This window comes from Lethenteron reissneri, chromosome 15 (assembly GCF_015708825.2).
Source record: "Lethenteron reissneri isolate LAM-NWPU_2019-01 chromosome 15, ASM1570882v1, whole genome shotgun sequence".
NCBI lineage: Eukaryota > Metazoa > Chordata > Hyperoartia > Petromyzontiformes > Petromyzontidae > Lethenteron > Lethenteron reissneri.
In genome coordinates this window covers 10,469,777-10,541,474 of record NC_083793.1, presented here as the reverse complement: position 1 = coordinate 10,541,474, position 71,698 = coordinate 10,469,777, and the positions used below count along the sequence as shown (strand labels likewise).

The window sequence follows — 71,698 nt, the reverse complement described above, 5'->3', positions numbered from 1 at the left end:
CGAGCGAGCGAGTGGCGAGCAGTAGGCTGAGCGAGTGTGCGAGACGGTGAACGACTGAGCGAGCGAGTCGGCGAGGGAGTGAGTGAGCGAGGGAGCGATTGAACGGCCGAGCCAGCGAGCGATCTTCTCACCGGGGTCGGGTGGACGTGGGCCGAACAACACGTGACTGTCGCCCGTGGGCCCCTCGTCCACCTCCTCGTCGCCGTCGTTGTCGCCCTCCTCGGGCGCCCCCGTGGGGCCCCCGCTCGCTTGCTCGCAGATCCGCAGGGCGATGCGCGGGAGCGCGGTGCGCAGCGCACGAAAGTCCTCCACGTAGAGCGAGTGGGCGTCGGGCGGGTCGGAAGCCATGCTGGCCAGCTCTGCCTTGTCAGCGTTCTTGATGCCTTGGCAAGGGGCACGCGGACACAAAAGGTCCCCCCCCCGTGAAGTTCGTCGTCACAGACGGCTGGGGCGAATCCGCCCGCCGGTTTCCCCGTTCGAGACGCGGCGTTCATTGTCTGGCCACTCCTTGGCCGACCTCAATTACCTTTGAACTCTGCGGGTGGGCGATGGGAAGTGCCTCGGATGTTTTCGAGTGACCTGGCTAAAACCATCGCAGCTTCCTCCTCTTTGCTCGTGTCACCATTGGCCGTTAAATCGCGATTGCTCGGAGCGGCGATGGAGCGGTTAGCGCCCCGCGCTGCGAAGCTGTCGACCCCATTTTGATTCCCGACTGTGGCTAACATCGGACGTGACTATTTGAATCAGTCATGCGCCTCCCCGGAATCCACTGAGCTTAAAATCCATACCTAGTGAGGCTTGTAAACATCATCACTCGGGAGACAAATGCAGCCGGGTGTGGCGCTACCTACACCACCCCCTCTTGCGCCTTCATAGGTGGTCAGTAAATAGAACTTTCATGAGAGAATGTGTAAGCTACACGGGCGACCTTTGTCTGTGCGAGTGTAAGCGTACTCACCCACAGCGAAGATGATGACCCCGAGATCCTTGAGTCTCTGTGCCGGGCCGGACACTCCATCCTGAGACTTTCCGTCCGTAATCACGATGGCAACCTGCCACACAGCCCCCACGGACATCTCCCTCATCCGCTCGCTGCTCACCCTCGCACTGACCTCACCCACACTCACCCTCTCACACTCACCATCTCACTCGCCTCTCGCACACTTTACAGCCAACGGACACCTTACCCACGCTCATCCTCCCATGCACTCACCATGCCTACCTCGTCATCACTTGCTTGAATGAGACTGATGCTGAGGCTTGTGATAATCCATGGGTTCAATACAATATCAGTACAATAAGATCTTTAACCGCAAGCAATGGCTATGGGTAGCACCACTGTGCCACCATAATAATTCACTGAGTTGATGGAGTCTTTTTTTAAGTTGGTTCCCCCAATGTTGGCATGTTTGGCCAATTCATTACTCGTATTCCTCTTCTCGCTTTTGCCATCAAACGTCGAAATCCGAGCCACTCAACCAAACCGGTCATCGCCACTTCACCCAGATCACCCTTCCTCCTTGCTCCAACTTTCAGCGGCCGCAAGGGACGGTCCTCAATCGATCGCAGGGCCGTTTGTCCGGCAGCTCCTGGGTCCCTTGCGGCCACAGGGGTGGCACATAATCCAAGACGGGGCCACGTGCGCGAGCCACGTGGCCCACAAGCCACACGATTGTCATTTTTACACTGGGGAGCAGATTTTATTATTTACCAGCAGTTAATCGACAATGTTGTGGTCTGCTAGCTTCAGGAAAGAATTCGTTCGTGTGGTTTTGCTCTTCCTCCATTGGCAATTCCACCCGGTTCCGTTTGGGTGCCGATTCCTGAATGAACAGCAATTAATGGAATTGCTGGGGATGTGAATCGTTAACTGCAGCTGCTTCTGCCGCTCGGTTCACGTAATGCGACAGGATCACGGAGCGAACATGAAAGAGACCGCATCTGGGACCCACGGATGGTCAAGTTATCAACAGCGATGGGTGAGGTTGGACGGACGGACGAGCAATCTGACCTTGGGCACGCCGGGCCGGGTGGCGGACGGCACGAACATGACGTCGCGGAGGAAGCGGAGGCCCTCGCCGGTGCGCGTGTTCCCACCCTTGTAGGGCAGCGTGCGCAGAGCAGAGAGCAGCGTCGCCGCCCGCGTGTGTTCCGTGAGCGCAAACTCCGACCTGGCGCCAAGCGCGCAAAATAAGTGAAGAGAATGTGGACACGCGGTCGCAAGCACGCACTCAGTAGCAGCAAAGGCAGAGCCAATCGACACTCGCTGGTGGTGACGTCACCGCAGCACTTGTTTCAGGCTAGGTGCACCTTGATGCGAAGCGTGAAAAACTCAGCGGTTTGTTTTCACGGGACAAAGCCAGGCGTTTCATGGATTGACTAAGATGCAGAAGCACACACACTCGCTCACACAAAAACAAAGATCCCCTGTATAGCCTTAACAGACTGTTGGGGCAAGTGCTGTTAGCGAGCAACTGTGGGCCGGTATGGCACGCGAGAATTTGGGTGGCAAGCACCACGCCTGGCCGCCTTTGTCTCCCTAGTAGTGATGTTTACACATCACACCAGGTACTCATTTGAGGCTGAGTTGACCTAGGGGAGGCTTAGGACCAGTTCAGATAATCGTCACTGGTGTTGGCCGTGAGCAGAAACGAACTCGGGTCACTGGGTTCGTAGCGCAGCGCGCTAACCACTGCACTATCACTCACCACGCTCGGTCACACACAGACACGCAAACATTCACTCGCAGGCAAGACTCACCTGGGCTCGTCACTGTACTGAGCCAGGCCAATGCGCACGCCCCTGCGGCCCAGCGCGGGCAGCAGGAGGCGCGCGGCCGCCTCCACGAAGGCCTTCACCTCCTGGAAGAGCACTCGGCCGATGCTCCACGAGCCGTCCACCAGGAAGACGACGTCCACCGCACGCACCGCCTCGCCGCACGGCGCCACCGCCGCCGCGACTGCCCACCGCGAAGCAACACAGAGATGATCTTCACATCCCACGCAGATCCCAATAGCCCAAACCTAGACTGCTAGGCCAGGCTCGTATGTCAACTACCCCGGCGTATGACGTGACGAAAATGCTCTTTGTCATTTGGGTCACCTGGGTCACGAATGCAGAGAGCCAGGTTGCTCTCACAAATGTCCAAGGTCACTCAAATGACCTAGGTCACTCTTGCATTTAGGCCCGGTCCCTTAAGTTCTCACCTGATTAGACAAAAACGAAACTCAAACTGGTGTTGTGCCACAGACAGGAATTGAACCCACGTTGCTTGCGTCTTTAGATATGTGAGCCGCCATGATACCGTTCTCATCATTTTATGTTTAGTTTGTTGACCTTCCCCCACACCTCCAATTGGCACGGTTGGCTAAGTATGGTGCGAAAGAAGTTCTACATACACACACATCAGCGAACACGTAGACATGCGCATGCGCACAGAGTACAAACATCCCCCGTTTAGTCTCGTAGGCTGCAGGGACACGTGCTGTTAATGAGCACATAAGGGAGGTCAGCGTGGCACGCTCATGAAGGGGTGGTGTGGCCAGTATCGTGCCCAGCCACTTTTGTGTCCCCAGCGCCGATGTCTGCACACTGAACAAAGGTACAGATTTAATTCTGAGTTGAGCAAGGGGAAGCCCAGGACTGGTTCGGATATATATATATTCGCCACTGATGTTGGCCGGGAGAGGGAATTAAACTCAGCGTGTTGGCATCGTAGTGCAGCGCCGATAGCCGACAGATCCCAACGCGGCGCAGCGGCGAGAGTGTGCGCGCGCCCCACGATCGCCCATCATCTCTCCGGGAGTGACAAAATTGAGTACCGCTTTGTAGGAAATCATTGACGATTGTCCTACGGATGGACTCACCCCCGAGCATGGGAATGCGGGAATTCCACCACGTGCCCGGCGCCGTAACGAGGAGCTGAATGGCGAGTCGTGTTTGCTTGAGCTGTAAACAAATTTGACGTTGACAAATCCCAACGGGTTCGTGTTTAAAGCGAACCTGGGGAAATGTTTTCATTTGTCAAGCCGAGTTGTTTTCTTTGCCTCAAACAACGGAAGGGCCCTATTTCCACTGGTGGTGGCCTTGAGCCAATTCCCTTTCAGTTCCCTCCATCTGACCCAAGCGGGACCCCAACATGGCAGATTGCGAGGGCGGACCCGGGATTGATCACACTTGCAATTTTGTCAATTTTAACGATTGTTTTGTTCTTCCCCACCTCCCGCACCTCCGATTAGCACGGTTGACTAAGTGCGGTGCGAAAAAAGTTCAGCACACATATGAAGTATGGGAATTGACGGCAGGAACTTCTTGACGGGAACACACTTTTTATTAAATCTTTACGTGTCAAAATACAACGTGTAGTCTCCTTTCTTCCGACTTCACACTCCACTACTCTCGTGTAAACTCTAGGCCTCTGGCTACACACGATACCCTTCACTCGTGTAGACCCTACGCCTCTGGCTACACAATACACTCGACTCGTGTAGACCCTATGTCCCTGGCTACACAATACACTCGACTCGTGTAGACCCTATGTCCCTGGCTACACACACTGCATTCGGCTCGTGTAGACCTTATGCCTATGGCTACACACACTACACTCGCCTCTGGGTTACACAGAGTCCCGGTCCCGTTAGGACAGCGGGACTAGGTACCGCAGGGCCCTAGGTCTTCATCCCCGTCTTCATTCTTCGCTGGTTACACACTGCCCTCACGCCTGTGTGCATCCCCTTTTATAGCCCCTGCTCACGAGAGGCGGAGCTGATGCGTACTTCAACGTGAGCATCGCTCCTTAATGAACCAATCACGACGCACTCTCTCTACGATCCGTTTTCCCCAGCGCGTGTTAACACTCCTCCACCAATCACACCGCGCTGCCACCCGATCACTCCCTCTCAGCACGTCACCGGCCCACAGCCAATCAGTACCCCGTAACCCACGACCCCGCGCTGACCCCTGATCCTCCACCGTCAGCGCGCGTCACCACCTACACAGCCAATCATTACGCGCTGCCATACGATCTCTAATCCCAGCGCGTATCACCTCTACATCACCCCCTCCCACATAGCTTGCAGCCGGCCCGGCTGTTAACCAACAACACAACCTAACGTCAATGCAGTAACAAAGAAACTCCACCTCTCAGTGTGCCCCGTAACGCAACAACAACAACACAACACAACACTTAAATATGAAGCAATATACAGCCCGACGAACAACACAATAAAAGCGAACACCGGAAAACGAACGCGCCAAGTGTCTCTGTGACTAAACGCAGTGCCGAGGCGCTCCGGCTGCCTCGACTCCTCACGTGGCAGGTCACACAAAGTAGCGCGACCTAGCGCGAGTCCGTCTGGCCGGTCCGTCGTATGGGACGGGACGTTGGCGACCGTCCGGTGGCTCCGGCCGCTCAAGATCCGGCCGCCGGTGGTCGGCAGCTGTCAGTTCCGAGACACCTGGGAGCGGATCAGGCGGAGACATGTGAGGAGCAGGCAAAGACAATTCCCCCTCAGGGTCGCTGGTCACGTCACATGCTCGGCCCTCATGACACAAGGGGAGGCCATACGGAGGCGAGAACGGTTTCAGTCGGGAGGGGTGGACGTACCAACGGCGTTTTCCCCATTTTATCTGAACGCACTGGGGGCGTGCAACCCGCACGACCTCCACGGGTCCCCGCCACAGCTTCAACAATTTAGGCGACGTAGCCAAAGGTGCCTGCGGGCAATGCAGCCAGGCCCTGTCACCTGGTTCCCAATTGTGCACGGACACCTTCCGTGCCCGCAACCGCTCGTTTGCAATTTGGCGAGCCCGTGAATTAAGCCGTGCGGCCTCCCTTGCCTCTGTCAGCTTATGAATATTAAATTTAATATGCTCTGCCAATTTCGAATTTGCTCGTGGTGCGGACAGACCCAGCTGCGTTTCCATGGGCGGGTCGGCTTCCCGACCGTACATCAGATAAAACGGGGAAAATCCCGTAGCTGCATGGGGGGCCATTCTATACGCGGCGAGGACCCCAGGGACCTGCAGGTCCCAATCAACATGCGCCTCACACACCTGCTGGCACAACATAGAAGTCAATGTCCTGTTAAGCCTCTCCACCATCCCGTCCGTCTGCGGGTGGTACGGGGAGGTACGCACCTTCTTGGTACCCAACAGGTCGCACACCTCTTGCAGTAATTTACTCGAAAAATTCTTCCCTTGGTCAGTCAGCAAGCGTTCGGGAGCCCCCTTGTCCAGGACGTAGCCCTGGACAAAGGCGTCCGTCACAGCCGCCGCCGACTGGTTGGCGAGTGGCCACGCCATAGGCCACCGGGTAAAATATTCGACCCCCACCAACAGGTACTTATTACCCCTAGGCGTGACCGGAAAAGGCCCCAGAATATCGAGTGCAACGAGCTCGTTAGTGCGCGAGACCTGGATGGATTGCAGCGGTGGATTAGCTGGCACAGGCGGTGGTTTCCGTCTGGCGCACTCAACACAACCCTTCAGAATGTTCACCACGTCACCCCCCATTCCCGGCCAATAATAGTCACGCTGAAGCAGGGCAAGCGTTTTGTTAACTCCCAAATGCAAGAGGCGTTCGTGTGCGGCCAAGACAACCTTCCCCCTCACAGCAGCAGGCACCACAATCGCATGCCGCCGGGACAAACTGTCCCATCTCATCAATAGGCCTTGCTTAAGCTCGTAGGAGCCAGTTCGGTCGTGGTTACCTTCGGAACCCCCCGTCTTGCGGCGCAATGCCAGCAGGGAGCTGTCCGCCATTTGGAGACGGCCCCACTCAATCAATGACATTGAGAGCAGCGAGTCCTGACCCCCAGGGGTAGCGGGACCATCCCCAATTGGTGTGCTCGCGGCCGCAACCAACGCCTCCCTACCTTCCGTAACCGGCGGTTTACAGCGCGCCGATCCCGATAAGCACGCACATTTGTGACAAGGCAACAACCGCGACAGGGCATCGGCATTTGTGTGTCGCAAGCCTTTACGGTACGTAGTCGTGAACTGATAGTCCTGGAGGACTTCCAACCACCGCGACAATTGGCCCGAGGGCTGGGCGACCCGCAATGAATACTGGAGCGCCGCGTGGTCCGTCCGGACCGTGAAATGACGACCATAGAGATATGGCCTGAATTGTTGTACAAAAAAAACAATGGCAAGCAGTTCGCGACGGGTGACGCAGTAGCGCTGCTCTGCCGGCGATAACACCCTGCTACCATAGGCGACCACTCGTTCGACCCCTCCAACGACTTGGGACAGCACTCCCCCAATGCCCGTGTTGCTAGCGTCCGTGTCTAGCAAGAAGGGACTCGCGAAGTCCGGATAGCGCAAGGGTGGGGCCCTAACCAAGGCGTCCCGGAGGGAGCAGAATGCAGCCTCCTCCTCCGGTCCCCATCGGAACTTCACTCCTTTCGCCGTTAGAGCGTGCAAGGGTTTTGCAATGGTGGCAAAGTGCTCAACGAATCGGCGATAATACGAAGCAAAACCGATGAAACTGCGTACGTCTGACACTGACGTGGGCGTTGGCCACGAACTGACACAGTCCGTCTTCGCAGGATCGGTAGAAATCCCCGAAGAGTCGACAATGTGACCCAAGTACCTCACGGATTTACGAATAAGGTGGCATTTGGCCGGTTTAAACTTTAATTTAGCCGATCGCATTCGCAAGAACACCCCCCTCAATCGCTGGAGGTGTTCTTCAAACGTTTTACCGAAAACAATGACATCGTCAAGGTAAATGAGGCACGTATCCCACTGCAAGCCCGACAAAACCAATTCCATAAGACGCTGAAACGTCGCCGGAGAGGAGTGAAGTCCCATGGGTAACCGGTTAAACTGAAACAGGCCCCCTGGAGTCCGAAATGCGGTCTTAGGCTTAGACTCTTCGTCGAGTGGCAACTGCCAGAATCCGGATAATAAATCAAGAGTCGAAAAGTATCGCGCACCAGACAATGCGTCGAGAGACTCGTCCATCCTGGGGAGCGGATACGCGTCGGCCACAGAGATCTTATTCAGGCGACGGAAATCGACGCAAAATCGCAGGGACCCGTCCTGCTTTTTAACGAGCACAATAGGTGCTCCCCAAGGACTGGAGGAAGGCGAAATAATGTCGGCTTCTAGCATATCGTTAACTGCCGACTGAACATGTTCCTTCTCAGCAGGACTCAGTCGGAAGGGATTTTGCCTGACCGGTGCCGCATCGCCCGTTTCAATGTGGTGGCGTAGCAGGTCCGTGCACCCAATGTCATACTTATGTTTACTGAAGACATCCGAAAATTCAATGAGCAACCCGCGCAGCGCACCCAACTGTACCGCTGATAAATCGTCAGAGTCCGCGCACAGCGAATCAACCCAATCGAGGTCCTCCTTCAATGTAACGTTTTTCGTGGGACTCGGATCCGCCTGCGCAACCAGCCTCTCCTCCGCAGGGACCCGCGCCGCGTGAGCTAGCACGGTGCCCTGCTGAATGACGGCCGGCCGCGCCCCAGCGTTTAAAACCATCACAAACGGATCCCTGTCAGCCCCCACCAAAGTGTGAGCCACCGACAAATCGAGACCTCCAACAGCCCTATTAGAAGGACCCAAAAGCATGCCCTGTTCCGAGGCCTCCTTCACCCATGGCTTCCGCAACCGGAGGGGAATTAACATTTGTGAACCCGGAGGCACGTGCACGGTCTGTGTCGCTAACGCCTGTATGGTAGCGCACGCCGTCCGAATTTCATTAGGGCTCGTCAAAAATGAAATACGGCGACCCGATGGTAGTTCAATGCAACGCTGATCAATGAGAATTTTAATGGGCATTTTTGCCAAAAAATCAGTGCCCAATAGACAAGGGACCGCCAGGGAGGACGAAACAAAAACGGGTCCCGACAATTTGATATCACCAATGCAAATGGACGCCCTAATCTGACCGATAATGCCCAACGATCCCCCGTTAGCGGCGTAAAATGGCACATCCACCGGAAGAAGCGGACGACATTGTACAGGGAGAATATTATAAATGAGATCCGATATAATAGTCGCCGATGCCCCCGTGTCCACTAACACCCTGACCTCGACCCCATCAATAGATCCGGTAACTACGGATGAACCCACTGAGGCAGCCACTATTCTGTGCCCCAACTCCGACCATTTAATGTCTCCCCGGTCCCGGCCGAATCGCCCTCTCTGAACCGAATCCCCGAACTCTACTCGGCTCTCCCCCGCCGCAACGCGACGACCCATATGTGCCGAGTATGCGGGCCGAGCATGTGAGGTGCCGCGACTTGCCGGGGTTTGCAGGGACGACTTGGGGCCTTGGTCGTGGTCCAGCCGAGGTCCCATGGCGCGCTGACGTGGGGCGCGGCAACCGGAGGCCACGTGGCCCCGGAGGCCGCAGTTATAGCAGGTGATGACAGTCGTCGGAGATCTCGGTTGCTCCAGCTTGCGGGCCGCTCGCAGAGGCGAACGACCCCCCGATCTCCAGTCCCCCGGCCGTCCCGCGATGAACGCCTCCTCTCGTGGGCTGACGACTTGGGGCACGGTGACAACTGGGCCCGGAGTTGAGGCCACGGCAGCGTTGCAGACGACTCCCTGTTTACGTTGAAGGACCTCGTGCGCTTGTATGCTTGTGGCGACCCGTAAGGATGAAATATCGGTCTCATCGGCCGCGTTGATGGGGACCCCCAGGTCCTGCGCCAACTTGAGCAGCTGCTCCAAAACCATGGCATCTTGGCCCTCCTCGTCCATACGAGGGAACGCGGCGTCGGCGAGAGCAAGCAACGCCGTGCGGTAGGCGAGCACGGTCTCCGTGTCCGCCTTCCGTCTTGCATAAAAATGATGGCGGCACGCCGAGGGAGGACCATAGACCTTGGCCATGAGAGCCAGCGCATCCTTGAGCGTGGAGCGGTCCGACCTGCGTGCGGACGTGAAGGCCGCGAGCGCGTTGTCATCCAGCATGGCAGGCAGTGCCCGCAGTGCCGTAGCGTCGGACCAGGCGGACATCTCCTGATGCGCCAAAAATCTGCGCTGAAATTGGCTCCAATCCCCGCCTTCCGCCTTGAAGGCTGACAACGTGGGAAGGCGCTGCTGAAAGATGAAGTCGTCCTCCTCCTCGTGCTTCCTCTCTGCCGCCCCGTCGGTGTGTAAGATGGCGGCCCCCTCGGCGGGTGTGTGATGGCGGTCCGCCGCGCGCGTTGGTGACGTCAGCGGGCGCGCATGGAGAACCGCTGCCACGTGGTGATGGCCGTTCCCGCCAAAAGTCGGTGCAGATGAAATGGCGGCCATCGCCAAATCGTTTTGGCGGGAATCTGCAGGGCGACCCTGCAGAACGTCGGCCGCCGTTCCCGCTCCTCCCGACGAGCTGATCTCCGCCAGGATGGACGCGGCGGCGAGCAGCAGCTCCGCCAGACGGGAGTGCGCTTCGCGAAGCACGGCGTCAGTCCCCCGTCTCTCGTCCGGCGCCGTCGGCTGATCCTGCCCCGTGGGCAACTCCTCTTCCTCACCCCCCGATGCCAGCTGGCCCGCGTCGTCGAGGTTGTCCCCGTGGTCAATCCCGTGGGTCCGACGGTTCCTCCTTGTATCCATGCTTGGAAGACCGTTTCACTTCTGACGCCAGTTGAAGTATGGGAATTGACGGCAGGAACTTCTTGACGGGAACACACTTTTTATTAAATCTTTACGTGTCAAAATACAACGTGTAGTCTCCTTTCTTCCGACTTCACACTCCACTACTCTCGTGTAAACTCTAGGCCTCTGGCTACACACGATACCCTTCACTCGTGTAGACCCTACGCCTCTGGCTACACAATACACTCGACTCGTGTAGACCCTATGTCCCTGGCTACACAATACACTCGACTCGTGTAGACCCTATGTCCCTGGCTACACACACTGCATTCGGCTCGTGTAGACCTTATGCCTATGGCTACACACACTACACTCGCCTCTGGGTTACACAGAGTCCCGGTCCCGTTAGGACAGCGGGACTAGGTACCGCAGGGCCCTAGGTCTTCATCCCCGTCTTCATTCTTCGCTGGTTACACACTGCCCTCACGCCTGTGTGCATCCCCTTTTATAGCCCCTGCTCACGAGAGGCGGAGCTGATGCGTACTTCAACGTGAGCATCGCTCCTTAATGAACCAATCACGATGCACTCTCTCTACGATCCGTTTTCCCCAGCGCGTGTTAACACTCCTCCACCAATCACACCGCGCTGCCACCCGATCACTCCCTCTCAGCACGTCACCGGCCCACAGCCAATCAGTACCCCGTAACCCACGACCCCGCGCTGACCCCTGATCCTCCACCGTCAGCGCGCGTCACCACCTACACAGCCAATCATTACGCGCTGCCATACGATCTCTAATCCCAGCGCGTATCACCTCTACACATACATATGCACATCTGCAATCGCAATGTAATTGCTTTCATCATTTCGGTTGACACTGCTCTCTGAAATCTTAACGACGATTGGGCGCAGTCGGCTCAAACACGTGTGTAACGAGCCACTCACTGGACGTGGCACCCCGGGATGCGCAAATATTTTCTGGGTCACCAAACCCGGTAGAGACGCTGATGAAATTAACCCCCTGGCTGAATGCAACATGACCATGTCATGCAAGGAAAAATCATCATCAGCCAATGGTCAATCGACTGCTGGATGAAGGTTTCTCCAAACCGGCACCATCTCTAGCGATCCTGCGACATGGCAATACCACCCAGCGCGTGCATATCAGCCGATTTTAGTGCTCCAATCTCCCATCTCGAAGCGCGTCTGTCTCCCCCTGTTGGCCACCACTTCGTCGTTCGTCTCGGCCACCGGCCATCGCCCGTGACAGCCGGGGCGCGTCCTGCCCAAGCCCGCACGCGTGACGATGCCTCCAAAATGAAGCGTGCCTCCTCCGACTCAGGCGTGCGTTCCTCTTCCAGCCACTCAGCGTAATTCCCACGCCACGCAACGAGAACGCAATGATCCAACGGGCGCTTCGCTTTTATTGCACTGGCAATAATGTGGCAGTGTCCGCGTGCATGTTCGAGTAGAGCCAGTCAATGGGCAGCACGGTCCCCTACCGCTGCCAGATGGCCAATGAATCTTGGGGCGGTTGCGCGTTTTATGCGCGCGGGATGATCGCTACACGTGTTCCAAGGACGTGCCAGTGACTCGTACACGTGTGTAGGGTAAAGACAAACCGCAGGGCAGAGGGCCACACTTGGGTTTCGGCTTCAAAGAGTGAAACTGTTCCGGTAGTGTGGCAAATCTACAATGTTCTACTTTAGTCCACTCCCCGTTCTACATACTCACTCATACACGCACTCGGATAATGGGGCTATCAATGTAGGTGCACATACGCACAGAAAAAAAGAGCTCAAAGATCCCCCCATGTAGCCTACATAGACTGTTGGGACAAGTGCCAATCGCGAGTTCCTATGAAGGCCAGCAAAGCAAACGAGGGGGTGGGTGCGCAGTATCATGCCAGCATGCTCTTGGTCTCTCAAATGCTCATGTTTACACACCGCACCAGGTGTTACTTTCATTCTGAATCTAGGAAAGGCCCAGGACTAGTACGAATATTCATCACTGATGTTGGAAGTGAGCGAGAATCAAACTCAGGTCGCTGGATTTGTAGCGCAGTTCACGAAGCACTGGGCCAATGATCCCCACACACGAACACACAAAGACAAAAGTACCCTGTATAGCCTTAACATACTTTTGGGGAAAATACTGTTGGCGAACACCTATGAAGGCCAGAATAGCACACGAGGGGGTGGGTGGTCAACACCACGCCCGGTTACCTATGTCTCCCCAGTGGCGATATTCAAATAACCATTACTGATGTTAGCGGTGAGCAGGAATACAAACTGTAGGTCGCCGGTTTCGTAGTCCAGTTTGGAAATTGATACACTCCCACTCTCCACAAAACACGAGACAAACATCTCCTGTCATAGCTTTAACAGACTGTTATGGCAAGTGCGAGCACCTATGAAAGCCGGCACGGCACACGAGGGGGTAGGTGGCCAGCACCACACCTGACTGCCTTTGTTTCCCCAGTGGTGATGTTTTTACACACTGCACCAGGTACTAATTTGAGGCTGAGTCGACGCCCAGGATCGGTTCAGATGATCATCACTGGTGTTGGTCGTGAGCGGGAATCGAAGTCGGGTCGCCGGCTTCGTAGCGCAGTGCGCTAGCCGCTACAAAGACAAAGATAAAAATCCCCGTATAGCCTTACCAGACTGTAGGGGCAAGTGCTGTTAGCGAGCACCTATGAAGGCCGGAACGGTACACGAACGAGGGGGTGGGTAGCCAGCACCACGCCCGACCGCCTTTGTCTCCCCAGTGGCGATGTTTACACACCGCACCAGGTACTCATTTAAGGCTGAGTCGACCTAGGGGAGACCCAGGACCGGTTCAGATAATCGTCACTGGTGTTAGCCGTGAGCGGGAATCGAACCCTGGTCGCCAGGTTCATAGCGCAGCATGCTAACCGCAACACACGCACACACACGCATGTGTGCAGATACACGCACACACGCATGTGTGCAGGTACACGCACACACACACGCGTGTGTGCAGATACACGCACACACACGCACACACACACGCGTGTATGCAGATACACGCACACGCAAGCACACACACACGCGTGTGTGCAGCTACACGCACACACACGCACACGCACACGCGTGTGTGCAGATACATGCACGCACACGGACACACACACGCGTGTGTGCAGATACACGCACACACACGCACACACACACGCGTGTGTGCAGCTACACGCACACACACGCACACACGCACGCGTATGTACAGATACACGCACGCACACGCACACACACACGCGTGTGTGCAGATACACGCACACACACGCACACACACACGCGTATGTGTAGATACACGCATGCACACGCACACACACACACGTGTGTGCAGATACACGCACACACGCACACACACGCACACACACACGCGTATGTGCAGATACGCACACGCACACACGCGTATGTGCAGATACACGCACGCACCTTCCTGTGCGTGCGTGGGTGGTTGTGGGAACACCGCCAGCAGCGAGATGAGAACTCCGAGGATGCTGACGGCGCTCGCCATCGTCCGGGTCGCCTTGCAGCCTCGCCTGCCTGTGCACGCGCGCGTGTCTGTGTGTCCCAGTGTGTGCGTGTGCTTGTGTCTCTGCAGGTGGAAATATATATTTCAATGTCTCTGTGTATCTGTGTGTAGGTGTATGTATCAGAGGTCAGTAACCTCAGGCTAAGACCTAAACTCACATGGTGGAATAATTAGGCCATAGCAGCTGACAAAGACAGAAGAGAGATGAAAGCGATGGCAAGGCGTTGGGCGTGATGACCTGTGAGTGGATCTCCTGACCTGTCTGTGTGTGTACCTGTGTTTCTACGTGTGTGCGCGTGCATCTGTGTATGTGTATCTGTACACGAGTGCGTGTGCGTGTTAGTCTCTCTCTCTCTATCTCTGTCCGCAATCCGGCCGCTGTGTCTGAGCTCGTCACTGCGAGTCCTTGCTCCCTTCTCTCGTTCTCCACGCGCCGTCCGATCTCGGCGTCTACCACGGACAGCTCCGTCTCATCGGCCGCTCCGGCACCAGTGCAGATCCATCCAGCGCGGCCAGCCTCTCCGTCTGCCCTTGCAGTTAGACGATGTAAGACAAACAACAATAATTACAATTTACAACAACATCAATGCATACAGTCAATCCCGGCAGAAGGGCCTCTGCTGAAGGGAGCTCTAGAGGATGCTTTGGCCTACTCTTCCATGCTGGCCAGATGTCTTGGAAGAGGTGTGAGTACCCACCCTTTATCCCACCGCACGCGACCTGCTGATCGACTAACTGCGGTGGGTGGATAGAAATTTCCACCATCGTTTCGACTGCTTGTGGATTGCAAGTCCAGTGGACTAACCATTACATCGCGGCAGCACCCTGTAGACATTCCAAGCACGCATGTGAATTGTTCGTGAAGGAAAACATTGGAGGAACAGAATAACAGGAAAGTTAGCGGGTAACCCATCCCAGTGGCACGTTCGCCACTCGTCCAGGTTCACAGTTCGAATCTGGCGGCAGTCCTGGTTAATACTGCGGGTGTATCAACCGTAACAACACAGTAACGATCCCCAGATATCAGTCGCAAGATTGGGCCACTGTCGGCAAGTGTCAATGTACAAATTTGCTAAATTATAAAATTACACCACATATTACTCAATTGGGATTTACACACACGGCAGAAATCATCACCCCCTACTGGCAGACCAATGCCCAAGGGTCGCTCTTGCAAATGACACTCATCCTGGTCTCTTGAGTTCTCACCTGGTTAAGCAAAAACGTCATTGAACGAGAAACTTCGACGCAAAAGCCAGATACATTAATATTAATCAGATTCGGGGAAACACTCCTGAATTTAAATTATCCTTGCGCCTTTATAGATTATGAAAGAAAAAACCCCACATATTTCACTGCAATTCCTTCTCAGAATGCCTTACAGGGCCGCATCAAACGAAAACCTAAAAAAAAACACTGAAATCCACAGGACATGAAGTCATATGGTGGTGGTGGTGAATTCCGTACGTCGGTCGCCATACGTTCCGCATTACGGGCACCTGCTTGAGAGAGTAGCGATGCGCGTGAACGTGCGCGGGGTGCGTGGGGTGCGCGGGGTGCGTGGGTCAGGTTGTTTCCATGAGCAGGCGCCGGTGCAGGACCTCAGACACAAGTTTGAGCAGTTTCCTTAGATAAAAATAAAAACTTGATAACCCACACGCTATACAGTCCAGTGCGGTATATCGACCAGATGATTTTGTGGCGCTGATGCTGCTGATGATGGTGATGTTGCTCTGCCGGCCGTGGCGAACAAGCACATTAAAAAAAACTCGTCAATAACGCTGAGTGGCCTGGAAAGGAAAAGAATATAATACTGTAGGGGACGTTTTGGGGAATGGGCCTTCTTCATAGCACACACACACACACATACATTTTATTATATATATTTAAGACAACAAATGGTAGCTTCATTGGCACACTTTACAATCCCACCACAGACGGCTATAAAAGGAAGTTAAATCATTTACTCAGAGTCGACTACTCTACGGAGTATTTTTCAGGACTCCCTCCCCCTCCCTCAAACTTGTGGTTAGTTTGTTGACCTGTCCCCGCACTTCCGACTAGCACGGTTGGTTACGTACGGTGCTAAAAAAGTTCAATACGCATAATAAGCCTTGATCTATCCACTGCTGGATGAAGGCCTTCCCAAGTCTTCGCCCACTCTCGTGTCCCCGCAACGTAACAATGCAGAGCAGCTTGTTTTTTCACTCCATTTTCCCCGGTTCGATCTCGACCCCCAGAAACATCGCCCTCTACAGCCGTGATGTGCCCTGTCCCAAGCCAACTTTATTTTATCAACCGTCACAACGATGTCTAAACGATATTAAACGAACTTTTTTAAAATTTAATTTTACCAGGTAAGGCCCCACTGAGCAACGGAGCTCTTTTTCAGAAGCGACCTGACCACAAATGACAGCTCAACGAGATCGCGTATGCCTCTCACTTGCACATGTTCTCTGATCCATGTGCTCCTCTTCCCGTCTCTCGGTGCATACTCCGAGCATGGCGTCTCCCCAAGCCTGGCCCAATTAAACTCGCGAAAAAAACATGTGACAGTATCGACAAGAACAGGAAATTGAAATGTTACGTTTCTTTTCTGTTTCATGCACCGAAGTGGAAAGGGTCGCATACCGACTTTCAGAGAACGAGAACTCACGACCACAGTACCGTTACTCCTTAAATTGTGTAAAATGTCATTGCGCGTTGTGGTGGAGGAGGAAGACGAAAATAATGTTTAGTTGCATTTAACTTATTTGGTTATGATGCCGCTCGAAACGTTGGCAGTGGTGAACAAACTGAAATAACGAAAACTAAACACGTAAGTCATTAGCACTATGGCCTTAAAAATAAAAAAATGTGTAATCGTCGACATATCGGATAATGTCCCTACTTCACCTCTCTGGCCTCTCTCTGTGCTGTGAAGAAGGACCATAGCCTGAAACGTCGGATGCTGTAGAATGTTATACATAGCGTCGTCATTCATGCAAATTGCATATCACGACCTCTGCTGAGGAGCCACAGACAGGTGGCGAGGAGTCGCGTGACCAACACTTGTCCAAGCTCTGGAGTCCTCTATACATTAAGATATTTTCAGCCACTTCAATGAGTGTTTATACATACAGGAGGAAACCAGAGCACCCGGACAAACACACACACAGCTGACGAATAACGACCAGACATGAATTATGTCTGCCTCACTTAACTTGCTAACATGCTTACTATCGAGCCCACCACAACAAGCATCTCGCCACCCATTAGAGTTTGTAAATCAAACTGCAGTGCATATTGTTGACTGAATGAGCATGAGTCTCAACCCAAGTAATTTTTTTCTGAGATTCTTCTCTCATGTCTTCATCCTGAATTCCTCAAACGTCTGGTAGACAGACGTAAACACCCCCTCCCACAACCCCCCAAACTCCCCCCCCCTCACTTCCCATCCCCACATCCATCTCACCAAACATGTTGCGCTATGGAGCACAGCAGTGACTCGTGAGAGACTATCTCCCAGAGTCGAGTCGTGACACGTGTACAGGGGTGTCACATACAGAGCACATGCGTGTCGCTCGTCGACATCGCACGCGGATGTGTGGCCCGCTGACGCTTCCGTACAATGAATGATCGCAGAGTGCCAACGCTTCCTTGGGTAAAACAGCTAGCAATCGTCATCATCATCAGAATCATGGCAATAATCTTCGCTATCATCAGTCGGCTTAGTTATATCAAAGCCGTGAAGCATACCAAAAAAACATTTCAAGACAATAGCAGTGCCAGATCTCAACACAAATCAATTCCTTCCACCCAAACGCAGATGCCCATTCCTGAATTGTCTGGGAATTATCATCAGGAGTGCCCGAGTCCTGACTGAGCCTCATCCTGTGAACAGTAAATTCACTCCTCGTGCTTCTCAGAGTTGCGCGTAAAGAGGAACCAGGATTTCGATTTAAAGCTTTCGTGACTGCAGGGATTCATCTTGTTATTATTTCCCTTATACGTGACTTTACCGAGAGAACCAAGAAGAGGAACCAGGATGATTATGATGATGAGAGCTGTCGATGACGACACGAATAATGATGGTGGTGGTGGCGTTGAATATGTTGATGATTATTGTCGTAGTTGGATGATGACAATGATGGTGAAATATGATGAGATGCTGCTGTGATTTGTTGCTGAATGATGATTGTGATGTGATTAATAATTACGTTGTAACAATGATGATGATTGATAGTGTACGGCTGTTAAATTATAATCGTGATGTGTTTAATGATTATGTTGTGATTATAACAAAACATATCAGACGCAGATGTTCATGATGACTCGTGCTTAATACTGCTGATGATCATGGTTAGTAATTGACGATAATAATAACAATGAAGTTGGCAACGTGGTTCATGATGCTGAAGATGATGAAAACGGTGGTTCAATACAAGCCAACTTCATAAACACTCCAGAGAGAAGCCCAGAAGAGTCAACATCTCTCTCTCTCCGCCACTTTCCCAACACGAGCGGCGGCAGAGGTTCACGTCGGACACTTCCATCGCCAAATCGCAGCGCGGCTTCCTCCAGCTGAGCCAGAGTGACAACACAAGACGCCGAATGACTCGGCACCAATTACCAACAGCGCATCACCAGCCGCGGCGCCTCGTACGTACATCTGTACGAATGTAGAACTTCTTCTGCGCCGTGCGTAGCCGACCGTGCTAATCGGGGGTGTGCCATGGACTATGGACACCAAACTCGGCACGCGCGTCGACAACATTGCGGAAATAGAAAATAACAAGTACCACGATATGCGACGTTTCGGTGCAACGGCCCTAATTCCAAGGCTCACAGAGCGGATAGAGAGGTAGCTCTGAGGAAGGGCCGTTGCCCGTAACGTCGCCTATCATATAATCCTTCCTTTTAAGGCCACGCGCAGCAGTACTGATAAACGTGGAGTTGTTTTGTTGTGTGTGCACCACTGACAACGCAGCAGCTGCATCACCGATAGTTACATTTTTGTGACATGGACATAAATTAGACACTCATGAGTCACTGCGACGCTCGCACACGAATGAGCAATATTTCAGGCCACACACAACCACCACCTCTCAGTTTCAACATAAAATAACTATGCCGTGTATTTACCCAATAAAGCGTCGCCAAGTTTCAAGACTCGTTCGCAAGAGGACCCTGCTCCATGTGGAAGTTTAGCCGTGAAGGCTACATTGTTTTGAACGTGTGCCGTCATCAGTTGGGTCGGAAAATTCAGAGCATACGTAGAAAACCCACAACGTCACGCACACGAGGCAATAATTGCTCAAAACTCCGCACCAATGGATTTATAAAATCTCATTGCGACTCACGATTCACAGTCCAGACAATAAAAGACTCCTCGCCCCCAAGTATGCTCGTGACGACGATGGTGGTGGTGGTGATGATGATGATTACAATGAATGTGATGATGATGGATTCATGTCACGCTCCCTCAATGCAACATCCCAGCCGCAGAGACCGATGTCTTGAGCTAGCTCCGTAGTGGAGAGAGGCCCAGCCTGGGTAATGTGATCCAGAAACCCATGCTGGTGGAGACGGTGGTTGTGTTGGTGGTGGTGGAGGAGGGGGGTGGTGGTAGCGGTGCTTGGTTGGTGGTTGTGCCCGGTGGCGGTGAAGGAGTTATGAGATGGGATGGATAAGGGTGGAGCACGCACGTGTTTAACGCATTAACCCCCGAGCCACGCCGACTAGGATCTGCGCACGGTCTCAAAGACGACCATGACCGCTTGCGCCCTGCCCGGGGTCTGGCCACATACAGTAGCGGGGACTCGAGACCCCAAGCCCCATCAATCCCCCACCCCCTTCATCCCACGCGCCCCTTCACCGCCACCACAGCCCTCCCCTGTCCACGAGCCCCCTTTGCCCCAGGCGAGCAGATATGGTCTCGGTGGAAAGAGAAAGCTGTTTGTCGCTTGGTTTTTAAAAGAGGTGAAGGCGCAGCCCTGCCAATGCCTTACACGTGGCACTGCTGGCCGACGGGTCTCTGCTCGAAGGAGATCTCGACAAGGCCGTAATTACAATCTATATTGGGGGACACACATCCCCCCCAATATTCTAATATGTTCAAAATGTCCCCCCCAATATATTGCTATAAACAAAAATTTGTAAATGAAAACAACAATTTGCTAAACATTGGCCACAATATCTGGATTTTAGGCAGGAAATGGCAGGAAATTAGGTGGTATTTTGGTCTACTCCTCCACGAAGAAGCGGGAATACCCACCCACTCTTTAACCGACCACCACACGCGACCTGCCGTTCGACTGTGGTGCACATGTTGATGCTGCTGGTTTGGCCAGGGGTGTTGTCGGGGAATTTAAGAAACCGGCAGCATTTGTTGAGGTTGGAAACACACGGAGCGGTTTTGATTTGTGCACGGGTCTCATGAGCAGAGTCAGGCTTGCTAAACAAATGCTGCTGGGTTGCCAGTCGATATTGGTGGGTGCGCTCCGTCTTACGTCCCTTACTTACACGGGCACACGCGCAGCCCTTTCTCAATCTACTGCTGGATGAGGGCTTCCCCCACGCAAGTGCGGGGCGTGGGGGTTATTTGACCATACTTCGCCAGGCTGGTTCAGTGCCGGTTGGCGAAGGCGGTGTGGTAGAGCATAGACAACGGGAGCATATAAGTCCGGTACAACAATGCATTTTGCCCAAACACGCGTTGCTGCATGGCAGCCTGGAGCAAACTGTTGATGCGTGTTGATCGCATGTGCAAAGCACTATGGTCATATTTGGCCCACTGCAGGTGATCTTGTCACATTATATCATACCTATTAATAGTTCAGTTTATATCTCACTGATATGGACATACAGCGAATTGTAATAGGTTCACCTTGTTTGGCTTGATACAAAGATTAAAATAAACATTAACATTGCATCAATGTATAAGTTAAGCCAACTTGCATCTCCTATCTCTTCAAGGAAGCCCAGAAAGAAAGTATCCTGTAGGAATTGCTGCAGGAGATATTTAAAATAGTTTCAGTAGATTTTTGTGGAATAAGATGAGCAAGAGACCAGGATAGACCAGGAAATCATCTCGTTTGCAAGAGTGACCTGGGTGACCAAAAAAGCAAATAAAATAAAGTAACAAGCATGAAACGAATATAAACCAGCGCAAAAAGTCCGCGTATTGCACAAACATCAATCTATGTTAAACAATGCATGCCCTGCAGCTGAGAGTTAGGCTCGGGCAGATCATGTGTATTTTATTTGTTTCTTTACGATATTAATTTTGTTGCACCATCTGGACAGGAATGGGCAAAACTTATCCCGACACTTTTCACCCAGGCAAACTGGAGGAACTAAGTGTTCCTAACATGACATTAAACACTAACAATAACACATTAAGAATCACAGTTAAGAGACAAAAACATACGTACGATTACAAATGTTTTGTTTGTAAAAAAAAATTTCAACTTAAAATCTCATCAAAGGTTCCTCATACTCTCCGAGTCGCTGGCTATTTAGAACGCCGTTAGCCACGAACTGAACGCCATGAAGAACATGTTTGCAATTTAAAATCGTTTACTTGAACGCCATCGATCTGGGCGAGTAGGGAAGGTTTCGACCATGGGGTCCCGCAACTTTTGGTAGATGAAGAGACATCTTTGTGTCTCTGTCTTTGACCAACATAGTTCGAGAGGCGCTTCACAAGCAGAGCCACTTGTACACAGCACACAGCAGACGACAAACACACATTCTGACTTAAATAAATAACAAATAGGTGATTCGTTGTTTTATCCCCCTCAGCTATTCGTTAACACGACAGTTTTACTGTTGTACATTTTTGTTGTCCCCATGAACATTCCACAGTGACCCATTCCCTGCCGTATTTCATAAATTATTTACGTTCAATTACGTTTAAAGTTTAAGGGATTGAAAAATACCAGCTGCCCACAAGGAGGGCAATTTACAGAAGCAATAAACAGATACAGGATGACTATTGTACCAACATGTAAACACACAGGGACATGGCCAACCACAACCGCGACTGTCATCACCGTAGAGAATCGACGGTTCAGGGTTCTTACCCGAGTTAGCTTGGGGCCACCACTACGCTCGCTCGATGCGCGACGCTCGATGAATGAGGCGCAGGAGACGTCGATTACACGGGGAGGAGGAGGAGCAAGACACGGGAGCTGGTAATGAGGCGCACATGGGGGGGGGGGGACATTCCTCTTGAACACACGCGCGCTCGGGTTTCTGAGGAGCACATCAAACAGGGAGCGGAGACGCGCACTGGGAGGGAGGGAGGCAGGCGGAGGCGTTTCCCGGTGATGCCTCCGCCTCCCCACGCACTCACCTCCTCAAAGACAAAGATCCCAGCCCCCCCCCCCCGTGTAGCCTTGTCTAACTGTTGGGGATAGTGCCGACAGCGAGTAGCGCCTATGAAGACCGGCACGGCACACGAGGGGGTGGGTGGGTGGCCAGCACCACGCCCGTGTCTCCCGAGTAGCGATGTTTACACATAGCACCGGGAATTCATTTGAGGCTGAGTCGACCTAGGGGAGACCCAGGACCTGTTCAAGATAATCGTCACCGGTGTTGGTCGTGAGCGGGAATCGAACTCGGGTCCCCGGGTTCGTAGCGCAGCGCGCTAACCGCTGCCCCACCGCTACCCACACTTACCTCACCACTCCCCTCACCCACGTCTCACAACTCGTCTGTCACCCACCAATCACCTCTTCCACTCACCCATAACCTCCCCTCACCCCCAACCATCACAATACCCCCTTCACACCTAACACACACCTTAACCCCTCTCATCTACCCCACTCACCCCATTACCTTCCTCATCTCCTCTTCACCCACCCATAACCCTCCATCGGTGACCCCTCTCATCTACCCCAATTACCCCCTTACCTCCTTCACCGCCCCCCCCCCAACATTACTCGCAGGCAATGGGACTCAACAGTTGAACGAAGGAGACACCCCCCCCACTCCCCCTCCTGGCCCCCCTCCTGCTCTCCGCACCACCCTCCTGCTCCCCCCACCCCTCTCTCCCACCCCCCGACCCCTCCCTCTTGACCACCCCCACCCCTCCCTCCCACCCCCCTCGCCTCACCCCCACCCCTACCCCACCGCTGCTACGCACGCAGCGGGGACATCAAAGGCGAGGGGGGGGCACCAAACTAAAGCCAGACCCCCTTCCCTTCAGGGCGGACCCCTGTGATTATATAACGCGTACAACGCGTTGTCAATCCACTGCTGGATGAGAGCGTCCCCACACCGTGTTGGTCTCGGGGGTTGTTTGACCATACCTCATGCCGCCATATAAGCTCGTTGTTTGACCACAGAGTGCGGATTGGGCATGGATACACGTGAACCATGTATGTTGGGCGCCACGGTGGCTAGGAAATGTCAACTATCTCGCCTGGTATACAGGAGGTCGTGGGTTCCATCCCGACCCTGACCCTTGCTGTATGTTCGGAGTTTGCGTGTCTCTCTCATCATCATTACGGTGGCTAGGAGATGTCAACTACCTCGCCTGGTATACAGGAGGTCGTGGGTTCCATCCCGACCCTGACCCTTGCTGTATGTTCGGAGTTTGCGTGTCTCTCTCTCATCATCATCACTGTGGCTAGGGGATGTTAACTACCTCGCCTGGTATACAGGGGGTCGTGGGTTCCATCCCGACCCTGACCCTTGCTGTATGTTCAGAGTTTGCGTGTCTCTCTCTCATCATCATCACTGTGGCTAGGGGATGTTAACTACCTCGCCTGGTATACAGGGGGTCGTGGGTTCCATCCCAACCTGACCCTTGCTGTATGTTCAGAGTCTGCGTGTCTCTCTCTCATCATCATCACTGTGGCTAGGGGATGTTAACCACCTCGCCTGTTATGCAGGAGGTCGTGGGTTCCATCTCGACCCTGACCCTTGCTGTTTGTTCGGAGTTTGCGTGCCTCTCTCATCATCATTACGGTGGCTAGGGGATGTTAACCACCTCGCCTGGTATACAGGAGGTTGTGGGCTCGATAACGACCCCGACGCCTGTTGTCGATTTGGAGTTTGTGTGTCTCTCTCCCCGTGGTCGCGTAGATTTTCTCCGGGTCCTCTGGGTTTTTCCCTCCACGTTTACAATCAACATCACGCGTTTAAGAGTATTTTAACCTAATGGCGGGACCCCGGGGTCCCGAATAAGCGGAAGTCGAAATCGTAATTAATTTATTTATTGTTGGCGACTCCGTCCCACCGCGCACATAAACGCCGCGACCCACCTGGCGCGGATCATTCTGTTGTCATGTCACGTCTAGTTTCAGTTTCATTTATTTGGTATAGCCCTGTGAGCCATTAGGTTCTTGAATTGGGTGCAACCACAAAAAACAAAAAAAGGAACAAGAAAATATCTTCAAGTGACTATGCGCAAATTAAAAAATCCAGGATAAAACAGCAAAAAAATCTTCCAGAAAAAGCACCGTACGTACACCAACGCTGTGTGCAAAAATCCCAGTGAGGTGCAAGTCAAACAACAACAACTACAACCACAAGACAACTTAGATTAAAGCCATCATTCTAACTACATACTACAACAAACAAACATGGCCAAACCAAAAAAACATTTCGAAATCACCAAAATAAAGCCATAAACGCAATGTAACAGTGATCATAGGAACTGTGACCGAAATTTAACAATAAACGACATAAACAACATGTACCACCAAAATCCTGCATGAGTCACTCCACAACAGCAGGAGCATCAGTAGGAGTATCAAACATTTTAATGCACCTTTAAAGATTAGCACACTAAATCAAAACACAAGATCATACTTTTGCAGCGTCCAAGCGCAGCAGCGAGGATGAATGCGCAGAAGAAACTAAACTTTGAAACTTTGATTAGCGCATCGTGTAGAGCTCGTCGAGAGGAATCGATTGCCGTGTCGTTCGCCTTCAACAGACATAGAATGACGTCGCAACGCAGTTGATGCGAGAGCCGCGGGCTGATTGGACCCAGGGGTCCCTTCAAAAGGTTCGTTTTGCCTGCCGTGCATTATTTCCACGCGACAAGCCACTTCGCTGGGCTCTCATTCGTGGTGGCCAGGTCGCTTCTGAGAAAAAGCGCCGCGTAGCTCAGTGGGCCTTACCCGGTAAAAAAGAAAATGCCGAACTTCTTTCGCGCCGTACGTAACCAACCCGTGCTAAGGGGGGGGGGGGCTCGTTCAGATATCAGTCGCCGCTGACGCCAGCCGTGGCCGGGAATCGAACTCAAGGTGCCTGTGGGTTAACCATCGAAGTTCGCCACAGACGGATTCAGCAATCCGTTGCGCGCGTCCACCTCCCAATTTGCGTAACACTTGCAACACCAGCAGCAGCAACAACAACAATAATAATACTCTGTCGAAATATTTCTGTTTCTCTCTCACGTCAAACTAAAAAAAACTGAAGCGAGGAGTTTGCGCGAGATCAGATTACAGCCTCGGGCGACAAAGATCCCCCGAATAGCCTGGCATTGACTGCTGCTGCGGCAAGTGCTGTTAGCGAGCAATCATGGAGTAAAGGCGTAGCTAGAACCAGACCCGGCCGCCTTTGTCTCTCCCCCCATTGTTGATGTTTTACATGCCGCACCAGTTACATACTTAAGACTGAGTCTACCTAAGGGGGGGGTGGGGAGGCCCACACGGTAGGCTCAGATACATCACTCGCCACCGATGTTTTAAACCGTGGTGGAGAATCGAACGCAGCTTTGCCGGGTTTCGTGTCGCGATGCACTAAAACCACTGCGCCACCGCTCCCCGCCGCACGTCCACACGCGTGCACACAGCGACGGGCCAGCAACCTTGAGTTCCTCCCCCAAGGGCGTTCGCGATTCCCCCGGGGAATTCCCCGCGAGAGGCCAAGGATCCTCCCTCTCTCTCCCTGTGTGCATCAAAGCCGCACGCACGCACGCAACTCCCTGTGCGGAGTCAACCGTTTCTCTCTCATTCATCGATTCCTTTTGGAAACAGTGGGGGGGGGGGGGGGATTACGAGGAGGGATGCAGGGGTCAAGACACCACTTTGACAACGAGACGCAGATCCGTACGACTTATCCCCCCCCGCCCGCCACCCCTAACCCCGACGCCCCCCTCCTGCGCCGCCCCCCACCGCTCGCTTACTTCACTTTGCTCCAGGAGATTCGGCAGACAGCGAATGGACGCTCCACTTCGTGGAAGTCGGGGGGAGGGACTGGGTGATGGGGGGGGGTAGGCTTGCGGGGGATTGGATTAGAAAGGAGGGGGGGAGGAGTAAGAGGGATTATTTGTGAGTGGTCATATTGTTTACGCGAGAAATCCTTGAAGAGTCTCGTTACTATTTTCCAGGAGGGTCCTGCGAAGCGTTTGGTCCAGATGTCTTGCTGACCCGTCAAATTAATCGATCCCTACCATTTCAAGCTTAACTTTAAGCTTTCGTGACTGCAGGAATTCATATTATTTAGGTCTTTCGGTAAAGTCACCTAGATAGGTTCAAAACCTATCCACGTGACTTTCCCTAACATTTGTTTCGTCATATTGCATATGCATTTCTGTTTGAAATATATAAACCTACCTTTATAAAAAGAATATTACGATTTGGAGAATTAAATGGGGGGGGGGGGGGGGGGGTCACAATATATCTGGACCAAATTTGGTTTGAGGTGGGGATGGAGGGATGGGGAGAGTGCGATGAAGTAAAGTAGGTAGGGATTCACCGAGAGGAGGGAAAGAGATATGAAGAGGGGGAGAGATGGAGGGGGAGCGAAGCAAGGCATGGAGAGAAGGAAGTTCGAATGGAGAGAGGTAGGGAGGGGTGTCGAGGGTGGAAGGGAGAAAAGTAGAAATTGAGGGAGAGATGGGGGAGGGAGGATGGAAGGACGGAGAGAAGACAAAACTGGGATAGGGAGGGATGTAGCGGGAGAGATGTAGGAATGGAGAGAGAAAGACGCATGGGGAAGGAAGGATGGATGGAGAGAGCTAGAGCGAGTGATGGAGTGAGAATAAGAAGTCCTCTTCATTCAGCAGAAACACTCTCCTCCAGACCACAGTCACCGGCAGAGTGTGCGTTTTCAGCAGCCCCGGTGTGGTTCCGTAAACTGGCACAGAGGCTGTGGTCCACGTGCACACCCAGCCACCCCTTCCCACATAATGAGGACGTTAGTCACCCTTCATCATCAGCAGCCGTTGTCTATCTACAGCTGGATGAAGGTCGCCCCACGTGTTTTGTCATCCATCACGGTCCAATGCTGCTACCGTCCGTCTCAATCCTGCGCATGAACTGATCGAACAACATCATCAGCAGCAAGCATTCAATATGTATTCCTACAGGAAGTGATCGCAGACCAAAGACAGTGTTTAAATACAATGCAGTGTAGACACAACACTCGAGGGAGCAGCGTTGAAAATATTTAATGTGATCGAATCTTTAAATAAATAAATGGCCCGCTTCAGTTTATGTTTTTGTCCAACCACATCGCTTCATCTCGCTCCATCTCTAACTGCAATAAAAGCTTGGCAGGACAATTCTGATTAAAACAACACATGTGGTTATGCTGCTGCTGTTGTTGTGTGGTCAGTAGTGCACAAGCACAAGAACAACTAAAAATAACTCAACACACTCGTTAATAACAATGTGGCCTTAGCAAAATTATATAGGTGACGTGTCGGGCAATGGCCCTTTTCAGCGCACAGAGAAGCCAGAGAGATAGAGTCCTAAAAAAATCTTTGTTTAAAAACACATCAAATATAACAACAAAATCACGGTGTCGTACTTGCTCGAGTTTGTGTTTGGGCTGTGTGGTGACGGGATAACGCCTTGACGGCTTGTGCAGCGAGAGGACAGGGGACTTCTGGCGCTGAATTCTGAGATGATTCTACGTGGAGATTCTTCCCGTTCCCACGAGCCTCGTGATTAAACTTTAATCGACAACAAGACTGGCATCAACGTGGTTTTAATTAGCCGAGGATGAGGCAACGCACCCTCCGCCCTCTGCATGAGGTTCTCACTCCCTCTCCCTCACTCCCCCTCCCTCCTGATCTGACCTCAGAGGTCAAGTTCTCCGGTGATCCACAACTTTAAAAGCAAGGGTTAGTGGATCACGCACAAATATGTGAAACTCCCATTACCCCACGAGGTTGCAATGACAGCACAGCAAGATGTAAAGCCATCTGCGCGAACGTTTTCAGTACGTGTGTCCGTTGCACTTCTTTTGCACCGTACGTAGCCGACCGTGTTAAACGGAGGTGCGGGTATTATCCCCTTGCATGCCGAGTGGGGATTTCTCAGGCTACTCAATATTATTCCCACACGAAGCCAAACATGAAAGTGTGGCAGCACTCTCCTTAATGTATTCTGTCTAAATAAAGGCTACGTTTAAATTTACGATCAATGTTATGCTTTGATTTGTTGCAAAATAACGTATGTAATCATTGGGGCAGTGGCGCAGGAGTTGGCACACTGCACTGTGAAAATTAGTTCAAGTCCCGGCCACGGCTACCATCAGTGGCGAGTCATATTGGACTGGGTCGCAGGCCTGCCCATCACCAACCCGCAGTGACCAGCGTGGTGAAGTATGTTCAAACAACATCCCTCATGACCCAAACGGCGTGAGGCCTTCATCCACCAGTGGATTGACAGAGAACTGTCATTATTATTAATAACACAATTAAACACATTTCAATTGCATGCCCGTGAATAACATCGCTGCTGAGACAAAGGCGGCCGGGTGAGTCAGCTCGCTCCTGGCCACACCGCCCCCCTCATTCCACGCGTTCCTCCCTTCTGTCTCTCCATGTAATTCCAAGCACGCGCCTCTCTCTTTCTCCATGCTTCTTTGACACCCTTTTCAGTTTTTTTCTCTCTCCCTATTTTTCATTCACTGCCACGGTGTCTCTGTACGTACCACGTGCCAGAGCAGGTATATAGTACGCACGGACCGACGTGGTGAAGTATGGTCGAAGCCCCCCCCCCCTCCGCCCCGCACCCACTCCCCCACGTGACCGACGGGTCGGATTTAATTAGAAATGGTGCTTAATAGGTGGTCGCCAACAGCACTTTTCCCCAAAAGTCTACGAGGCTTCAACACACACACAGGGAGACTTCCATTTGGCCGCTTGTGTGGAACATTTAACGAGCCTCTTACGAGCCACGTGTTCGGGGGGTGGGAGTGGGCTCATGCCCTGAGGGTCGTTTGAGTAAAAAAGGAAAAACATCTCTCTACAAACACCACCACGGAGCACGGAAAAAAGCCACGACAACAATTAGCATCGGCCATGGTCAATCCACTGCTGGATGAAGGCCTTCCCAAGCTGTCTCTATTTGTCACCATCTGGCAATACATGCAACAGTCCGCCCAGCGAAACTGATGTTACATCTGGCAGCCATGGAATATAACCGCGTCCGAGATGGACCGCCACCGAGGGAGATGGAGCATCGAAATCGGTTTATTGTGCCAGGCGCTAGCTGGATTGTTACGCCGCACGATCCAGAGAGATGGCGGTGGCTTGGGGGAGGCCTTCATCCAGCAGTGGATTGACCATGGCTGATGATGAAATCCGTTCCTTGTGCACTCCCACTGGAGTGGAGGTTTCGCATGAGACGCTGCCCTGTGGGAGTCAGCCCAAAGGCTCAACATGGAAAGCAGCCAGCGGCAAACAGCACTCTTATAGTTTCACACGTAGGCTTTTGGCGACCAAACCCCAAAACATCTATTGTGGAGCACTGATATAGTTGTAACGGGCGAGAAATACTAATCACGCTTCTTGAAATGAGCAAGGTTATTATAACAGCCTGGGAAAAGGGATGATGGGAGGAGGGAATTCCAAAGCAGAGCCGTGCGAGGGAGGAAGCGGAAAGATAAATGTTGTGACCTGCAGTGTTGGTGAGTGGGTGGGTGAGTGAATTAGTGGGTGAGTGTTGCGTGACTCGCAGTGTGGTGAGTGGGTGGGTGAGTGAATACGTGGGTGAGTGGAGCGTGACTTGCAGTGTGGTCGGGGCCGATCCATTCCGAGGAGCAGTGGGTCGGTCTCTGTGTAAGGAAATTGCAAATGTGATCAGAGTAACCAAAACATGTTTAAATTAAAATGTCATTGCCTCTAATGTGTACGCTTCGTTGCTTATTTACGCTCTTAGTTGGCATTAAGTCCCCATATTCGGCAGCCCCACAGATTCTTCCTCACTGGCCACGCATTTGGTTTTTTTTACCCAGTCCCAAATTGGCCAATGAGATCGCACGCAAAACCACGCGAAACACTTCACATCACAAGTCGAGTTACTAGTGCATATACAGTCTGTCGCACAACCCATTAAAATGTATAATTGCCCATAGCCCGACTAGGAGCCGGTGTGTTTACAAATGCCTGGGCCCATTTTTTTTCATCCCGTCACTGACAGTGTGGATGAGATGAATCAGTCTGGCATAGAGAGACCGAGTCCTCTACATGGGTGGAGGAATCAATGAGTGAAGTCAACGGAACAGTAAACCATGGTAGGAGCGTTAGATAAGTAATACGGAGGCGACTGACCAGCCGGTGTGCTCGTGTGTCTGGAGTGAGTGAACATTTGCATTCGGGGAAGTTGCGATTTCCCCCCACAAATGATTCGGCGAGTGGTCATGGTATAGGAGGCCGTAGGAATATCAGCAGCAGCAGCTGTTTAAATAAATGCGTTACCCCTGTAGCGAAGTGTGTCTATTACCACTCTATAACATGTGTGTACATCACAGTTGGGTCCCGATGTACCGCAGTGCGTGACCATAGCCAACCACCGCGTCTACAAATCAAGGGCTGTGTCCGAGGTTTCCAGCTTGCTTTGGTCTCACCACGCGAGGGCTCAAAGAGACCTGGATGATCCATGATAGAGGCTTTTTGGGGGGTTAGATATATTATGGATAATATTTGTCGCGAAAGCCTACGTGTTCATAACAGAGCAGAATGAGTCTCGTTCGCAAGATGTGACTGATCTGGGCCACCAAATTCACCAAAAAAGGGAAATCAAAGGAGAGGACAGCAGGTGAAGCGACGGGAAATCGGGGCATACACAAACTGTATCGCATGAGAAATCGGAAATGTTCGGTAATGAATTCCCTGCAGCTCAAGTCGGCTTGAGCAGTTTATTTTTAGACTGATGATTGCACAATGACAGTACAAATAAAGTTACACATTAAACAGATGTAGGGTGACTATTGTACTAACATGTAAACAGACAATGATATAGGAGTCAGATGTGTGTATGAGGGGGGTACTGAGCGCTGTCTCACATTGGCAAGATCTATGAAACAGGATGGGCATATCGCCATCATGAGCCATGTTTTCTCCACTGTTGGATGCAGGCTTTCCCCACGCGGTCCTGCGATATCGCAATCTCGCTTCTTCACATTAGCTAATCTCATCGCTCCATCTCCATGGCGTGTTCTCTCCCTGGCCTGTCTTTCCATCACCAGGCTCGCCAACCAGCCATGACCTCTTCTGGCCATCACGTGACCTTTCCGTATACTTTTCTCAAGTGCCATTAAGATGTCTCTAATTCAGTGGTTCTTAACCTGGGGTGCACGCAGCCCCTGGGGTTGCGAGATGCCCCTTCTCGGGGTGCGAGACATGGCCATGATTAGTTTGAGAAGTTCTAGATTTGAAGCGTTCGTGACTGCAAGGAGTCATACTCTTAGGGTTTTCGGTAAAGTCACGTAGGTGAAAAATAAGTAATAAAAATAATAGAAATAATAATAGAAATAAAATAATAAATCACTATTATTTATTTCAATTATTATTTCTATTATTTTTATATAATAGAAATAATAATAGAAATAAAATAATAAATCACTATTATTTTATTTCAATTACTATTTCTATTATTTTTATTACTTATTTTTCACCTATGTGACTTTACCGAAAAACCTAAGAGTATAGTTTTAGAAGGTAAATCATCGAAACACAAATTAAGCACGGGCACGTACGTACAACTACTTTGTTTCATCAAACATTTATGTATTTAATAACATTATACATTGTTTAACGATTGAGACCCAGAGGGGTGCAAGGCTGCCGTGAAGGTGAAGGACCACTGCTCAAATGTGTGCGTGGATGTTTGTATGCTCTCCGATCCACGTGTTCCTCTTTCTTTTGGTCACCGTCAATGTTTCTGACCCATGCGTCAGAGCAGATGTGCACCGATTGAAAATGTTCTCCTTCAAGCACAGTAGTATACTTCTTCGTGATTACAGGCCGTGTCTCGCTTCATCAGCGAGATACATTCCGCGAAAATTGCTCGCTAAGCAAAAAAAACGTTAAACGATCGTCATTTCTCCATTGACTCCTCTGATGTTAAAAGCTGAGTTGCGTTTCAACACCAACATTTTCCACTTTTCTAGCATGAGATATACAAATCATAATAAAAAATCGATCTAAATACTTTAATCCTGTCTCAAACGCCTCTAGGGTACTTCCCGACAATGTAGAAAGCTGAAATTAGGTACATATGTAGCTTTTAGGACACCAACAGAAAAACATTTAGAAAATCCGAGATTTTCATTTTAAGGGCCCCAAATATCAGTTTGAAGTGCCCCATAAAAATATTTGCGCGTGTCACAAACCGTTCAAAATACAAGACTGCGGATTTTTTCGTTTGATAGAGAGTTAAATAGCAAATACAATTAAAGCGGGGACGATTGTTCGATTTTTTGGGTTTTTGAGATATTTCGTATTAAAGTGGGTTTGAATAAAAATATCCGCGTTTATAATGTTCAAATCTGAATAATTCGAAAACGGTCAAATATCGAAGCTCTCATGGAGTATTAAGTTCATACATTTTTGTTCTTTCTAATATAAAAATAACGAAATCTTTAAATTGAGTAGTTTACTATGTGTAATGTCTTTAAATACAAGTTGACTGAAGTCGTCAACAATCTATTTTGCTGAAAAATACACATTTTTGGAGCAATTGTTAGTGTCTGATCGTAGATTTAAAAAATCACATCAGGTTTGTTATTATATTTATTGGAAACTTTTGCCGGGCAAAGACAGGCTTCATGAACTAATTAAGTAATAAAATGTAACACTTACCACACATGAAGAACCACAGTGTAAGATCCTGCATAATGCCTTAACAGACTGTATGGGGCAAGCGCTGTTAGCGAGTACCCAAGAAGGCCGGTATAGCACACGAAGGGTAGGTGGCTAGCACCACTCTCTGCCACCTTTGTCTCCCTAGTGGCGATGTTTACACACCGCACCAGGTACTCATTTGAGGCTGAGTCGACCTAGGGGAGGCCCAAGACCGGTTCATATAATCATCACTGGTGTTGACCTCGGATCGCCGGGTTCGTAGCGCAGAGCGCTAACCACTACACTACCGCTCCCCTCCCGCCACCCGTTACAATGCCACCACAGGGACCCCTCCCCCACAGCACGAACACGCGGTGCGTGCAGCGCAGCACAGCTGGAAAACAAACAGCTGTGGGCCACCGTGCGCCCCCTGCCGCCACAGGACGCACATTTATCAATCGGTCTCCACTCGATCGGCGAACATTTTGCTCGCTTTGCGAACAAATGGGTCGAGATTAAAATTGCTCGTTATAGCGAGACGCACTTGTATCGATGATGTAATAATCTGTCACCAGCACACGTTTGACAACTCAAATATATATTTAATATAAAACGTGGCCACATATTGCATAACATACACGCCACCACATATATAAACACAAATGTGCACCCCACGCTCAAACGCTTGACGATAATAACAATACATTCGACTTGTAACACACTGCACAACGGCTCAGAGGCGCGAGGAACCACAGACACAGCAGGAAGGCAGCCACGCGATGAGCCGGTGCAAACAATGTCCCAAGCTCTGAGGTCCTCTATGTATCAAGGTTGTTATCGACCAATTGACGAGTGTTTACATTTGTGGGAGGAAATCAAGAGCGCCCGGAGAAAACTCACGCATGCTAGGGGGACACGCTCTATCCAATACGGACGGAATAAGAGGACTCACAAATATGCTGTACTGCATTCTCCTGGCAAGCCAGGGTATAGCACCTCGATGCCCACGGGAAGGGAGTTGTATGACCCACCAACTCCTCACCTCCAAAATGCTGGATTACAGGCTTGCATAGCTACCACAGCTTGGCTAATGATTGATGATGTCCGTGATGATAATGACCATGATGGTGACGATGAAGATGATGATCATGGATTATGATAATGGTCAAGATGATGATGATCATGATGATGGATGATCTAAAACGACAAAGTGGTTTCGCTTTAGATTTACGCATGGAGAAATACTCATTAGTTTACAGACCTGAGCTTGTGGTGGACATTCCACATTCCTATGGCAGGGGATGAGTTACTCTTTAGCATAACGGCCGTTGACATCTCACAAACTGGTAGTTGTTTTACTGACATTGGAGGCATGAGAGGGTGAGTTGACCCCCTCTACTGGGATTAAACTCCCATGCTCAGTGTGAGTCAAGTGATTAAATAGTAGCACCACAGATTGTTGATTGATGATGAGCGATTGTTATTGGATGATGATGAATTTTGATTGACATTGTTGCTGACTATAATGAACATAATATCATTACAAGATGATCATGCTGAGTGAATATTGATGATCAATGATTAGTATGGCATAACGTTTATGGGTGGTTAATATTGATGATGATGTATATCATCATTGTTGCAAGATAATGATCATTCCTCTATAATGATGTTGACAATGGGTGAGTAGTTTTGGATTACAATTATTACAGCAATATGATGATGGTGCTCATAAAATGACGATTATGATCGCTGAAAGATGATAACGACAATGCTGGGTGATTATTGCTGATGATGACAAATGATGATGATGATGATAACGACTATTGCTCAGTTATTATAATCATAAATGGATGACAACGATGATAATGACAATAATGCATTTTCCTCGATGACTATCATTATTGGACGATGATGGTAATATTTGTTTTTTATGTACGACGATTAATGGACAATGATGACGATGAAGATGATTTTAATGACGATTAACATTCATCAGTGATCAATGCATAGTACTGTGGAATGATGACGGTGATGATGAATGTTGCAGAATGATAGTGATGATTTTTGTTAATGAGCAATGACAATGACGATGACAATGATGGTTGCAAGACGCTCACGATCGTCATTAATGCATCGTGATGATATTCACGACAATGGCAACATCATCACCACCGGCATTGGCAGCCTCACCACGCTGCCCTAGTAGAAAGCCCTCCGATTGGCTCTTAGGGAGGGTGGCGGCAGTGAACCCTGGACGGCCGCCCCCGACAGCCGAACGATTCCCTGCAGCACCACGGGGGGCAACGCGCAGCGGAGCGGGGGGCACATCCCCGACGGGGGGCGGGGGGCCCGCAGAGGCGGGAAGCTCACGTCCCTCCACACGCTGCTCGAGTCCTGCACCTCTCGCCAGGATGCGCCCTGCTGAGCTCTGCGCCACAGCTGTGGTCACACGACAGGGCACAACAGAGGGGTGGGTGGGTGGGAACACGGGTGCGGGAGATAAGACAGGGAGACACGGGGTGATGAGGACATAAGTGGAAGTTTTACGGTGTAGGAAGAGGTGAGAAATGCTGCTGTAAGGATGCATTGAGGGAAACCGGAGGACACTCGCTAAGGTATAAATATGAACACTATCCACCGGTGTCGAATGTTCACGTCTCACACTCGATTAGGGTTGCCACCTTTGAGGTACAGAAAATGGGGACTTATCATTCGGAAGAAGAATATGTCACAATATCGGAAGAGAGGAGAACTCCATGCAAATGCATCATCTCGCGTGACGTCGGTCCTGTCAGTGGCGTAGTAACTACATTATCAGTGGCGTAGTAACTACATTATTATCGTTCCACAACTGCCAATAACTGGGACTCTTAAATGTCCCAGGAAAGACCGAAAAGATGTCGCAGGATGGCAGCGCCCACCTCAACAAGGGTAACGTTCCTGCGAAAGCCAAGGCAGGTGGTGACCCTAGTTCTAACCCAGCAGCGTAACGAGCGTGGGGGCAGTGGGTGCCTAGCCCCCCACCTGGTGACCAAAGCTACGAGTTTGGGCCCCCCTTGACAATCACCATGAGATTTTTTTTTCAACAATAGTGTCAAAGGATAAAAACAACTTTTTTAAAACGCGGTTCACATTTTTTTAATGAAAATTCATTCACATAGAACTCTGTTTCTGGGATATGTATTTCACCAGATACGTGTCAATTATATTGCAAAGAGGTACAACTACGGAGCTGTAGTGGCGGCATTTTGGCAAGACGGAGCACCCCTACAGCGTTACATATTCAAAGCCATGAGCGTAACGATGATGATGATGATGATTAGGGCAAGAGGAGGACGCGAAATATAATAGCCCGAGGTGCGACAGTGCGAGACATATCAAATATTGGGGATCCACCTGACCAATTACCGCACCCCCTGAGCTGATTCTGTAGTTACTACGCCCTTGATAATGTAGTCACAACTCCACTGATAATGTAGTTACTACTCTACTGATAATGTAGTTACTACACCACTGATAATGTAGTTACTACACCACTGATAATGTAGTCACTACGCCCTTGATAATGTAGTCACAACTCTACTGATAATGTAGTTACTACTCCACTGATAATGTAGTTACTACACCACTGATAATGTAGGTATTACACCACTGATAATGTAGTCACTACGCCCTTGATAATGTAGTCACAACTCTACTGATAATGTAGTCACTACACCACTGATAATGTAGTTACAATGCCACTGATAATGTAGTTACAATGCCACTGATAATGTAGTCACAACTCCACTGATAATGTAGTTACTACTCCACTGATAATGTAGTTACTACACCACTGATAATGTAGTCACTACGCCCTTGATAATGTAGTCACAACTCTACTGATAATGTAGCTACTACTCCACTGATAATGTAGTTACTACGCCACTGATAATGTAGCTACTACGCCACTGATAATGTAGCTACTACGCCACTGCCACGAACCATTACCTCCACCCGCCGTGCAATTTTACGAGACGAGGCGGCGCAAGAGGTGCACACGCGACGGCTGCTCACCCTCAGCGTCAGGGGCCTCGGCGTGGGGGCAAGGCTTGGGCATGGCGGCGCCCGTCTCCCGGGGGCCACCGCCGGGCGGGACGCTGGGTTGAGCGCGAGCGGCGACGGCGACAGTGTGCGCCGGCTGTCCCTCGCCGCGGCGCCCGGCTCCGCGTCCCCCTCCTGCGCCAGAGCGGTGTCGCGCCGCCACAGCCCCGCGCAGTGCGAGCGGTGGTGGTCCGCCGCACCACGTGACTCCGCGTCGCTCCTGCGATGTCAGAATCGGGAATGTTTCGTTTGCACTGGAGGAATCCGCAGAGCTGTGAAGCTCGTTTTTAGCAGTGTGAGAACGGGCCTAGGTGAGGTGGGTGGATTGGGGGTCAGAAAACTAAATTATACAATTTTTATTTTAACAGGTAAGGCCCACTGAGCTATATCGCTCTTTTTCAGAAAAGACCTGGCCACAAATGATAGCCCAACAAAGTGGCTTATCACGTGGACATTTATAGTAGTTTTTATAAACGTGGAGGGGAAAATCAGAGGACCTGGAGAAAAATCCACATGACCACAGGGAAACATGCACACTCCAAATATACAGGCGTCAGGGCCAGGATTGAACCCACAACCTCCTGTATACCAGGCGAAATGTTAACTACCGTGGCGAGATTATAACTACAATGAGGTCGGTACCTCTGAGATCCGGAGGTGGAAAAACATACCGGACTGAGCAAAGTCCATAGTGTGAAGGAATATTCTTATCACCCTGCTTGAAGGGAAATTGGCCTAAACATCCCAGTGCAGGGCTCTGGTGAAAAATTGTTTTAAAGTTCTGTAGTTGAAAGATTTGAGCAATTCCTCCTTATATTCCGGTTTTGCATGGGACAGTTTAACTCCAACCTGTTGCACTAAATCAAAGTATCCCTATCCATCGAACTTGACCGCTTTAGTTTTGTTCCAGTGAGTCTATCGTTGATTCGTCAATCACGTGCATTTGATTTGACAAGAGCTCTTCATATACCGATGTGTTGTTGTTTCCCCTAGCATCCACACGTGAAGCTGCGGGCGCCACTCACCTGGCCTCTCCAGACGCGGCACAAACCCTCGCGGTGCCACCGTCATCACCATCGTCGTCGCCCTTCCCCACGGATGCTGTAACCGTGGCAGCGACGTGCCCTCCGGCGGGCATCCCGCCGGCCTGCGGCAGCTCGGAGGCAACCACCACCGTGCAGGCAACCACCTCCCTGGTCGCCCCCACCGGCGCCGCCGGGACCTCCCCTTCCCCCCGCGTGTCCAGGCGTGCGGCCCGTTGCTCGGCCCGGTGAGCAAACCGCTGGGCGGCTCGGCGGGCGATGGTTGCGTCCGACTCGGGGCTGCGGCTGTGGCTCCTACGCTGCTGCCTCTTGACCGGCGCGACGAGGCTGTGGCTCCGCCGCAGGAAGCGGGGCGCGTCGCCCGCCCGCCTGCGCCCGCTCGGGCTCTTGACGGAGAGCGTTGGGTTGTGGTGGTGGTGCTGGTGGTGGTGCTGCTGGTGGTGGTAGTGCGGGCCGGCAGTGCGAGCGCCGTGCGCCAGATGGACGCCGTGGAGTGGCCGGATCGGTGGAGTGGGGGGAGACGCCGGCTGCTGGGGATGCGCGGTGTGGGGCGGCGCACGGTCGGGAGGCGCTCCGGTGCACATGGGGACGCCGATCCGCGGCTGCGATGCTCTCGACCTCTTGACCCCTTCTCCCTCCACGGAGAGGTTGACGCCCAGGTACTGTGGCACCTCCACGGCGGGCTGCGGGGGAAGGGGCAGCCCTCATTAGTGTGATGACTAGGGATGCGATGGGACACCGGTTGGTAAGCGATTGTTATCACTCGCCGTGAAGCAACGAGTCGATTTGTCGATCGCAGTTGATAAATGCATTCAATTTTGCACGGAAAGAAACTATTATTTACAGCTATAGCTCCTCCACACAGCTGCACTCAGCCTCCCCGTGTCCCCTCAACTACAGCTCCTCCACGCAGCTACACTCAGCCTCCCCGTGTCCCCTCAGCTACAGCTCCTCCACACAGCTACACTCAGCCTCCCCGTGTCCCCTCAGCTACAGCCCCTCCACACAGCTACACTCAGCTCCCCGTGTCCCCTCAGCTACAGCTCCTCCACGCAGCTACACTCAGCCTCCCCGTGTCCCCTCAGCTACAGCTCCTCCACACAGCTACACTCAGCCTCCCCGTGTCCCCTGGGCTACAGCTCCTCCACACAGCTACACTCAGCCTCCCCGTGTCCCCTCAGCTACAGCTCCTCCACACAGCTACACTCAGCCTCCCCGTGTCCCCTCAACTACAGCTCCTCCACACAGCTACACTCAGCCTCCCCGTGTCCCCTGGGCTACAGCTCCTCCACACAGCTGCACTCAGCCTCCCCGTGTCCCCTGGGCTACAGCTCCTCCACACAGCTGCACTCAGCCTCCCCGTGTCCCCTGGGCTGCAGCTCCTCCACACAGGCAACGACTGGGGGCGAGGTGGCCACCTGCTTGTAGATGAGGTGGAAGCCGCCCGTGTGTGCCGCGCGGTCGATCCTGCGGTCGAGCACGACGCGCAGGAGGTCGTCCTGCACGCGCGCGCACAGCTCGGCCGTCACCGGGGTCGAGGGGCTCATGGTGGGACTCGAGTTGATCTCGAGGAGCCACGGCCGCTGGTCCTCGCCCAGCAAGAAGTCCGCGCCGTACAGCTCGAAGCTGCCCCGCCGAGGGTCCACCACATCCTGGGCGAAGGCATGGGCCGCCCCACGCATAACCATGAACACCAGTGATCACTGTGAACAGCGTGAACACCATGCTTGTAATCCAGCACTGTAGCAGCGAGGGTTGGTGGATTGCACAATTCTCGTGAAACTGATGTTACCACACCACACCCGGTACTCATCGAAGGCTGAGTCGATCTAGGAGAGGCTCGGGACCGGTTCAGACAATCGTCACTGCTGTTGGCCGTAGGCGGGAATCGTACTCGGGTCGCTGGGTACTTAGCGCAGCGCGATAACCCCCACACTAACGCTCTCCCACTAGGCCACTGCTCCCCATCACTATCGCACCCCACGCGCTCTGACACACAAACGCACATGCACAGGTGCACTTACGCACTCCCGCCTGCTTGCCGGCCGCGACTCACCTGCGCTGCCTGCAGCGCGTGGATGATGGCCTGCTTCATGCCGGGCACGACGACTCCCTCCCAGGCGAAGCCCAGGCCCAGCGACTCGAGGTAGGACACGAACTGCCGGCCGTGCCAAATGTTGTCCCGGGGCAGCTGCGACGAGCGGCCTTGCGCGTTCTCAAAGTGCTTCTGGATGGAGTTGTTGCACAGGTGAATGGAGCTGCGGTGAGACAGGGGACATGGCGCGTTCACAGGTGTGTCATCATCGTTTACATCATCATCATTACAGACATCAGCACACAGAGAGAAAACAATTAATTCGCTATATACAAAATAAAATCATAGAATTTTGGTATCTGTTCACCACCGGGGATAGGTGGAGCTATGGGGACCGAGGGGAGCGGCCGTATGGGATAAATTAGAGAGGTGCTGAGATACAGATGCAGAGGAGGCTCTGGCGAGGAAGTTAAGGGGGTGTGCGTTGAAGCTTTTGTGAAGCAATGAGCACCCCGTCGTATGGGCATTAGTGATGGGCGTCAGTGACGGGGGAGGGGGAGAAACTGCACGCAGAGCCGTCCCTAGGGTAACGGCGAATCGGAGCGACCACCCCGGGCCCCGCGCTTTGGGGGGCCCTGCAATTTGGTGTCACGGTGTCAGATGTAATACTTCCGGTTTGGTTTGAAGGCGTTGGGAGACCCACACAGTGTAATTTTCCCCTGGCGCCGCACCCCCCTATAGACGACCCAAACTGCACACCCCTCACACCAATGTCTAATAACTCGGAGTGGAGTGAACGCTTGACAGCAGCTCCGATTAGCATGGTTGGCTACGTATGGTGCGAAAGAAGTTATACATACATACAGCTGTACCCTAAGGACAGCTCCACACCTGAGTGGTCAGTCACAAAACTAATCCGCTCTCGAAATCGCGCAACTCAATCAATGCCTGGGACTGCTTTGTCCACATCTGAGCGTGTAGTTGAGTAACAAGAACGTGGCATCTGGCAGAATAGTCTCGCCCCTTCCCTCGTTAGCTTCACCCCCCGTTCACATCAGGATCATAGCAACCAATCACAACTCGCACCTGCGTCACGCGATGAACGCTACTACCAACCGCGGAGCAGATCAACGCTTGCAAGTCGAGTCTCTTTGCACTGCTCGCAATCGGTTGTACAACTGCTCGCAACCGGTTGCAGAGGAGTCCCCACGCAACCAAGCTGCACGACCGATCGCTCAGGCGTGGCAGCCACCTTGATAATCAGGACTAAGACTCCACAGGCTGTCGTCAAGGACTCGAGTTAAACACAACGAACGCAGACCCTCACGTGTCCAGGTCGTCCAGCTGGAAGGGCTGAGTGGAGAAGCGCAGGTAGCAGTCCTCGTAGAACCACACAGTGAGCGGGTTCCAGTCGGTCACCAGGAACCACTGCCGGATGTCGAACTTGGTGGCGTGGATAAGCAGCGGCCGCTCGACGTACTTCTGCACGATCCAGCGGCCGTCCTTCACCAAGGTGGCGTCACACTCCACCAGACGCAGCATCTCGCACAGGCGGTTCATGCACAGCACGCCTGGTGGAGTCAACCCACGGGTGGCGAGATGTTAACTACCTCGCCTGGTATGCAGGAGGCCATGGGTTCGATCACGACCCTGATGCCTGCTGTCTATTTGGAGTTTGTGTGTCTCTCTCCACGTGGTCGCATCGATTTTCTTTCCAGGTCCTCTGGTTTTTCCCTCCACGCTATGAAACATTTCCACATGATAAGCCACTTCGTTGACCTATCATTTGTGATAACAAGGCCGCTTCTGAAAAAGAGATACATAACTCAGTGGGACTTACCTGGTTAAACAAAAAAAACCCGGCCGGTGGACAATTGCGACCGGGTTAGAGATCGACAACGTCGTCATCGTCATCATCGTTTGCGATGGATTCACTGTCGAGAAAAGGCCACCGCCACCACCGATCTCAGCTTACCATGCACATCTGCCAATCGAGGGCCAAGTTCAAGCTTTCCGGGTTGATTCTAAATGGCCAGGGTGAGAACTCAAGAGACCAGGATTCTCATTTGCAAGAGTGACCTGGGTCGCCAAAATGACCCAAGCCATATAAAGTACACCAATAAAGCGAATAAAAATGAGAGCAAAACAACAAAAGCGCAACCGCTTGGGGAAACAATCCATCGATCGCCTGTGCACATCATCAATTTACGTATGGACCATGATAATGATGATGATCGACACTACTTCCAAAGTGATCTCTGCTAAAATTAAGTGAGCACTGGGGAAGTACTAAGTTCCCGTTCACAGCCCTGAGCAAGTGATGGAAATTCCACATTCCTGCGACGGGGGTGAGTCTGTCGACAGGACAACTGCTGTTGACTTCCGCAACAAATTGGTACTTTTTTATCAACCCCAGAGGAATGATAGGCTCGAGAAAGTCAGAGTGACTATGAACCAATGGCTGGGACAGTGGCGATCCACGATAGACCACGATGATCCTGGGGGGGGGCGGGGGGGCATGTGGGGGGGGGCTGAAGGGAACCGCGAGGCACCAATGGGGGTCACCTGGGCTCACCTCTGCCGCGCGACATCGCCCCCGGTTTCACCACCCAGGTGTTGCGCGTCCCCTCCATGTCGAGCTGAGGCCGGGCGGTGCGGAGTCGCGACAGGAGATCACGACACTGCGGGGCCAGCCCCGCCACTCCGCGCAGACGCTCGCCACCACTGCGCGCACACACACACACACCCGCGTGTTCACCTGGGTATGTCTACACGCAAGCTGACATGCGGACATACAGGCAAACGTGCAAACACACGTGGGCCCGTGTTTTAAACACGTGTATATACCGTGTTTTAAAACATGATATATACACGCATGAACAAAACTGCTCTAGAGGAGTTGTACACCCCTAGCTGCCACTGCTATTCAGAGTGGCCTGAAATCAAATGTATCGTTGCAGATGACCGCTGCAAAGTATGATCTTGAAATCAAGATATGATCTTGAGTTTTGATTATAGTTTGCTGATCTTTAAAGGTGCATTGAAAAATGTTGATTCTGCTACTGATACTCCTGCTGTTATGGAGTGACTCATGCAGCCAGCTATGGCTGCAAAGTTTGGTCGTACATGTTATGTATATCGTTTATTGTTAAATTTGAATCACAGTTCCTATGATCACTGTTACATTGTTTTTACAGCTTTATTTTGGTGATTTTGAAAACGTTTTGGTTTAGCCATGTTTGTTTGTTGTAGTACAGAGTTAGCCTGATAACTTTAATCTACATTGTCTTGTGGTTGTTATTGTTTGCCTTGCATCCCACTGGGATTTTGCACACAGCGTTGAAATGCGGTGTTTTTTCTGGAAGACTATTTTTTCCCGGGATTTTTCTGTTGCGTGTAGTCACTTAAGATGTTTCATGTTCATGTTTTTGTTTTGTTGCGGTTGCACCCGAGTCAAGAGCCGCATGGCTCACAGGGTTATACCTAATACATGAAACTGAAACTGAAACACGTGTGCGGACACTGTTCTCAAGTGCAGTGACTTGAAGGCATCGGCCCAGTCACCAAACACTCCACAAAATAATCCCGTGAAATAAAATTTGGTTCTGAATTTAATTTGGCTAAATTGTAGCTCGAAGGATTAAAATGATCGGCTTGACTGTAACACGACTGACATTACTCTCTGCAGCAAGGTAGGTTGGGAAAGTGCTGCTCCATATTGTGTGGACCAGAGGTTGCTCAAACGGATCTCATAAGTAGCTCTGCCATATCCACATCCGTGCGCCATTCTCTAACACGACACCCGTTACGTGTGCAGCCACTTCTCTGCGAGAGTTCCCAAAGGACGCTTCGTCTCTTGACGTGACACTGACACACAAGATCCGGATAATATTGTTGAAAATATTTCTTGAAACAAATGAGGATCTGGTTCGATATCATCATGAGAAAAGCCCCTTCAAGTGACTTGTGATGGACTGCACCATACACACGGGGCACTGTGTCTGTTAAAACCCCCGGCCGTATGATCCGAACCTCTGCCCCGTAAATTGAGGATCCCGCAAATTTCCGAGCCACAAATCACGGCCGTCTCAACCCATTACGCTTTCACCTGCCCCCGACCCCGCTCGCGCCACATGTGCGACCATTAAACGCGGCCGCATGTTTTTCTTCCTTCGACACTCATGCCCTGCACTTCGTCACGCCGCGACCCTGGCACACAAACCCGCACTCATCGGGTGGGCATCCAGTGGGGCTGAACGATTAATCGATTTCAAATCGAAATCGCAATTTGAAACAATGCGATTAGCAAATCGCAAAGGCTGCGATTTGAAAAGTCCTATTACTTTCTTATTGGAATTGTTAAATTTTTTTAATATTATAACTTTTTTATTTAACTTAACAATTGTTCTATGTTTGATTGTTCTATTTCAATTAAAACATTTACATAAATACATGTTGGAAGCAATTAATATCGTTTAAGTTCTCATCCTTGCATTAGAATATATAGAGCAGTTCATATTTTGATGGTATCATGTGGTAATTCTCCATCACATGTTTTAAATCTATTACACAATGAATATTGAACTGAAGCTTGACATCAAAAATTTGTATCGCAATATCTGTCAGAAAAATCGTAATTATATATTTTCCCCAAATCGTTCAGCCCTAGCAACCAGCTCTCTCTGTGACGGGAGACCCTGGAGCCGTCGCGGCAGGCGGGCCGAGTCTCAAGACCTCTTTCCAGGGAGGCCGCCGCGCGGTGGCTCAGAGGTCCCGGCGTTGAGCCGGCACCGCTTACAAACCTTGGTTCAAGTCGAGGTTTCAGCCGCCTTTAGATTAAAAACTGGGCTCTCAAGCGAAGTGAGCTGATGTTCTCAAACCAATTGACAATGATTGCACACACAAAAAAAACTCCCATCGGGGCGAAATAATTTATGCATTCGTCAAAAAAACTGTGTACTAAAAAGGAAAAATATATAATAGGCAACGTTTCAGGCAATGGTCCTCATTCATAACAGATATATTTATGCACCTTCTATGTGCTATGCACAAGGGCCTTTGCCTGACACATCGCCTGTTAGATTTGTTTTATTTTAAGGCCATACACAGCGTTATAGACGAGTGTTCCGAGTTGTTTTTGTTGTCTGTGCTTGTGCACCGCTCTTAACGCAGCAGCAGCAGCAGCACCAGCATCACCCTCGCATTGAAGTTGGTTCTCAGAACCTTTACAGAATCAGAATTGTTATTTAGACTGGAGGAGGAATCCGAGGAAGCTCTTTTCCACAGATGTCAACAGTAGGGGCGCGGGGTCAGCGAGTTACATCAACAAACAATACAAAAAAACACGATATGAGAGCAAAATAAAAGAAAAAAGTAAGCAAGTCACGTATGTATGCACAAATAGATATATTCCTGTTGATTTATCAACACCAAATTCAAGCTTAGAGCAAGGCAGCAACACAACAACAACAACAGTTCCAAACAACACCAAAACATCATTGAGACCTCCTTTGCCAGTAGCAAAATATGATAATAGGTTTCTACCCTTTTATCTGGCAACAAAACTGACACCGTTTTACAAGGGATCATGTTTGCATTAACCACAATACCTGCGGTCAAAATGCAACAACAAAAAAACAGCACTCTGATAATGTATGCATTGTCCTTGAAATTGATTGGTCCACACCAGAGACAGCTTTTGTTAGAGCCCAGTCTCATATGGTGTCCGACCAGATAACGCCAAGACAACACACAGTCACTCGATTGCATCGCACTTTGAAATTGAACTGTCGACATACACGGGAAAAGGTTCTAAGTTACAAATCACGTTCGCAAAAGTGGCTGCATCCAGCACGACTCATCTGCTGAAGGGCACTCTTTGGAGGAAGACTCGCAAGGTTAAGGGAGGAAACACGATCACTCCAAAGCGTTGGTGCTGAAACGGCGAAGGCTTTGTCACCTACTCCTGTTCTTGTTCTAGGAATAGTTAAAAGGCATTCTAGATTTTTTTTTTGTTACCTACGTGATTTACCGAAAGAACCAAAGAGTATAGTTAATAGGCAATTAGATGGACGTTCTACACTCAATTTGCTTAAATTCGAGCTCTCATAAGCAAAAGTATAATTTGGCCTATCAAATAAACTGCAATGAACCTGGCGACCTGAGTTCGATTCCTATGCCAGGGGCGACATCAGTGGTCAGTGATATCTGAAATGTCCCTGTGTACAGTATACATGTGTGGACAATTTATGTTGTGCGTGTGATGTGATGGAGCAGTGGTGCACCCTATGCTAATCCACTGCTGAATGAAGGCCTCACCACACCATGTCATTAATGGGAATTGTTTGAACGTACTTCACCATGGAGGGCAGTGCGGACTGGTGAAGTGGAGAACGCAGCACCGGTTCGGATATCACTCGCCACTGATGTTAGCCGTGGTTAGGAAGCGAATTCAAGGCAGTGAGTTGATAGCGCAGTGCACTAACCACTACATCAACGTATTTCTTGAGAACTGCTTGTGTTTAGTTTGTTGTCCTTCCCCCGCACCTCTGATTAACACGGTTGGCTACGTACGGTGCGAAAGAAGTTCAGCATACATACATGCACCACCACTTGGGTTATACTGTCAAAATTTAATCGAGTATGCACACAGGACAGCCCCACTGAGTATCAAGACTTCACTTCAGGAGGGTCCCGCGATGGAAATATGAGAAGTTTGGCCGATTCCCTATCAAGTAAAATTGGCACGTCGGGGAAACCAGAGCACTCGGCTCCCTGGGTCGTCGCTCTCTGCCCCCACCCGCAGCCCATCTCTGACCACGAACTCACTGCACGAGGCGGTAGTATCTCTGCAGAAAGGCGTCCCAGTCAGGCGACTCGGGCCGGGAGGCCGTCCCATCAATGTCCTCGTGCTCCTGCGAGCGGAGGAACGTTTCGCACGCGGCCATGGCTCGGTCCAGCAGCCAGCGGTCTCTTTGCGGCGCCTCCACGCCTGCAGGGTGAGGGGAGAGGTGGCCAGACAGGTGGCTCAGAGGTCAGGGGATCATCCGCACTGAGCCGGCACAATCGAAATCCCGGGTAACAGCCGCCCCTGGAATTAATCTGAGAATCCGGGAGGCGACTGCTTGTGGGCCAGCGGTCAGAGCGCTGAGCCATGTCGATGCAGCAGAGATTCTGGGTGTGAATACGAATTTCGGCCGCCTGTGATTACACCGATAATCCGGGAGGTGGCCAGGTGGCTCAGGGGCCAGAGGGTTAGGAACGCTGAGTCGACGCCACTGAAATCCTGAGTTCGAACGCGGGTTTCAGCTGCCCACGATTAAACTGGGTTCTCAAGCGTAGCGAATTGATGGGCTCCGCTTAGTTGTACAGAAAGCAGCAAAACAGAGCGGGCGGGTGCCAATGTTTTCTTTATATTTTTGTAGAATATCCCCAATTTATCTTTTTATCCGAATGTGCTATCAGCATCGCGTCACAAAACAAATACACAAATCGAACTCTCGCAGAGAAGCGCAAGTCTTTGTGTGAGAGAACAGCCTGTTGAAGTAGAATCACAGAGCTACATCTGAGATCGCTTCAAGTGGCTTCTGGTAAGACAATTGGGGGCAGCACTTTCCCACCAACTCTGCCACATGAGAGTAACGTGTGTGCTGCGGTGATGTCGTGGGGAGCGGTAGTGTAGTCGCGGTGAGCACGCTGCGCGACGAACCCGGCGACCCGCGTTCGATTCCTGCTCATGGCCAACACCAATTACAATTATCTGAACGGGTCCTGGGCCTCCCCTAAGTCTACCCGGCCTCAAAATTAGTACCTGGTGCGGTGTGTATATATTGTCACTGAGCGAAAAAAGGCAGCCAGGCATGGTGTTGGCAACCCACCCCCTCATGTGCCATGCCGGCCCCCGTAGGTGCTCGTTAACAGCCCTTGCCCTAAGAGTCTGTTAAACACTACATCTTTGATGTTGGATGCCCACCGGGGCCTCCACGTTGGGCCTCCGTGCCCTCCAGCGCCCCGACCCCGTCCATCGCTCCGTGTCGCTCCACCACCAGCTTGAGGAGGCTGGTGGCAGCTGTCAGGCGGAAGTCCTCTGCCCACGACGACATACAAAAATATATAAAGACAAAGATCACCCATATATCCTTGTGCAGAGAATGTTGGAACAAGTGCTGTTTTGGGGAAGTAGTGCGCGACGAACCTGGTGACCCGAGGTTGATTCCCGCTCACGGGCAACACCAATAACGATTATCTGAACCAGTTCTCAGCCTCCCCTAACTCGACTGGTGCGGTGTGTAAACATCACCACAAGGGAGACAAAGGCGGCCGGGTGACTAAAGCACAGCAAGTTGGCCCAGTAGGGGGCACAGGTGGTGCATCAGCCAGTCATCTCAGTCATATCAGTCAGTCGACCCGTGGCACCTGGGTCTGCCCCATGACCTCCTGTCAGCGGGCGTTCGACACTTCACGTGGCCTCAAGGTGCACATGGCCTGGCACAAGCGTTGTGATGACGTCACCGCCACTTAGTGGCGAATGGCGATTTTTGTTGTTGTGTGTGACTGTGTGTGACTTTGTGAGTGACTCTGTGTGTGTGTGACTGTGTGAGTGACTGCGTGTATGTATGTGACTGTGTGAGTGACTCTATGTGTGTGAGTGACTCTGTGTGTGTGTGACTGTGTGAGTGGCTCTGCGTGTGTGTGACTATGTGAGTGACCGTGTGTATGTATGTGACTGTGTGAGTGACTCTATGTGTGTGAGTGACTCTGTGTGTGTGTGACTATGTGAGTGACCGTGTGTATGTATGTGACTGTGTGAGTGACTCTATGTGTGTGTAACTGTGTGAGTGACTGTGTGTGTGTGTGACTGTGTGTGTGGCTATGTGTGTGTGTGACTGTGTGAGTGACTCTATGTGTGTGAGTGACTCTGTGTGTGTGTGACTGTGTGAGTGGCTCTGCGTGTGTGTGACTATGTGAGTGACCGTGTGTATGTATGTGACTGTGTGAGTGACTCTATGTGTGTGTAACTGTGTGAGTGACTGTGTGTGTGTGTGACTGTGTGTGTGGCTATGTGTGTGTGTGACTGTGTGAGTGACTCTATGTGTGTGAGTGACTCTGTGTGTGTGTGACTGTGTGAGTGACTCTGTGTGTGTGAGACGCATGCCGGGTGCTGCCCTTGCCGATGAACGCGATCTTATCCTCCACGGCGCCCAGACGGTAGCAGCGAGGGAAGAACACGTCGGGGTTGGCTGAGTCGAACCAGGGGAGGTTGCGCATGTTGACACAGAGACCGACCTGCAGGGGGTGTGCAGTGATTGACACCACCACTACCATCACAGCATCATCCACAACATCATCATCATCAGGGAGGCAGGGTGGTGGTGGTGGCGCAGTGGTAACATTTGTGCCTCACGGCAAGAAGGGGCCTGGGTTCGACTACTGCCTCAGGTGGCTTTCTGTGCGGAGTTTTTATGTTCTCCCGCTGTTTTGTAGCGTGAGTGTGAGTGAGCGTGTGACCGCGTTAGGGTGCTAGGCTTCTGTAAACATCACCACTGGGAAGGCAAAGGTGGCTGGGCATGGTGCTGGCCACTCGCCCCCTTGTGTGCCATGCTGGCCTTCATAGGTGCTACTCGCTAACAGCACTTGCCCCGACAGTCTGTTAAAGGTTAGACGGGGGGAACTTTGTCTTTGCTATCATCATGGGGGATGTTTGTCTCCGTGCATGTAGCAAGACAGCGGGAGTGATGGCAACAGCGAGACAGGAAATTAGGAGCAACTGCGTGGAAGGAGGGAACAACACGTAATGGGGGGAGGCGTTTACCCAGCAGCTGGACACTACGGACTGACAAACAATGACCGCAACAACCACAACAACGATAAGAATCCGTGCGTCTGCGTTGATGGGGTGTGGGCCACCTTGGTGGTGAAGGAGCCGGCCCTGGCGAAGTGATTGAGCATCTGCTCCTTGCGCAGCAGCTTCGTGTCCACGGAGCCGCAGCGCGTCGTCCAGATCAGGTACGGCACCTCGTTGCGCACCAGCCGGGACTGCAAAGACAAAGGTCCCCGGAAAGGCTTTGGGAAAAGTGCTGTTAGCGAGTAGCACCTATGAGGCTGAGTCGGTTTCGGATGACCATCACCGGTGTTCGTGGCCGCGAGTGGGAATCGAACTCGGGTCGCCAGGTTCGTAGCGGGACGAGCTAACTGCACCACTACCACTCCCCACTAGCACACAAACTCCCCGCAATCAGGTGGTGGTGCGAGTGGGCGCGGGCACAGCGACTGTGCAAGAGGCGGCGGCCCTGCAGCCCAGGGGCACATGGGCACGACAAGCTCGCCGGGGGCGGACACCGGCTTGGAACCTGACGGCACCGTCGCCCGAGACCGCTCGTCTGGTTGGAACGCAACGGTCCTCCCGGGTCGACCTGTCGAGTCTGCTTCGAATGAAGAGGCGACGGTAGGCCAGGCGATTTGGGTGGTTCGAGTGGGTGCGGGTGGGCGCAAGTGATTTAAAACCAGATGTGTGGAACTTGTTGAGGGCCAAACAGGACTTTTCAATAGCTTTGGCGGGCGACCGCACATCACCGCACGCCTTTGCGAGTTAATGACAGCTAACCACGGCTCCAGAAATAGGAGCACGCTAAAACTAGAAACTCGGTGTGGCCGCCAGGTTGAACGTTTGCTGCTTCAAAGTGTTAGGCCTCGTGTGGCTGTGGATCATGTGAAATTAAGTTTTAGGCAGCACCTGACCCATGTGCCTTGTATTCTCCACCCTAAGTGGTGCAGGTCGTGTGGGCGGTACAGGTGGTGTGGATGGTACAGGTGGTGTGAGCGGTGCAGGTGGTGTGGGGAGTATGGGTGGTGTGAGCGGTGCAGGTGGTGTGGGGAGTATGGGTGGTGTGAGCGGTGCAGGTGGTGTGGGGAGTATGGGTGGTGTGAGCGGTGCAGGTGGTGTGGGGAGTATGGGTGGTGTGAGCGGTGCAGGTGGTGTGGGGAGTATGGGTGGTGTGAGCGGTGCAGGTGGTGTGGGGAGTATGGGTGGTGTTGGCGGTGCAGGTGGTGTGGGGAGTATGGGTGGTGTGAGCGGTGCAGGTGGTGTGGGAGGCACGGGTGGTGCGGCCTGTGCGGCCATCCTCACCAGCAGCTCGTGGCTCACTCCGTGCTGCTCACAGTTCTCCTTCCCGGTCTCGTCATCCTCGTCGTCGACGACGTCGCCACTTTCATCGCCTCCGTCGTCGTCGCCGTCATCGTCGCCGACGTCATCGTCGTCGTCATCGTCGTCGTCGTCCCCTCCGCTGCCACCGTCGTTGCGACGACGGCGACGGACGTTGGCGCGGGATCGCCGCGACGCGCCGGACCGCGGCGTCGCCCCCTCGGCCGGCGCCCACAGCCGCATCTCCACCCAGCCGCGGCGGCGCAGGCACGCGCGGATCACCGGGTACGGGCCCAGCACCGCGAAGATCTTCTTGTCCTGCAAGGGGACGGGCGACACCGGGGCCCTTTGTAGCGACGCAGAGCTCGGGGCGGCGGAAACAAAATGATTTCGGGTGAAAACAGGACGTCCTCAATCGTTCCTCGCTTCAAAGAGGCCGTTAGGAAACTGCCTCTGAAGAATTGCCGACCAATTCGCATGAGAACCACTGTGGACAAATATCGTTACAGTAGTTGTTAGCTTTGGCATATGTCCTTGTATATTTACGTATAAGTACAATCGTCACCCTATATATGTTTAATGTTTCTGAAAGTTAATAGTTGTCGTGCTCTGAACAGTCTAAAATGTGATCTGCCCGAGCCGATTTGCGCTGCAAAATTGTTAGTTTCTCGTGTGAGACGACACTGTTGTTTTTGTGCCGATTTCTATTTGCTTAATTCCTGTTTAAGTCATTTTTGTGAGACTCTAAATGAGACTCTATCCTGAGACTCTAAATGAGATTCTAAATGAGACTCTAAATGATATTCTAAATGAGACTCTAACTGATACTCTATCCTGAAACTCTAAATTAGACTCTACATGAGACTCTATCCTGAGACTTCATCCCGAGAATCTAATGAGACTCTATCCTGATCTCTTGAGTTCTCACCTGGCTAAACAAATAAACTTGATTTCACGTGAAGACAATTAAATTGCCGCGGTGGCGAGATGCTAACTGCCTCGCCTGGTATGCAGGAGGTTGTGGGTTTCATCCCGACCCTGACGCCTGCTGTATATTTGGAGTTTTCACGTTCTCCCTGTGGTCGCGTGAAATTTTCTCCGGGTCCTCCGCTTTTTCCCTCCAAATTTAGAAGCAACACGTCTTCAGAGTTATTTGGCCGCTTTAAATTTCCACATGATAAACCCACTTTGTTGAGCGATCACTTGTGATAGCCAGGCCGCTTCTGCAAAAATAGCTCAGTGGACCTTACCTGGTAAAATAAAATAAAAAATTTTGTTTCGTTTAAATGCTCTGCAATGTGTTTGTGATGCAGCACACACCTTGATCGCTCGCTCGGCAAGTTGCCTGGCCTGACGCAGTCGCTCCGGGTTGATTGCAGCGCCTCCGACAACACGAACACACGCGTCGTCGTCATCATCAGCGTCATATGTAGCAGCAACAGCATTTGTGTTCTTATTTACCCAGGAAAGCCTCAATGAACATCGAGTCTTGTTTAGGAGGGTCCTGCCATGTTTTCACAGATGTAAGGGACAGTGATTGCTTTGTAGATTCCAACTGAGTAATTTGCAGGTAATATGTTGGGATTGGGATGTTTGGTCAATGCCAGTTCCATTGTTTGTGTTTTTTTAGCTCAAGCAGAAAAACCGGACAACCTGCAGGAAACCCATGCAGAACAGGGGGAGAACATCCAGGTACTGGACTCATTTGGAGTTGAGTATACCTCAGGGAGGCCCACAATCGGTTAAGATAATCGTCACCAATGTTGGCCGTGAGCAGGAATCGAACTCGGATCGCTGGGTTTGTAGCGCACCACGTTTTCTTTATGCAGTACCGCCACCTCCCCCCCCCCAAACTCACTAAACGGACTGTTGGGGCAATTGCTGTTAGCGAGCAACTATAAAGCCTGGGACGGCACACACGAGGGGGTGGGGGTGGCCAGCACCACGCTCGACCACTCACTCACGCGCACTCCACAGAACAGGGGAGAACGTACAAACTCTACACGCAGCATGACGCCCAGGCGAGTCGTTAATTAAACCCAGGCGCTTATTGCTGTGAGGCACGAGCTTTACCACTGCGTTACCCTCTGCTGATGATGATGCTGCTGATGATGCTGCTGCTGATGATGATGATGCTGCTGCTGATGCTGCTGCTGATGATGATTCTGCTGAGGATGATGCTGCTAATTATGCTGTTGATGATGTTGTTGCTGCTGATGCTGCTGCTGATGATGCTGATGATGCTGCTGATGATACTGCTGATGATGATGCTGATGATGCTGCTGCTGATGATGATGCTGATGTCCACCTCACCTTGAGCGAGGGACCTGGATCTGGGCGGGGGGGCGGGGGGGGAGGTCTTGGGGCGGGTGGAGCTCCCGTCCGCTTCATCGGGGCCTCTCATTGGCCACGTGGACTGGCAGCTGGGACAGACACGTGGCATCGGTGGTCACGCCATTATACCATCACACCATCACATAATTACACTATTTTACCGTCAGACCACATCATCATTCCATCATATCATCACCATACATACCATAATACCATAACATAATCATACCGTCACGCCATCATACCAAAACAACGTCACACTATTAAACCATTACACCGTCAACCTAGTAACATGTGAACCTATCACACCATCACGTAATAAAACCAAAAACCCATCATCATAGCAACACATTACACCATACAACCATCAACATATCACCTTCATAGCTGTCAACCCATACGTTTTATCCGTATTCTTGTACAGGGAAATTGAGTTTTCAGGTCCATACGGCATACAGCCGTTTCTATACGGGCAAAAACCTGTTTGTGTTTATTTGTTTGTGTTTCTCCCTTGTGATGGGACTTTGTAGGATGAACGTTGAGATTTATAAGGGCACGGGGTGACCAATAAGGTCTGAATTGGTATGTTATAAGGTAGTCGCTAAGGGCTTAACAGCCATGCAACTTGAGTTATATATTTATAGCTCTCTCAACGCGAGGTGACCTTCCCTCCAACCTGACCCCTGAGCCCGACCCGACGTGACCTGGCCACGTGCTTAGCTCCAGCTAAGCCCCTGCGCTCACCACGTGCCTGGTGGATTGCCTCGCCATAATCCTGAACGAGTGTGTACAATGAAAGCTGAATACAGTGTTCAATCCATGGCATTGCCCAAATGTACAGGGTTGTTTGACCATTTTAACACGTAGGCTTTCGCGACCAATATTATTCATAATCAACGTTTTTGGGTTAGATCGCGTTATCTATAAATGTGTCGTAACCCTCCACCACCCGACACGGCCAATCAGCAAAAAAGTGTCACGTTGACAAAAGACAAATAGTTCACTGTAAATGGTGTGGCTTCATGCTTCAACACACCGGTGGGCGAAAGCCGTGAACTATTTGTTTTTTGTCAACGTGACACTTTTTTGCTGATTGGCCGTGTCGGGTGGTGGAGGGTTACGACACATTTATAAATGACGCGATCTAACCCTAAAACGTTGATTATGAATTGTTTGACCATACTTCACAAGGCTGGTCAGTGTGGGGTTGGTAAAAGGTTGTGGGTAGGAGAGGGGGGGTGTTTGTGTGCCAAGACCGGTTCAAGGTATTACTCGCCACTGATGCTAGCCGTTGCCGGGAATCAAAATAATGTTCTGCAGAGACCAGCCTGCGTTGGTTATCGGGGCTCTTTGACCAAGCTTCGCCGCACTGGTCGGTCGCTCGTTGTTGAACGATGGCTGGAAGGTGACGGGGCCGATTCCGGGTATCAACTCGCCAATTGATGATGGCCGTGGCCGGGAATTGAATTCAGGTGGCCAGGGTGTCACAGTGCAGTAGCCGTAACCGCTGGGCGACACCGACCACGCCGGCTACCCCTCCACTGTCAAAACCAACAGCAGCAACACAACAACACAACACAACAACACAACACAACAACACAACACGAGAGGCGTAGTCGTGCGTGCGTGCGCCGACCGAACCCGTGACCTGACGATAGCCAAAATCGTTCCCCTGCGGCAGAGCAAACTGGCAAAGTTGCCCGCATAGCAAACGCCCGGGTGTCAAGCGTTTCCCGGCGGCAGTTTGGTCTGCTCCGGCCGTTGGAGCAGCAGCAACAACAACAGAAGCAGCAGCAGCAGCAAAGTACCTCTTGGCAGAGGTGGGACAAAGTCATTGTTATGCAAGTCCAAGTCGAGTCTGAAGTCATCAAATTCATGACTCGAGTCTGACTCGAGTCCAAGTCACATGACTCGAGTCCACACCTCAGAGGTGGGACAAAGTCATTGTTATGCAAGTCCAAGTCGAGTCTGAAGTCATCAAATTCATGACTCGAGTCTGACTCGAGTCCAAGTCACATGACTCGAGTCCACACCTCTGCCTCTTGGTATATAGGTGCTGCCTCGGGAGCGAGGTGGCCGGAGAGACGAGTATACGGCGTTATTCACGATGTTCCCCAAGAGCGCGTTACATCCATCGCATCTCATCTGAAAGGGGGCAGCCTCTCCAGTGACAGCTGACCAGCAAACGGGCATCGGGTTGCCATTGGCACTTGAAGGTGATGATAGCGATGTGAACGATGGGCCATCGATGTTGATGACGCCACGTTGTGATGGCTCGTTGTCACTGGCCTGATCTCGTCCCATCTCGAAGCTAAGCAGGCTTTGAGCCTGGCTTGGACGAAAGCGAGCATAAGCAGGCGCTCTAAGGCGGTTGTGCGGCTGTACCCAGTGGTGAGCAGCAGAGGGCAGTGCAGCGAACCATTGTTGTGCCGTGCTTCTATGCTGCCCCGCCTTTACCAATCGGTGACGGACGTGATGAATGAAGTATGGTCACTTACAGGCACACATATATCCCCTCTGTAGCCTGGGTGGCCAGCATCATACAGGGCCGCCTTTGTCTCCCGAGTGGGCGATGTTTGCACATCGCGCCAGGTACTCATTTGAGGCTGAGTCGACCTTGGGGAGGCCCAGGAGCCGTTCAAATATTCGCCACTGCTACTGAATCGAACTCGCCCCCCCCCCCCACACAAACATAGACAAAGATCACCCGTGTAGCCTTAACAGACTGTTGGGGCAAGTGCTGTTAGCGAGTAGCACCTATGAAGGCCGGCACGGCACACGAGGAGGTGGGTGGACAGCACCACGCCCGGCCGCCTTTGTCTCCCCTAGTGGCGATGTTTGCACACATCGCATCAAGTACTCATTTGAGGCCGAGTCTACTTAGAGAGGAGGCCCAGAACCGGTTCAGATAATCGCCACTGGTGTTGGCCGTGAGCGGGATTCGAACTCGGGTCGCCGGGTTCGTAGCGCAGCGCAGCGCTAACCGCTGCACCACCGCTCCTCTGCTCCCCCCCCCCACCCCGACACTCACCTGCGCCTCTAACCCCGCGGCTGCTCTCTGCGTGAGCCACGCTCGGCTCGCCCCCTCATGTCGCCTCTCGCTCGCCCCTCTACGCCGTTGTTTGAGACGGCGTTGTCATCACCATCACCACCACCACCGTCGTCTCCATGGCCACGGCTCGTGAGGACGCCGCGACGTCACCGGCTCGAGCCGCTCTTCCTCTTGCCCGGCAGCTCCCTCTGTGGCGGGGGAGCGGTGGCGGAGTGGTTAAGCGCACACGGGCACTACCAACCACTTTCTCTGGCTGGCAACTCTCCCTCTGTGGAGGGGGAGCGGTGGCGGAGTGGTTAAGCGCACACTGGCACTACCAACCACTCTCTCTGGCTGGCAGCTCTCCCTCCTCTGTGGAGGGGGAGCGGTGGCGGAGTGGTCAAGCGCACACGGGCACTACCAACCACTCTCTCTGGCTGGCAGCTTTCCCTCCTCTGTGGAGGGGGAGCGGTGGCGGAGTGGTTAAGCGCACACGGGCACTACCAACCACTCTCTCTGGCTGGCAACTCTCCCTCTGTGGAGGGGGAGCGGTGGCGGAGTGGTCAAGCGCACACTGGCACTACCAACCACTCTCTCCGGCTGGCAGCTCTCCCTCCTCTGTGGAGAGGGAGCGGTGGCGGAGTGGTTAAGCGCACACGGGCACTACCAACCACTCTCTCTGGCTGGCAGCTCTCCCTCTGTGGAGGGGGAGCGGTGGCGGAGTGGTTAAGCGCACACGGGCACTACCAACCACTCTCTCTGGCTGGCAACTCTCCCTCTGTGGAGGGGGAGTGGTGGCGGAGTGGTTAAGCGCACACGGGCACTACCAACCACTCTCTCCGGCTGGCAGCTCTCCCTCTGTGGAGGGGGAGCGGTGGCGGAGTGGTCAAGCGCACACTGGCACTACCAACCACTCTCTCCGGCTGGCAGCTCTCCCTCCTCTGTGGAGGGGGAGCGGTGGCGGAGTGGTTAAGCGCACACTGGCACTACCAACCACTCTCTCCGGCTGGCAGCTCTCCCTCCTCTGTGGAGGGGGAGCGGTGGCGGAGTGGTTAAGCGCACACGGGCACTACCAACCACTCTCTCTGGCTGGCAACTCTCCCTCTGTGGAGGGGGAGTGGTGGCGGAGTGGTTAAGCGCACACGGGCACTACCAACCACTCTCTCTGGCTGGCAACTCTCCCTCTGTGGAGGGGGAGTGGTGGCGGAGTGGTTAAGCGCACACGGGCACTACCAACCACTCTCTCTGGCTGGCAGCTTTCCCTCCTCTGTGGAGGGGGAGCGGTGGCGGAGTGGTCAAGCGCACACGGGCACTACCAACCACTCTCTCTGGCTGGCAGCTCTCCCTCCTCTGTGGAGGGGGAGCGGTGGCGGAGTGATCAAGCGCACACGGGCACTACCAACCACTCTCTCCGGCTGGCAGCTCTCCCTCCTCTGTGGAGGGGGAGCGGTGGCGGAGTGGTTAAGCGCACACGGGCACTACCAACCACTCTCTCTGGCTGGCAGCTCTCCCTCCTCTGTGGAGGGGGAGCGGTGGCGGAGTGATCAAGCGCACACGGGCACTACCAACCACTCTCTCTGGCTGGCAGCTTTCCCTCCTCTGTGGAGGGGGAGCGGTGGCGGAGTGGTCAAGCGCACACGGGCACTACCAACCACTCTCTCTGGCTGGCAGCTCTCCCTCCTCTGTGGAGGGGGAGCGGTGGCGGAGTGATCAAGCGCACACGGGCACTACCAACCACTCTCTCCGGCTGGCAGCTCTCCCTCCTCTGTGGAGGGGGAGCGGTGGCGGAGTGGTTAAGCGCACACGGGCACTACCAACCACTCTCTCTGGCTGGCAGCTCTCCCTCTGTGGAGGGGGAGCGGTGGCGGAGTGGTTAAGCGCACACGGGCACTACCAACCACTCTCTCTGGCTGGCAACTCTCCCTCTGTGGAGGGGGAGTGGTGGCGGAGTGGTTAAGCGCACACGGGCACTACCAACCACTCTCTCCGGCTGGCAGCTCTCCCTCCTCTGTGGAGGGGGAGCGGTGGCGGAGTGATCAAGCGCACACTAACTCGGCCCCCACACGGGTTCGATTCCCCCACTCACGGCCCAGCAGCACCGGTGATGGAGGGTTATGTGAACCGGTTTCCTATGTCGACTCAGCCTCAAATGAGTACTTGGTGCGTAAACATCGCCACTGGGGAGACAAAGGCGGCCGGGCGTGGTGCTAGCCACCCACCCCCTCGTGTACCGTGCCGGCCCTTCATAGGTGCTCGCTAACAGCACTTGCCCCAACAGTCTGTTAAGCCTATACGGGTGGGGGGGGGTTTCTGTCTCTGTAGCTTCCTCCCCCTCTCTCTCACTCCGCTCTCCGCAGGATTTAGGAGCCGCGGCCCTCGGGGTGTGGGACACCACCACAGGTGTGGACACCACCACGGGTGTGAACAGCACCACAGGTGAGGGAGACCTCTACAGGTGAGAGACGCCATGCAAGGGGAGAAGCGGCCGGCAGGTGGCGCCCCGTCACCGCCTCACATTGGGGGGGGGGGGGGTGTGATCGAGGGCACAATCGAAGGTAAAGGCGCCGCGCTGCAACTGCTGGCTCACGCCACTGCAGGTGAAGGGTCTCCACTAGAGGCAGTTCAACAGGGCCCGTCTGGATGTGTGTTTTGGTTTACGCTCACAAGCTGCCCAAACGTCTTGGGAGAGGTAGGAGTAGCCACACTTTGCCACACCGAACGTAAAACCTGTCGATTGACGAACTCCAGGGGTCGGCACGCGGCTCTTTAATGACTGCCTAATGACGTCACTTATAAATGACCGTCTCCTATTCACGTGCATTGCGGCTCTTGATATATTGAGTTTTTTTTTTACCAAATTCATAAAAATATGGCTCTGCTTGTTGTTCTGGTTGCTGATCCCTGGACTAACTGTGGTGTACACATCTATACTGCCGCGCCTGGAGAACGAACAGGCGACCTACGCGTGCGACCTATTTACACCAGCAGGACAGGATGCCGAGGGCCGAATGCGAGAGAGAGAGGGAGAGCACGTAGCTGAGAGGACATGCGCAGGTTTGAGGCATCTCACGGGCTGTTGTGAACGGTGATTTGGCTTGAGCAGGACGTGTAGGTCACTTGCAAGGGATAAGTCAGAATCAGAATCTTTATTTAGACTGTAAAGCTCTTTTTCACAGATGTCCAGTAGGGGCAGGTCAGAAAGTGACACCTACAAATAACACAAAAACACGAAAGGAGTGCAAAATATAGAAAAGGTAAACAAACCACTTATATAGAAATAAAAATAAACTGTCCGTATCTTACCAGGTAAAACCCACTCAGCTATTAGCCTCTTTTTCAGAAGTGACTTGGCCACAAATGACAGCTCAACGCAGTGGCTTAGGGGCCGTCCATAAATGACGTCACGCGATTTTGGACGATTTTTGACCCCCCCCCCCCCCCTTCGTCGCACGGCGTCACAAAAAGTCAGATCCCCCTCAAATATGACGTCACAAAGCTCTGCCCCCCTCCCAAAATATATATAAATATGCTTCAAATCGCTTTAAACTATTGTCATTGTAGTGCGTATTTAATGTGGCACTGCAATCTGATGTTGTATTTAATTAAGTAGAACGTGTTGTCTATATTTCTCACCCCCCCCCCCCTCGTCACACATCGTCACAAATGTCTGACTCCACCCCCCAGGTGCGTGACGTCATTTATGGACGGCCCCTTATCACTTGGACATGTATAATAGCGAACTAATCTAAGTAATCCCAAACGCACGTTTCTGGCCGGCGGTCGAGACCAGCGACGGAATGGCATCCAAAAGGAGCGAATGGCATCCAAAGGGGACGATCACCGTGGAGATGGAGCGACGATTGTGGGCTCGCGTGCGGGATGGATTGTTGCATCCAGCGGTAGTGCAGTGCTTCGCGTACTAACGCTACGAACCCGGTGGCCCGAGTTCGATTCCCGCTCACGGCTCAACACCAGTGACGAATATCTGAACCGGTCCTGGGCCTCTCCTAGGTAGACTCAGCCTGAAATAAGTACCTTGTGCGGTGTGTAAACGTCAGCACAGGGGAAACAAAGGCGGCCGGGCGTGGCGTTGGCCACACCAACCGCGTCATAGGTGCTTGCCAACAGAACTTGCCCCAACAGTCCGTTAAAGGCTACACGAGGGATTTTTTTTTTGTTTCATTCAGCGGTGGACGGAGCGTCATTTTAGTTTCATGACCAGCAAGCCGGGATCGTCTGTGTATATTAGACGTGAGTAATGGATAAATAAGTATATTATTATCATTACATGGTGTGTACAGTGTAATGAGTGATACGTCTAAAACTCTAAATAGAAGCTCTGTGGCTCCCCCCCCCCACCTTGTATAAACAAGAGTAGGAACATCTGGAATTTAATTATCCTGGAAGAGCCGCCGCTGTCAATGAACCCACTGTGGTGAAGGCGGGGAGCGTAGACGTGGGTGGGCATAGTACAGTACAACGGTGGATGCGACTGCATTTCCCTCTCCTGCGCCAAGCTCCGATGACGCCTGTTCCTTGGACACAGCGGTGTCCCATCCCAGCACTAGCCAGGCGCAATCCCGCTTAGCTTGCGATATCGGGCTCATTTTGGGCCGACTTGGTCATAGGTTTCATCCTTATTGTCCAAACTGTCTTGTTTCAAACAATTATACTTTACAGCAGGTCCTTCGAATCATATTTTTGGTTTTAATGTGAAGCCAAAACGGAATGTGACTTGGTTATTATTTTGTGCAGTCATTTGGTGACCGGGCCGAAACAATCAACTCACTCCAGTTTCTGAATCAATTTAATCTGGAACCCGGATTCGAACCCAGGTCATCAAGCGGCGCATGCTCAGTGTCTCTGACTTCTGGGCTACGCGGTCAATCGTTTCAGTTTCATTTATTAGGTATAACCCTGTGAGCTATGCGGCTCTTGAATCGGGTGCAACCGCAACAAACAAAAACATGAACAAAGAACATCTTAAAGTGACGACGCGCAAACAAAAAAATCCAAAAAAACAGCAAAGTCTTCCAGAAAAAACACCGTATTTCAACACTGTGTGCAAAAATCCCATTGAGGTGCATGTCAAACAATAACAACCATAAGACAATTTAGATTAAAGTTATCAGGCTAACTCTGTGCACAACCTCATCATGCACTAGCTTGGAACTTCATGAATAAAACTAAAGATAGGCTTGATCTCAGTCCTGCATCTCCACAGTATATGTCTTAGTCCATCAGCCTGTCGGCTTCTGAGACCAATTTTATCAAGCAAAATTAGTTTAACCAAGCAAATTATGCACCGGTTTCAAGCTGCAGGGTCTCATCAGAGTCATGCTTGTCAAAGAAATGCTGCTGAATTAGATGTTGTTGAAAATAACATTCTGCTGATGAGACCCAGAATGTCGAAACCGGTCCAGGGTTTGCTTGCTTGCACCTCGCAGCGTGAACCCTGCCGCGTGAACCCTGCCGTGTGAACCCCGCCACGTGAAGGTCACAGCGTGAACCCTGCCACGTGAACGTCACAGCGTGAACCCTGCCGTGTGAACCCTGCCGCGTGAACCCCGCCACGTGAAGGTCACAGCGTGAACCCTGCCACGTGAAGGTCACAGCGTGAACCCCGCCACGTGAAGGTCACAGCGTGAACCCCGCCACGTGAAGGTCACAGCGTGAACCCCGCCACGTGAACGTCACAGCGTGAACCCTGCCGCGTGAACCCCGCCACGTGAAGGTCACAGCGTGAACCCTGCTGCATGAACCCTGCCGCGTGAACCCCGCCACGTGAAGGTCACAGCGTGAACCCTGCCACGTGAAGGTCACAGCGTGAACCCTGCCGCATGAACCCTGCCGTGTGAACCCCGCCACGTGAAGGTCACAGCGTGAACCCTGCCACGTGAAGGTCACAGCGTGAACCCTGCCGCATGAACCCTGCCGTGTAAACCCCGCCACGTGAAGGTCACAGCGTGAACCCTGCCGTGTGAACCCTGCCACGTGAACCCCGCCACGTGAACGTCACAGCGTGAACCCTGCCCTGTGAACCCTGCCGTGTGAACCCTGCCGCGTGAACGTCGCAGCGTGAACCTCGCAGTTTGTGCAGGGCGCGGTTACTCGCTCTGCACCGTCCCCCGGCACCCGAATGACGCACGCGCCGCTTTACCTGGGCACTCACACGCACCTGTCGGGATCACGGGGTCTCGATGAACCTTTGCCTACGTCTCATGGGATGAACAGGGAGCTCGCCTGTGTGTGTGTATGAATAGATGTGTTTGTGTGTTTGTATGTATGGATAGATGTGTGTGTGTATGTATGGATAGATGTGTGTGTGTGTGGATAGATGTGTGTGTGTGTAGATAGATGTGTGTGTGTGTTTGTATGTGTAGAGGAGTATTGTGAGTAACCATGAGGGGACGAACAGAAGGAGTCAAGGATGACGTCATGTCACGGGTGATGTAAGAGGGACCTTCGGGAGCCAAGGCGGGTCCAAGCTGGGGGGAGGAGCCGCCCGAGGGGTTCTGAAGGGGGACCCCGTGACGGAGGCGTGGTCGTTGTGGGGAGCCAGGGGAAGGATCGGCTGGAGGGAGCCAAGGGGGATAGCCGAGGGTAAGGTCCTGTAGTGTGGCGTAAAGGATTGGCTGGAAGAGGATCTCTCTCTCCTCGTCACGGGGAGGTATTGGCTGAACCTTCGCTCAGCGAGAGAGCCCATCGGGATAGTTGAGGGTAGGATCAAATATTGATCAGGGTCCGGGGTAAGGACCGAGATAGAGAGTACCTACACTGGTGTGAGCATAGAGTGTGGAGTGTAACAGGGATTTAATAAAACGGCAACAGCCCTTATCGTGTTCCTCGTCTCCGTGTGGTTCTATTGCAGAACATATGTATGGATAGATGTGTCTGTGTGTATGGATAGATGTGTGTGTGTGTGTTTGTATGTATGTATGTGTAATGGGTTCAACTGAGTTGCAGACATAGACTTGTAGGCAACACATTTGATTCAGTTCCAACACACGGGGTAACTTCCCCTTAACAGAATAACAACCTAAAGTGGTGACCACCCGGCTAACTACACTAGCTACTACGTAACTGTTACACCGGACCGTGACCAACGACTTCGGCCCGGGTCCATGTGTTGGAGACTCGTTGAACAGAGATTGTAGGTGAAGGGTTTCTTCCAGGATCAACAACAACCCTGGTCCCTCTAGGGACGCGGCTTATATTCTCTGTGGCATGGCCGGCTCCGCCCTTGGCCACGTCCACCTTCCAGAATCCTCGGGAAGGATCTGGGTCCCAATCACGTGACCCCCTAGCCCCCTCTTGGGGCCCCTCTGTCAACTCAACTGGTCACGTGTCCTCCCGGGTCAACCAGAGTGCCATGGCCTCACACAACATCATCCTTCGGCCGGCACCCACACACCCTGTCCTGTAGGGCTGGCACTGCACTTACAGCATGGTGCCATCCAGCGCTATTATTCAGCGCACACCTGCCCCTCTAGGGCCAGTACTACACCCACAACATTGTGGTATCCGGCGATGTTGCTACACCGCACACCGTGCCCCTCTAGGGCCGATACTGCACCCACAGCATGGTGACATCCAGCGATGTGTGTGTGTGTGTGTGTTTGTATGCATGTGTAGTGAGTTCAACTGAGTCGCAGACGTATTCTTAGAGGCAACACATTTATATAACACCAACACACGGGGTAATGGTGGACAACAGGGTTTAGACGGGGGTTTTTGGCGAGCGCACTGCACACACCCTTCAATACAATAGCGACATCTTCCGCCATACGGGGCCAGAAGATGTGGAGCTTAAGTGTGGTAAGTGTCTTATGCACACCCATGTGCAGTAGTCGCTCGTGCACCGCCCAGATGATTTTACCGTGCAGGGCAGTGGGCACGACGATGTTTTAATGGCGTAACCCTCCATCCCAATGCATGAGCAATCCGCCTCTGAGGATGACGGAGACTACTCCCCGTCAATCCTCATCCCCGTCCGCCCCCTTGATATGGCGTCATAACTTTAACAGGGAAGCGTCCTCAATCTGGAGGCGTCCCCACTCTGCATGGTCCAAGCCAATAACGGCATCACGCGCCTCAGGACCATCGGCTTCTTCAGGGGTGTCAACTTCGACCGACGCCGCAAGGGGAGGGGGCGAGACCTCGGCAGGTGTTTTACAGCGTCCCGAGCCCGAGAAACATGCGCACCTGTCGCTCGTTGGCAATCGCGACAGGGCATCCGCGTTCGTGTGTCGGGTACTTTTGCGGTAGGAGACAGTAAAAGAATAGTCCTGCAAGACTTCCAACCAACGTGAAAGTTGGCCAGACGGCTGTTCAATACACAGCACGTACTGTAGGGCTGCATGGTTAGAACACACCTCAGCGTCTGCCATAAAGATAGGGGCGATACTGCTGCTGCAAAAAAAGCTATAGCCAAAAGTTCCCGGCATGTGACACAGTACTGTTGTTCGGCTGGAGACAGCACTCTGCTGCCATATGCTTATACACTCTCCAAGCCATCCGCGACTTGAGACAGAACAGCGCCAATTCCAGTGTTGCTAGTGTCCGTAGCAAGGACGAACGGCAAGAAAAAGTCGGGGTATCGGAGGGGAGGGGCGTTCACCAAGCCATCCCGGAGCGCAACAAATGCGGCCTCCTCCTCCCCCTAATGGAACTTCTGACCCTTTGCCGTCAAGGCGTGAAAAGGTTTGGCGATAGTGGCGAAACTGGTGACAAAACGATGGTAATAAGACGCAAAACCAATGAAACTCCGCACCTCCTTCACCGACGTGGGGGTCAGCCAAGAACGCACGCACACGGTTTTGTCCGGGTCCGTCGCTCTCCCTGAATTACGAGGCGCAGTACACGCCGCCAAACCCTTATGCCGTTGCAAGAGCTGTTGTGCCTGGATGCATCTTGCAACCTTGAGAGAAGAAAAATCGTCCTCATCGATGGCCGGCAGGATGATGTTGAGGTCCTTCGCCAACGTCAACAGTCTCTCGAGGACCAGCGAGTCGACTCCATCGTGGTCCATCTTCACGAAGGCAGCCTTTGCTATGGAAGGCGAGGAGCGTCTTGGCTTCCCCCCTCCTCCAAGCAGCGAACTTATGGCACACATTCGACGGCGGCTCATAGATTGCTGGCATCTGAGCAAAGGCGTGATGCAGTGTGGCCCTCTCCGACGGCGGGATGGTGAGAAACGCTGCTGAGGTGTTGTCATCAAGCGCGGCGGGCAGCGCTTCCAGCACCTCCACCTACGTCCACCCTGCCAAGTCGCTGTTCATCAGGAACCTGCGCTTGAAGGCCACCCAGTCGCCTCCGGCAGCTGTAAATTATTTAACGAAGGGCAGTCGTCGCCGGAGAGATGGAATGTTCACAGGTGAACTCAATGCAGTCTCAGATTTGGCGGGCTCCTTGCTCCGTTCCTCAAGCAAAATGGTGGCCGCTTGCGTGGGCTGCGCCACGGAGGTTCCCCATTGGCGGGAAACGGCGACGGGATGTTCAGTCCGGCGCGGCTCTGTTGCTCTCTCCTCGACTGCTGGCTCTTCACGGTGGACGATCGACGCTGCAGCTTGGAGGAGTTCTGCAAGGCAGGAGTGGGCTGTGTGGCGCTCCCTCCCTGACGTCGGTGAGCTGTCACATTGATGGTCGACGCGCTGCTCTGCCGACGGCACCTCATTCCCTTTCTCCGGGGTCGCCATCCCCGGGGCTGTATGAGGGATAACTTTGTCGTCTTCATCGTCTCACATCCTGGTATGTCGTCTGCTTTGCGTAAACATAACCTAACTCAGCTAGCTTACAAAAAAACGTTTGGCCACTTCTGACACCAGTTGTAGTGAGTTAAACTGAGTCGCAGATGTACTCATTGAGGCAACACATTTATTTAACACCAACACATGGGGTAACTGCCCCTTTACAGAATAACAACCTATGGTGGTGACCACCAGGCTAACTACACTAGTCATAATGTAACTGCTACAATGGACCGGACCACAGCTTGGGTCCTGGTCCACGTGTTGGAGACTCGGTAGAACGTAGAACGTAGACGAAGGTTTCTTAAAGATGAACAACAACGCTGGCCCCTCTGGGGGACCTGGCTAATATCCTATGCGGCGTGGCTGGCTCCACCTTTGGCAATGACCACCTTCTAGAATCCTCTAGCAGGATCTGGACCCCGACCATGTGACTGCCCCTAGCCCCCACTTGTGCCCTTTGTAGACTTAACCGGTCACGTGTCCTCTCGGGTCACCCAGAGTGCCACGTCCTTTAGTAACCCCATTTCTATGGCCGGCACTCCCACACCCTATCATGTAAGGGGCGGCACTGCACGCCACGCGTGGTGCCATCCAGCGCTATCAATCAGCGCTCAGCGGGCCCCTCTAGGGCCGGTAATACACCCATACCATTGTGGTGTCCGCGATGTCGTTACATCGCACGCCGTGTTTCTCTCGGGCCAGCACAGCACAGCGACATGCCGCGATGTCCCTCCATATGGATAGATGTTGGTATGAAGAACAAAGGCGGTTGAGCCTAAGACTGGCCACTCCAACCCCTCGGTTCTTCGTTCCGGCCTTCGGAGGTGCTCGCTAACAGCCTCACAAATATGTTGAGGCTATATGGAGGACCTTTGTCTTGTCGTTGCGTAGTGGTGGGGAGCGGTAGTGTAGTGGTTAATGGGCTGCGCTACGAACCCGGTGACCCGAGTTCAATTTCCGCTTACGGCCAACACCAGCGACGATTATATGAACTGGATCTGGGCCTCTCTAAGTCGACTCAGCCTCAAATGACTACCTGATGCAGCGTGTAATCATCGCAACTAGGGAGACAAAGGCGGCCGGGCGTAGTCCTGGCCACACACCTCCCCCCCCCCCTTGTGCGCCGTGCCGGCCTTCATAGTTGCTCGTTAAAAGCAATTTCCCTAACAGTCTGCCTGGACCACTAGGGGAGATCTTTGTGTTTGTATTACCAAGCACCTTTAACGGCACGGCGTAGCGAACAAGGCGGTTGTGGGGTGTTCGGAACCACGCCTGGCCGAATTCGTCTCCACCGGTGCCAGGCTGATGTTTACACACCGCTTCAGTGTGTGTGTACTTGTGTACCGTGTTTGCGTGTGAATTCACGTACTGGTCTGTGTGTATGCATCAGTGTGTGTGTATTTGTGTACCGTGTTTGCGTGTGAATTCACGTACGGGTCTGTGTATACGCATCAGTCTGTGTGTGCGCGCGTGTGTGTGTGGAGTTAACGGTATAAGCATAGCCTGGCACAGTGGTTAGCGCGCTGCACTCCGATCCCGGTGACCCGAATTCGACTCACGCTTACGACTGATAACAGTGGAGAATGTGAACCGATTCCGGGCTACCCAAGGTCGACTCAGCCTTCAATGAGTGCCTGTTGCGGTGTGTAAACATCAGAACCTGGGAGACAAAGGCGGCTGGGCGAGGTGTTGGCACACCCACCTCCTCGTGCGCATGAATGGCCTTCATAGGTGCTCGCGAACAGCACTTACCATGACACCCCGTCAAAAGTCTATACGAGGGATTTTGGTCTTTGGTTTATAGCATGGGCTGTATGGCACTCACCAGTCCAGGCACTCATCAGTCCAGTCTCTCACCTGTCCAGGCTCTCACCTGTCTAGGCGCTCCCCAATCCAGGCTCTCGCATGTCCAGGCCATCGTACGACAGACTCTGAGCTCTGACTCTGTGCCTCAGAGTTCGTGATCAAACACTGCGTCCGATTCTTAAATAATGTGCGCGCGTTATAAATCGTGTTTATTTTCATCATCATAATTGTATCCGTGTGTGGAATCTAACTCGTGGGTTTTATAGCGCGGTGCGCGCAACACCGCGCCACCGTTCCCTAGCCCCGACTCCGCGTACCCATCGCGAGAGTTTATTTACGCCAGCCACGCGCTCGTCGTGCCCGTCATCTCGGCGCCGCCGTGTGTATTAGACGGCGTCCGTGCGTGCGTGCGAGGGGGCCCACGTGCATCTCGCGCTTGCGCAGCGCCTCGTCCCACCGCTGGATGTCCGCACGTGCCGCCTCCGCCGCCTCTAGTTGTCGAGATGAGCGAACAAGAGGGAGCCGGTGCGTCCCGTGCGAGCCAGCGACAATTTCTCTCCGCGCATCAACTCCGAAACCGGTTCAGAGCACGACCGCCCGCCCGGCCGCCCGCCCGCCCGGCCGCCTTCCTTCCTGCTTGCTGGATAATAAACAGATGCCGCGGCTGGCGCTATTGCTGGATACGATTGGTCTGAAAAGCCAATAGGCCGATGAGACTATTTTTTTATATTTCTGACCCTATATATATACACACACACACACGCGGTATATGCTTTTACAGAGAGATGCGGGTCAGATTCGTTGACTTGACCCTCCCTCACCTCCCCTCCCCCCACCTCCCCCAACCCTGCCGACAGGTGCGCGCAACAATTGAATGGAGCTCTGACGCAACAAAGCGACGATCACCTGCACAGACAGGCGAGCGACTCGTGGCGCCCTGGCTGTCCTTTCAGTGTGCGCTGCGTGCGCGTGCGTGTGTATGGATGTAAGCTACGTGAGGACACTTAACGTGGCCTCAAGGTGCACATAGCCTGGCACAAGTGTCGTGGTGACGTCACCGCCACTTAGTGGCGAATGGCGGTTGTTGTTGTTGCTACGTGAATGTGTTAATGTCTTCGTGTTAATGTGTATGCGTGTTATGTACGTGTGCTCCTGTGCATGTGCATCGTGTGTTATGTAGGTGATGTGTGTGGGCGTGCCGTGTGCGTTAATGTGTGTGCTCGCTAGCAGCACTTTCCCCAACAGTCTGTTCATGCTTTACGGGGAATATTTGTCTTTGTGTCTGTGCTGTGCGTGTGTGTTATGCGTGTGCGCGGTATACGTGTGCTGTGTGTGTATTAACTAGTGGGGAGCGGTAGTGTAGCGGTTCGTGCGCCGACCCGAGTTCGATTCCGGCTCATGGCCAACACCAGCGACTATTATTTGAACCTGTCCTGGGCCTCCCCTAGGTCAACTCAGTCTCAAATGAGTACCTGGTGCGGTGTGTTGTAAACATCGCCACTCGGGAGACAAAGGCGGCCGGACGCGGTGTTGGTCACCCGCCCCCTCGTGCGTCGTGCCGGCCTTCATAGGCGCTCGCTAACAGCACTTGCCCCAACAGTCTCTCAAGGCTATACGGGGGATCTTGTTCTGTGTGTGCGTGTCATGTTGTGCGTGACACGAGCGCAGGATGAAGGAGAGCGACCCATAAGACCCAACCACTGCGCCACCGCTCCACCCACGCGCGACGTTTCCTTGTCCAAAATATCAAATCGATTCGTTGGCTGATGGATCGATATTATGATGATCGTTGCAGCAATGGCTCCAACACGTCAATCTCCTTGCACCGATCAATCAATCGCACTCATCTGTTGATTCTTAACGAATATAATTAGACGTGGGTGTGTGTGTGGGGGGAGGTGAAGTGGTAAGGTAATTAATTACGGGAACAAATTGGTACGATCCACGGGGTCATTGTGACCCCCTCCCAACTCTCCTGCCCCCCCCCCCCCCCCACCAGATCGCCCTTTAACGCGACGTCTGCTGGGATTAATTATAACATCACACGTGGGCTTCTGATGAGACGCCGGGGTGATCGTGCGGACTCGTTACCGTCCTCGCTTTCTCGCGGCTCGAATGTCGCGCTCGGGCCGGTGGAGAACAATGTCACTCCGCTTCGCCGATGAGTCGACGACGATCGTGAACCCGAACACGTTTTAGTTCGCGCGACGCGCGGTCTCGTAGCGTCGCCTCGGGGGCCGTGGTCGTTTCACGTCGGCGTTTTGTTTTCTAGACACCGAGTGTTGTGACTGCATTTAACGACGAAATGTGTGGCGACATTTTGCCCACCCCACCCCCAATTGTCGACCCCCCCCCCTCCAATGTTGCCCCCTCGACCCCCACACAATGTTGAGCCCCCCCCCCCAATCGGATGTGTCTCATTGTAACCATCTACTCGTTCATTTCTGTTGACTGTAATAACGACGGCGATGTCCGCATCAACAGCAATGCTCGAGCTGGTTCATATTTATTTTATTCTAAGTTGACCGCGTGAGTGACATCATCGCCTTGGGCAACAAGGACCTAATCCTAGAGTCGTCACGTTTTGGGAAACTTGTTTCCATGAATGCGTCCAATTTTCGATAGGATAATTCGCTGATAGAAACGCAACATACTAACACCACATGTTCGTGGAAGACATTAAAACTAATTTCTTCAGAACTAAGTTTAGTTTGTTGTCCTTCCCCCGTACCTCCGATTAGCACGGTTGTCTACGTACGGTGCAAAAGAAATTTAACATACATACATACATGATGTGATCTCCACCCTCGCCTGCTACAAACAAGACAGACGGACACAGCTAATGCCCTCCGAACGCTTTCCACCTTAGTTTGAAATCGTGGCCCAGTGGTGCTGAGAGATTAAAGGGCTCTCTCTTTCTCTGTGTCTGTCTCTCTCTCTGTCTCTCTCTCATAGAGCGTTACTCTCTGCTCTTAGGTTTTGCTGGCTTCGGTGAGGCAGGTGGACGTGAGCTCACGAACGTGAGCCATTCTTTGCTGGCCTCTTTCTAATACCGTGTTTACAAACTACCCCTCCCCGCGCCGTACTCTATACGTGACAACAACAACAATAATAATGCCACACGCTGCCCCACGTTGCCATAGAGTGGCTTCGAGCCCCCCCCCCCCCCCAGCGGAGTCAGAACGTTTCCCCTGAACGGAAAGAAAAGGGCAGTTGTGCACACACACACACATATACCGTGTATACATGGGCGAATGTATGGGGTTTTGGTGACCCATGTTCTTGTCTCCTTTCAAAACGAGACTTGTGGTCTCGACTTTGTCTAAATAAACAAAGGCAAAATCCCCCG

At 52.4% G+C, this 71,698-nt stretch overlaps 2 protein-coding genes and 1 long non-coding RNA gene across 9 annotated transcripts in view; 1 reads left to right on the top strand and 2 right to left on the bottom strand.

Annotated features, from left to right (window-relative positions):
* COL7A1 (collagen type VII alpha 1 chain) overlaps positions 1 to 22,272 on the bottom strand; it is a 274,004-nt gene extending 251,732 nt beyond the window's left edge. For 4 of the 7 annotated variants that reach the window (XM_061552030.1, XM_061552024.1, XM_061552028.1 and 1 more), the window contains exons 1-6: positions 22,168 to 22,225; positions 14,002 to 14,631; positions 2,761 to 2,959; positions 2,012 to 2,171; positions 959 to 1,052; positions 132 to 383 (exon numbers count right to left, since the gene is read on the bottom strand). In XM_061552030.1, the coding sequence (XP_061408014.1) occupies positions 132 to 383; positions 959 to 1,052; positions 2,012 to 2,171; positions 2,761 to 2,959; positions 14,002 to 14,083 (787 nt within the window). In that variant the 5' untranslated portion in view covers positions 14,084 to 14,631; positions 22,168 to 22,225. Of the gene's footprint in view, positions 1 to 131; positions 384 to 958; positions 1,053 to 2,011; positions 2,172 to 2,760; positions 2,960 to 14,001; positions 14,632 to 16,544; positions 17,114 to 22,167 lie in introns of those variants that run through there. The other 3 variants (XM_061552025.1, XM_061552027.1, XM_061552026.1) reach the window with 3 other exon arrangements.
* Positions 22,273 to 33,703: 11,431 nt separating this feature from the next.
* On the bottom strand, positions 33,704 to 56,983 carry TTLL3 (tubulin tyrosine ligase like 3). Its single transcript, XM_061552032.1, has 15 exons — positions 56,792 to 56,983; positions 53,740 to 53,849; positions 52,747 to 52,808; positions 51,412 to 51,744; positions 50,193 to 50,321; positions 49,457 to 49,571; positions 48,259 to 48,372; positions 47,115 to 47,277; positions 42,862 to 43,010; positions 41,614 to 41,857; positions 40,308 to 40,509; positions 39,670 to 39,903; positions 38,234 to 38,934; positions 37,182 to 37,428; positions 33,704 to 35,564 (listed from the first exon to the last, which is right to left on the bottom strand). The coding sequence occupies exons 2-15, from the start codon at positions 53,828 to 53,830 to the stop codon at positions 35,325 to 35,327; spliced, it is 3,024 nt and encodes a 1,007-aa protein (XP_061408016.1). The 5' UTR covers positions 53,831 to 53,849; positions 56,792 to 56,983; the 3' UTR covers positions 33,704 to 35,324.
* On the top strand, positions 55,094 to 70,254 carry LOC133342703 (uncharacterized). The gene is made up of 3 exons (XR_009755176.1): positions 55,094 to 55,976; positions 59,149 to 59,246; positions 69,207 to 70,254. It is a non-coding gene; the product is annotated as an uncharacterized LOC133342703 (long non-coding RNA).
* Positions 70,255 to 71,698: the final 1,444 nt, after the last annotated feature.

Bases quoted from the DNA above. Each gene is read 5' to 3' on its own strand.
- TTLL3 (XM_061552032.1), bottom strand. From the start codon at position 53,830: ATGAGAGGCCCCGATGAAGCGGACGGGAGCTCCACCCGCCCCAAGACC. The intron at 49,572-50,192 runs GTGGCCCACACC...CACCCCCTGCAG, and splicing joins CCGGCTCCTTCACCACCAAG to GTCGGTCTCTGTGTCAACAT. The intron at 38,935-39,669 runs GTGGCCACCTCG...CTTCCCCCGCAG, and splicing joins TCCACCTCATCTACAAGCAG to CCCGCCGTGGAGGTGCCACA.